The sequence below is a fragment of the Alosa alosa genome, chromosome 2 (assembly GCF_017589495.1).
Source record: "Alosa alosa isolate M-15738 ecotype Scorff River chromosome 2, AALO_Geno_1.1, whole genome shotgun sequence".
Classification (NCBI taxonomy): domain Eukaryota; kingdom Metazoa; phylum Chordata; class Actinopteri; order Clupeiformes; family Clupeidae; genus Alosa; species Alosa alosa.
Genome location: NC_063190.1, coordinates 16392911 through 16454939, shown reverse-complemented (window position 1 = coordinate 16454939; position 62029 = coordinate 16392911). Strand labels below are relative to the sequence as shown.

Sequence of the window (62029 nt, the reverse complement as noted above, 5' to 3'; positions counted from 1 at the left end):
CATAATCGAGTCAGTGTGCCTAAAGTAGTGGTTCTCAAACTTTTTATGTCATTCCCCACTTTGGAGGTGGGGAATTTTCAATCACCCCATCACCACGGCAAAATATTATTTTCACATTTTGGTTCCACATTACATTTCCCGTCTCGGTCCGCAGGATCTGATGATGTTTTAATTCATATGTCGGTCTGTTTTATGACTCCTATGTTTGTGTGTGGCTATTTTGTTTTGAATCTATGATCTTCCTTGCCAAAAAAAGAAAGGCATTATTAAAGATAGGCACAAAAAACAAAACAATTTCCTCTTGTTCTTCGCGCCCCACCTGTCATGTCTCTATTCCCCACTAGTGGGGCCCGCCCCACACTTTGAGAACCACTGGCCTACAGGGACCCAGGTTAGAGTCCAACGGGTCATTTCCCGATCCCACCCAGTTTCTCACTCGAAGCCTGTCACTCTCCTCACTGTCCTGTTAGATTAAAGGTATACATTTTTTTTTTTTTAAAGGATGGATTTGCCATTTAAGAAGATTCTTCCATTGTTGTCTTTAGAGAGCCTGAGATATGGCCAAAGTGCTACATGAGTGCCATACAGTGACAAAATAAGGGTTTTTAAATCAATAAGTGATATAAGTGTTTAATTTGGAAAAAGATCTGGAGTGTTCTGCTATTTGTGTGTGTGGTTCTGTAAATTGTGTGTGTTTTGACAAAATCCCTGTTTTTGCTTTGCTTAAAAAACTTTGCTTAAGCAATCGTAATCTGTAAAGCACAACATCCCAACAACTAGGCTATGTTAGCAGGTCAATATACTTTAGGATTATGTTGAAACTCCAAGACCTGTGTTTGTTTCTTAAGTGGAACATGCCGATGGGGACACTTGAAATAACAGGAGCCTTTCTGCCTAATGCTGGGGGTCTCTGCATGTGTGTGTCTGTCATATTATATTATTTTTCTTTCTCTCCATTTGCTGGCAGACTCCAGGAATGTCTGGCTGCTGAGGGGATTGGGCCAGCACTCGTCCGGGAGCATTCTGAAATGAGAAAAGGAAAAAAAAAACAGGGAAAGTTAGAGACTAGACCACAGAAATGTAAACATGTCTGGAGCTAAAATAACCTCAGCCTTCATTGAAAACACCCCTCATCATAAGTAGTACACTGTGTGCTACACCCAGCCCAGAACTGTCATTAAAAGCCAGTTTGCTCTACACATGGTATTGTTTTGCAAATATAAATATTTAGAACTCAACAGAAAATGCACAGTGATTTTTAAACATCCATTCAGAAGTCATTTTCAGTTTCCAATTGAAAACTGCATTCATTCTAACATGAACTAAATTGTATCGCCTTTGATAGGCGAATATTTGGAATTTGTAAGATTATGTCTAAATCTTTAATTTCAAAAAATATTTAGTCTGACACATTCTGCCATATTCTATATTAAAAGATTCAAAGTGTTTCGTGTGGTTTGTGGTGGCCCAGAGTCATCTCAGTTTCAGAGATATTTTACTTTTATTATGATAAAGTTGTAGACCTCCAAAAGCAAGACCTTGCAGTTTGACTGATTTGCAACATCTGAACAGTTAGCCTACAACCTGTAGCCTATTATGCACCTGAGCCAGATCTGCTTGTCTTAGCCTATCTTATGACTTAAGATAAAACAAACAGAAGTGGAACGCCTAAAGCCACACAACTGACCAAATGTGTTTCGCTCAAGTTTTCAGAGGACAGCCCAGTAAATATATACCTAGGCTAATTATCGTGGCCATATGGAATCATATCTCCGATTTAGTCTACAAGAATGACAGACGTTTGATGCCATTCAAGCATCACGCACAACCCCCCCTCTTTCTTTCTCTGGAGCGCTCATAGTGGCACGTTGCGATAGGTTATTATGCTGAATGTGGTCTGCTCAGTTGGCAGACCTAACGTAACCTATTGCCTAGGCTACGATAGGTTTATTCAGATCCCTTCACGCCAACAAAGTAGCCTAACCTATGAAGATATCGTCCCTTTCATCGAAACGTAAGTAGCTACACAATTTCATTACAACTTAAGCAGGAACGTTTTGAAATTCAGGGTAGTTTGCGATACTTTATTCGTGTGGTTTTCTCAATTTCATTCGTGTGGTCATTCAACATCGTAATATGTTTATTGAACCACGTTTATTAGCCACTCGTAGCTAAGGTGAGACACTGAGATGCACCTGGTGAGATGAGTAGCCTGCTTCCATTGTCACGCAGTTTGGATGTTCTGTTGCAGTGAGAAGCGAATGGCGAATTCAGTTTAAAGGTGTGATTAAAAAACCTACACAATAGGACAATTGTTAGATAGTTTACTGTTGTTCAATTGCTGACCTATGTGATGCAGACATAAAAAAGATTGGGCAGTTAAACTTAGGCTACTTACAAAGTATGTAGCCTACCCTAGCTTATTAATGTTGACACCATCACCCTACATCAGCTGCAGTCCAATTCAGTCCGAGATGAGGTTATAGCTGAAATTACACAGAAACTTTAACTTTGTTAGCAGCTAGGCTACCTCCTCAGTTGTTATATGCCTATGTCTATGTTGTCATGTCTCCAAAACACAAACTAAAAGCCTAAAATTAATAGCTGCCTTCCATAGGCTACTGTAGGCTAAAAATGTACTTGACACAGTGAGCTGACTGTGACAACATTGATTTGAAACACAAGACAATATGAAAAAGAAGGCATTCATTTCATGACAAAGTAATGCAGTAGGCTAGCCTATATAATCCACAAACATTTTGTCTGTTGAACTTAAGGCAGAACCAAAGGCGACAGAGTACCGATCCAGTGTATGATTGAAGTGTTCCCTTAATTTTTTTGAGCAGTATAGTTTTATGGCATCCAATGGAATGTACCGCCCTATAATCATTCTGTGGCATGCTGATATTGTCCATGTAAAGTTTCTTCCTTGATCATGAAAATACATTTTTGTTTATGTTTGTCCAAATTCATGTGGAGATTCAGCAGATTAGGAAATGCATTACATGACAAAATTATTCTAAACACAAAGCCTTGCCTTGTTTAAAGTTATGTAAACCAATACTGCTGCCTTGAAATGACAAATCATTGATTTAGTTAATCCCCAGCAATCTTTGCATCCAATAGTTCAAAACTGGCTTAGAATTCCATGAACAAAAGTCTTATGCAAGGCATAAAATGTTTTTTTTTTTTTAAAGAAAAGACAATGGCTAATTATTGAACCAATAGTTAGAAATTTCCAGTTTTTGAATTTAGATGAATTGGCAAATTTGTAAGAAAAAAAAACCCTGTCCCCCAGCTAGTCCATTATAATGGGGATAGCCTAACACCATGTAGAATACAGGTGAGTATAGAGTATATAGAGTAGGGTGTAGTGTGCTGTTAATATGACATACTAGTCTATGGTACTTCATGACATTATTTATGAATGGGCTATATTAGAATAATGTCACAGTGATGTATAAACTAATGGTGACACCATACTAATAATAGTGTAATAACACCATGAAGTGCTAATTTTTTTTTTTATAGGACTTGGGAAAGACTGCCCAATAGTAGCCTAAATCCTCACAGATGTGTTCCATCATCATTCTTTCTCAGCTCATCTAAGAAACGCCAGTTAAATGCTATGCGCTTCACCTAGACTATTGCATTGGCAGGGAGTCTGCATCCATGTAATCTCCTTTGCAATTTGTAAATGTGCTACTTTTCAAACTCATGAAATTGAGTTTAAGATCTAAAACATATGCTGCACCCTCCTGGTCTCTCTTGTGTGGTGTGTCCTATTACAAGTAGACTGTTGTAGTTATGCTTCTAGAAACATAATTCAATATGATGATAAGGAATTTTAAAAACAGCCATCCTGTTGGCACTTGGTGGTGTCAGCAGTTATCAGTTTTTCCATTTGATGATTTTGACTTTTGCACAATATGATCAATAATGCCAGGTCCCGTAACATAATGATTTTGATCATTTGATCAATGAAGGCTGACTCACACATCTTCTGAAGCTGAGATATAAATGCAAGGTGTGTATATGTTCATATATGAGTGCCAAATTACATGTTTTGCAGCCTCTGCTGCTACGTTTACGCTGTGCCTTTTTTTATGGAAACTAAACTAGAGTTATGAAGTGTCACCTAGACAAAATGTTTTTATATTTGATCTGTTTATTTTCTCTAAACAGAGGCACATATATTTTCAGTTCAGCAGTTATAGTAGACCCCATGCTCTTTAAAAGAATGATCATGGGGTCCAGTATTGAACTTTGTGGAACTCCACATTGTATTGAATTGCACAGCAGCATTTGAAAAGATGCCATGAGCTTAAAATATGAGGAGGATAACTGGGGTAACTCTTTGAATTGAAATTGAGATAATGTTGGCTTGGATAGCATCAGACCCTGTTAAACACATTCAATCAGCAACAGAGGATGCTACATGTAAGTTAGATAATTTCATCATTAACGGTGGGAAACCATTAGTTAGTAGTATACCGAAAAGTATAGCGAAGTATACCGAAATGTCACACTGGCATTTAGAGATAAGGAGGTCAACCTTACAGAGATAATATCAAGGCCATAGTAGAACACCAGTTTGGCCTTGGTTGCGACATTCTGTGACATTCAGGAATTTAGAAGCCATAAAGTCTGAGGAGTCATATGAAAATCCTATAACACTCGAATGTCAAATGCAAAAGATGATTCAGGAGGGCAATAAACTGCCACACTAGCATGACAAGTCAGACTCACAAAGATGTAGGGTCTGGGAACTCACCATTCACAGTGCTCAATCCGAGGGGCGGGATAAACGGTTGTCTTTCAAATTCCCTCTGCACGCAATAGGATAGCGCTACCACTCATGAGTCCCATGTGTTTCCCACCAGTGGAGCTATTTGGCTAGTTGATCAAACTTTTGCCAACTTAAAAAAAAGCTTAACTCGTGTCGCGCTGTTTACCAGCAGCAGCATCCATCTTCTTTGTTTTCAAGTAGCAGGGAATTCACACAGAACCGTTGAAACTCTGCCATCATTATGTTAAGCCCACCCACCGACTCTATACAGCATGTGATTGGCCTGATCGAAGTTTAATTTTTCCAGCTTGCAAGCCAACAGAGAGTTGCTAGACTACCCTGGCTGCAAATTGATTTTTCTGCCGCTAGGGTGCGTCTAGATTTCTAGGCTGCTGCCACACACAAGAATGCATTATTTTCAGACAGACATACTAAAATGTAGTCATATCATAATTCTGTCTGAATATCAATGCATTTTATTCTTTCTTTGGAAATGATTTCTTAATATAAATGCATTCATTTTTTCTTTGGAAATGAAATTAATTGAAATAGTTATCCACTCTCAGCCAAGTCACAGTCAAAATCTAAATCATGGGAAGAGATCTAAATCATTCAAGACATTGCAAGTCATTTACAGCATTTTTAACTCTGGCATACTTTACTGAGTTAATGTGAAGATCACATGGCACAGAGGGCACTTAAACCATGAACCACAGAAATTGTCTGTAGGGGAATGACGTTGCTCTTGTTGGCTGGATGGTGATGAGGGAGAGGGAGCAGACAGTCCTATAAAATGCAATGGTGTTCAACTTGCACTATCAGTAGCAAAATGGACATGGCAGTGCATCCGTCTGAATACAGCCTCAGTGTAAATCTTGGAGGCTGTTGTTGTGTCATCATGTGAGAGGCCATTTGAAAATGACCATTTGTAGAGAGGCTATGCAGACAAAAACTATGGCTCAGCTATTGATGTATTTTTCTCATGAAAGGTAGTCGCTCATTCCAGGTTCTTCTGTCTTGTACATTTGTTGAGTTTTGGTGAGTTGCAGTGCAACAGTCACTGTAAACACACCCTAACACATTAGAATGCTAACAGCTACCGTATAAAACCCAAGGAATGGCGCTGTAGATGGCCATAAAAACCTGGACTGGCTGAATGAGTGGGAAGGAATGAAGTGGTAAACCCCATTCTTGGCCAGCTGAAACAGAGCAGAGGTCTGGCTGTCTAATTGAAACCGTATGTGTCTGTGCGTATATGTCTACACTTCTATGTATATGTCCTTGCCTCATGCCCCCCCCATCTCTCTCTCTCTCTTTCTCTCTCATAGACGTACACATGCATGCAGGATGACATGTCCACATGTTTCCTCTGTTGATAGCTTAAGCTATGTCTCAGTGCATTGATTATTCTAGGCCAGAAGTCTTATTTTTGTTCTGTAAGCTGCAGTTTCTTAGCTCTGAGACTGCGAATTAAACCATCCCATAAATCTTCCATTATAGGTAGTAAAAACTAATTTTAGATTTCCTGCTCTCTGCAGTGTCTCGTCTGATTGGTACCACACTTTTAGAGAGGGCCTGTGCTGTTAAATGGCTTAACGCTGAGACATGCACATGAGGTTATAGGAAAGATCTGATTAACAGATTGCTATTGGCTCATTAAAGGTGTTTTATCACATGGTAAATTGGTCAGTAAATACAGATGGGACAAGGTGGTCAGCCAGTTTAGAGAAAGATTACCTTTCAGTGGTAAGGAATTGTGAGTCTGAAAAAAAAAACACTGTAGCTGAGACTTCATAGTTTTTGTCTGCATAGCTTCTCAACTATGAAGACAAATGAAGTGCAGACTATGTTGTAATTTTGTAATTCCACCACATTATTATCCAGTGTTGTAGTTCAGTCTCATATTTTATGTGAGACTAGCGCAGGTATACGAGGAGACCACACATTTCCAAATGGCCTGTCACATGACTCAACATTCAAGTCTCCCAGATTTGCACTGAGGCTGTACTCAGACTGATGGTGGTCGCCCAGGTGCAGTTTTCCCTCACTGCTCAATACAAAAGCAAATAGCCTACATAACACAGCGGCTTATCAACAGAATGCACACGTAGCCTCCAGTGCTTTGCTAAAATCTGATTTGGTGTGTGGATGCTAATAACTTACAGATGTTATTCCCACTAGCCTAGCCAGGCTATGTGCTGTATATTTTTGTGGCCGGGCATACCATCCTGTAAGAAAATGTAAAGGTTTCACGGCACAGTTTAACTAACTTTGGCAAAAAATAGCAGTAGTCTCTGAGGCTATTGTCTGCTTTATTGTTGCTGTTTGAAAAATTTTTGCAGACCTTTTAGGTAGTAAGCGTTGAGTAAGTTTGACGTTTTATGCATTGGGTTCTATCCAATAACTTTAACATTCAGATGGTGAGTGATATTGTAATGAGCATTTAGAGAATTACCCAGGGTCAGTGAATGAGATAACTAGACAACCCTCTCCCTGCTGTCTTTCAGGGGGATTATCTAAATGGGTGTTTCTCATCACCTTTAGAATTTCTGGGGCAGCCGTGGCCTACTGGTTAGGGCTTCGGGCTTGTAACCGAAGGGTTGTCGGTTCGATCATCTGGTGTGTCCGGCCAGTAGAAACGGCAGAAGTGCCCTTGAGCAAGGCACCTAACTCCTCACTGCTCCCCGAGCGCCGCTGTAGCAAGGCAGCTCACTGCGCCGGGATTAGTGTGTGCTTCACTTCACTGTGTGTGCTGTGTGTTCACAAATTCACGGATGGGATAAATGTAGAGACCAAGTTCCTTGTATACGCCAGTGTACTTGGCCTAGAAACCTGATATACATTTACATTCTGAAAGTAAACATCTCTGGGCATCATCATTTTGTACAGTGTCAGTGTACAGAACAGTGTAAAAAAACATTTTTTCTCAAAGCATAATGGTCTTTTAAAATGAATGAACAAGACACGAGCACATACTGTACATTCTTATTAATTGTCCATATGTTTTGTTATTTTAAATCTACTACTGACACCATAATGTCTTCAATATACAATGCCTTGTTTATATTCCCATTTGAACCCCATTGTTTCCCTAGGGCTGCTTACATATGGGCTATGGCATATTTTTTTGTATTTGTGCATGTTTGTCTCCTCCTTGTGTTGACTTTTTTGTCTAAGTGAGTGTTTTGTGATTGTGTGAAGTTTCGATAACGCCACTCTGTTCCAGAGCCCCAATGCATTAGAAAGGACTGTGGAAGGGCTTAAGCCCTACTGAAATAGTTAAACTTGGCCTATTACAAATGCATTGTGGACCTTCAGTGTGCATATGCATTTACTCTTTATAGTGTATTCAAAACTTTGTGAAACTGTTGCTTATGAAAGTAGAAATAATACACAATGCATTGCTCACATCTATGTGCAGTGCAGCCTATGATTACCATGATTGTACAAGTAGTTATGCTGAGCTGCTATTTGCCACAGGCCAACTGTCTCTATTGTGATGGGTCCCAGATGTGAATTGTGGGACAGGGTGCAGAGGAGATGTTATCTCCATATCTTATCTTATCTCCAGGGAGACTGGTTAACCTTTCTAGGCACACATGCAAAATAATTATTAGGCCTGGGCCATGCAAGTTTATTTATGGTGTGTACTGTGTAGCAAGCTACCAAATGCAAGACCTTTAAGGATACATAATCCAAAATCAAAAAAGAAATGATTGTGGTCATTGTGTTAGATTAGTCTAGATTAGTTTGTCTGTATGAGTGAATTATGTATGCATAAAAGACACACACACACACACACACACACACACACACACACACTCACACATACACACACACACACACACACACACACACATACAAATCATATTAATTTGTTTAGAAATTGACAGTTTCTCTCTATCTGTCTATCTATCCCTGACAACTTTAGCGCAGTATATTTGACCCATTTCTTCAGATGTCTGCCAGAGGATATGATTCAGTCTGGAACAGACCCAACAGGACACACCAAAGTAAGTGAAAACACAAAGGAACTTTGCCCTGTAGCCAGTCATGGACATCTGCATTGCAAATTATCCATTTCAAACATAGTTGCTACAGTTTACACAACGTTCTTACTGTGGTATTGTTTTGTACTCACCTTTTTCTAAAAACATAAATCCATATAATATTGATTCTTCTTCAATTAACCAAGGGGAATTCTGCTTAACTAGATGCATTAAAAGCACAATTTGTCTTGGTGGTTTATACTTTTACTGTACCACTGAATCAATGTGATTACTGTACCAGGCTGAGTGAGTTTCTCTCAAATAGTGGCTCTCCCTCTGGGAAACTAAAGCATATTTACTGTTGCTGCCTCTGAAGTCAAATCACTGTCCAAAATGCAAAAGCCCCTGAAGACTTTGCTCTTCCTCTCTTTTGATTTGAAATGAAATGATGCATGTGCAATGAATAAAGGAAGGGAGAACAGTAAATTTGGGCACTGGTCAGTCAGAAATGTGGTCTGAGGGAAGCCTTCCCATTCTTTCCTCCATATTATTGAATTTATGTTGATCTTACACTGTGCAGTATAAAGTGTTGTCTCTATATTTATTTCCAACATTTCTCTATGTTAGCAGCACATATCATTACAGTTTGGTCTCCTAAACTGTTTTGCGCCTACACAGAGAGTTGAATGATATATAATGGCTTTGATCTGAATCCTTATGTACTGGTCAGTGGCTGGTGACTCACAATAAATTCCACAATTTCCTATATGCATTTCCTATATTTTTTCTGAATATAGAACCCTATATTTTGGGGCATTTTGCCTTTATTCAGATAGGACAGTGAATAGTGACAGGAGACGAGTGGGAAGGAGAGATGGGGTGGGATTGGAAATGACAGTTGATCCGATTTGAATCCAGGTCCCCGTGGGCACTGGCATGTGGTATGAATGCTGCAGCCGCTTACCCTGGAAAATCCAGAGTTCTCGCAAGAGCACAATTTGAATTGTCTCTGCGAGACACTCTGGCAATGAGTAATGATGCACCTTACTTTTGTCACTTGTATCAGGGGGAGCCAATCACATCGGTGTATCTAATATAGGCGGGCCAAAGGCGAGCTAAACAGATTGTAGTGTTATCCAATTGCGCCGAAGTCCGGAATCAGTCAGTAAACATTGGTCGTATAGTCTTATCCAATTGCGTGCAGTGAGATTTTCAAATGAACGCTTGGTGCTGCCCCTCGAGTGGGCCATTATATTATTCGTGGCCAGACCCTTAATCTCTCTTGCACCCCAACTCCCCCCAAAAACTTTTTTTTGACGTATGAGTTTTTAATTGTGATCTTCCAGGCTATATGATCACATGAGCCACATGAGATTTATTTTTATGGTTTTACAGTTGACAGAATGCATGCCTCAGCCAGCAATCAAGAGTCAAGAGTTACCATCATAACTGTGTTGGCCTGAATCTATTGATTGTCTCTAGCCTTAAATAATCCTATAATAAAGCTTGATATTGGGAATTTGTTCTTTATTAGTGATATACTCCCCAGACAGTATAACTTTTTGCCATTAGTTCGGATCTTACCACATTGCATTTTTTTTGTTTATGAACTGGTATTGTTTCTAAAGTTTTCCTAGATGGATTAGATTTTATGTTTTCTTTTCTCTTTCTTTTCATAATTTTAACTACTGAATAATATGTATTCCAGTTATGACACCTATTTAATGTTGTGTGGGTGTAGGATAACACCTGTTGTCAAAAGACCGTATTGGTGAACATGTTCCAGAATCCACAGTATCCAAAAGGATCATTTATATTATTATCATGGTAATCACATGTTGTTTTGTAGCTTTAATCCCCCCCATATAATTGATTTAGAAATGAAAAATACATGATTGTGCATTTGCCAGCGTTATTCATTGGCTTTTTTTGCATTCAAGTGCCATTTCTGGCCCCCAATATCACTCACTAACAACATAGCAATGCTCCAACTCTGTGAATATATATACATGGCAAGTCACCGTTCTCAGCGTTGCTGCTTGCTTTTTGTGTTGTGGTCATCCTTTCTTTACAAGTTACAATAAGGTCCCCGTGGATACATCTGATTCTAGTCCTTTGAGGACTGTAGATCCTTCATAAATGAAAGCTTGATCCACGCCTGTGAGATGCAGCAGTTAAGCGTTATCCCTGTCCTCACGCTCCAAATTCCTACTGAAAGAACAGGCCAGACACTACACTTTGGGATCCAAGAAATCTGGCATTCAGGAATTTTATTTGCGCTGGGATCAGACTGTAGACCTTTCCTTCTCCTTTTTTCTTTCCCAGATTTTTAGTGGTGTGTTCTTTTCATTTGTCAGAGACTGGGGATAGATGGGTTGTGGGGGACAAACTTGTGGTCTGGTCACATTCACTTGAGCTTTAAGCAGCCTCCACATGTGCAGAAAACCTGGGCAGATATTTTTGTCATTTGTAAGCCAGCAGATCCTGCTGGTAGCTGCCAAGCTGTGACAGAGGTGCTGACAGACTTGCTCATATGTGCTCAGCTCTAGCAGCACACAGGCCTGCCCAGATGTGCTCGGCGTGGCAGCAGGGGAGACATTAGGGCTTCACAGCACACCAAGGTAATCCCCCCTCGCCTCTCCTCTTCTCTCCGCTCGGCCTCACACTTTCACACACACACACACACACACACCTTCATTCTCTGCCTACTTAAGTAGCTGACCCTCTGCATGTGGCACTTTTTTTTCTGTCTGCGTGAAGATAGGAATCTGTAATCACTGTGTAAGAGAAGAACAGGCAAACATTTCTGCTTTAACACATTGTGAATGTGGTTGCTGTCGCATGCTAATCCTCAAGTGACTCACCTTTCATTTGTCTTTTTTAACAGTCTCTCTCATCTACGTACAACAATGCATGTGCGTAATAATGCTATAGTCCTATAGTCAGTGTTGACATGTTATATTCCATATTGCCTATTGAAAAGGGACTATTATAACGTTTGATTACTTATGCTGTTGTGGTAACAGCAAAGTTGTGTACCAAGTTAGGCTCATCTGTGTCTTTGGGTAGAATGTATGACTAAGGGCTCTGACGAAGCTGAATAATCAGTGGTGACTTTTTATTTCCACTGTCATGATGACTTACGCTATCCTGCTCAGTACTCCTAGTCTGGTGCACTCTGCCTGTTTGTAATGGCTGTAGTCGCTTTCAACTAAAAACATTCAATGCTCAGTTTTTGGCTTGTTGTGGGACCACAGCTGAGGCCTGCTCTTGTAGACAGGCATTAGTTGTACTGAAAAGCACACTTGTTGCCCCCTTAATTACGTTATTTTAAAGTCACTGGGCAGACTTGAGGGGGATTTTTGTAGTGAAATACCGCTGGTGTGCCAGAGCTTGAAAAAGGTTTTGTGTTTTATCCACCAGACACTACTCAGCTTATTTTCCAGTCTGAAGTAGTTCTTCTGTATCATGCTTTCGTGGTGTAATTATTCAGAAACTGTATTTGCTCAGAAGTTATCTGAATACTACAAAGCGAAAAATTATTTTTACAACTATGTCACTCTAGTAGAGGCTTGTGCTCGAGGAAGATCATTTGTTGTGGATGAAATTAAATGTAAAGATGAATGATTGTTTTGTCAGAAAATATATGTCATTGTAAGGAAACAAGTAAAAGTCCATCCACGTGTGAATGAAAGAATTTGGTTTCATTCCTCCTCTGGCCACGGGCATTCTTTATGGCAGTGATTTCCTGTGGCGTGGCTGCACCCCCACCCCCAGCTGTGAGGCATGACTCATTGCGCTCAGATACCAGTGGTCTGGATCTGACCTAGTGAAATGGAGATTTGGGTGATAGTGGAGTGGAAAGAGATGGCAGGTTCTCTGGTGCAGAGTGAAAAATGCACGCAGCACAGATACAGACCAAACACACACCAACTTAAGATTTATGGGATGCCACATCCCTACATGTACAGTCTCATAGAGTGCATGCCCCTCTCACTGCTGAGTAGGCAAGACCTTGTGGTCTACCACTTCCTGGTCTTGCAGTACATGTAGGGTTATATTCCCTCCCTAAGATCTGAATCTTTTTGCAGAGATGCTTAATTTGACATCATGACATTTCTCTTGTTAACTTTGTCATTGTCATGAATTTTATCATTTGTGAATTTTATAATTCACAAATATGTGGCATGAAGTCTTAGTAAATATTTTCTTCTGAGTTATAGTACAACATGTATGAAAAAGCAATAGTGGCTCTCTGGCCATCGCTATGATATCTGATGATGTAGTACTGCTAAGGAATCTGAAATAGAGAACATATGATTCTCCTGGGAGCCAACCAGCTACCATGCCTGAGGCAAGTGTTTTGTCAAGCAACAGATGGTCATGATGACCAAAAAGGAAAACATATTATTTTTAATATAACTGTCTGGCTATGATGATTAATTTAAGTCAGGTGAGGAGTAGGGCAGCTGAATTCTGAACCAACTGCAGGCGGCAGATCTGGGAATGGTCAATGTCAGCGTATAGAGCATTGCAATAGTCCAGTTGAGAGGTTATGAAAGCATGGATGACTCTCTCTAGATCACTCTGGGGCAGGTAGGCTTTGGTCTTAGCTATGGTTCTCAGGTGGAAAAAAGCTTTTCCTGACTACTGTACTGACCTGCTGCTTAAACTTGAAGGCACTGTCAAAAATCACGCCCAGATTTCTGACAGAGGGCCTGATGTTAGAGGCTAGAGGGCCCAGGGAATCGGTGGAGAAGACTGGAGAAGTTTTGCCCAAAATAATTATTTCGGTCTTACTCTCACTGAGGTTGAGGAAGTTTGCACCCATCCATGCCTTGAATTCAGACAGACATTTATTTATTAAATAAATATTAATCATGCGATTAAATTCAGTAATCCTGCAGTAACCCATGTATGATCTACTCTTGTCTAATACATGTCATAAATAATAACTTATTATATTAAATAATCCTCGCCATTCTTGTATTTTATTGTACTTTAGCATTCCTTAATTTTTTCTGCTTGACTCATTGAGGCCTTTATTTTATTAAGTTAACAACAGGTAGTAAACTAAACTATTATGTTGCATTTTCTAAGGACACTTCCTGTGTATTGGACACATCGTGTATAAACTGAATCACAGCGTTTTATGTTACATCTGTGGCATGTACGAAAACACTTGATTGTGGGTTGAGTGCCCACAAGATGCCCAATAGCTCAGTCAATCAAAATCAGATCAAGCTTTAATCCAAAAGAAGAATTAAGAAAAGAAAGGCATCCCATTTATAGCCCACCCATGAGTATTAACCTCATACTGTAGCTGATTTTCTTTTGCAAATCAATGTATAAATCTTAGGTTAGGAAGTCCTTTGAGTCTTGTAGGGAACAGGCTGGGGACCGTTTTCTTAGCACTCTGACCATATACCCTGTGATGGGAGAGGCTAATGAGTCTATTAAACACACTGGTGCCTCAGGTTGATGTGGATAAGCACAGTGCTGTGTGGTTTACTAAGCCTAAGCCAGATGTCTTGAAGCCTGGACAGGTGCTTTCGTGGTTGCTCAAGTTTCCTGGTAAGCTGAATGAATCATTGGTGCTTGTAGATCAGGCTATTGCCACCGATGGTATGTCTGCCCCTAAGATTGACGTTAGGCCTGAAGTTCATCCAGTCTCTGCTGTGTTCAGTAGACACGTTTTTGGTTACTGTGAGGAACATAATTTTCAGCTGTGATAATCTTTTATTTTCCCTTGTTTACTGTGAAGTGTGAAGCACCCAGGTATTTATATCTGAGAAAGTTCTGCATTCAGATGGTTTCTTCACCGTTTGCTTTTGGTGTAGGTGTGTGTCACAAGCTCTAGATGGAGCTATCAACAGGCAGAAACATAAGTCACCCACCCCCCCATTATCCCTCGTTATGAGTAATTTCTACATTCAATGACCTGATTGCCAGGTATGGGGTGCCAGTGGCATGAATGTTGACTTAATGTATGAGCTCTTGATGTTTTTGTTTCCTCCATTAATTGTATTTGTGTTGAGGGTGTTCTCTGTAGAGGACAGCTGTGGGGAGGAAAAGTGGATGATAATTATAGCCTAGAGCTTGTAAGGTGTGTTGCTGATCAGGACATTCCTGTGAGCAGGCCCAGCCCAGCTTCCCAGAACCCCATGGAGAAAGCGTTTCCACTTAGAGCCCACTGGACGCTTGTGTGCCACCAGCAGAAGCCAGCTCGAGCTCAGTGTGAGAGGGGGACAGGGGTCATTTCCTACAGACTTCCTGCAGAAGGCCATAAAAATTTCAACAGATGCAAGGGACAAAGTTGGAAAGATATAAGGAAGACAACATGTTGGGCATGAAACAAACATGATATGATCCTGAAGTAAAAAAGTTGTGATCATTGGTTGTAATATGGTTTATGTGAACAACAATCAAATAATACAGACTTGTATTTACTTGTGAAACCCAAACAGAAAGTGTTTTATACAACTTAATACATAAATGACAGTTTGCCCTTAAGGCAGTAAATCCAATCCAACAGTATGGATAACATTTAAATTGTTTCAAGAACAAAATGTGAGATAGATAACTATCCATTTTGTTAAATTAACTGTTAACAGTATCACAACATGGTCATTGCACTTAATTGTTAATTATTGTGTTAAATAAATGGGCTTTGTGTTGATTTCAATCTACAGTTGATAGTCAGGCCTGTTACCAAACCTGTTTGTTCCTCTGAAAACCCTTCTTTCTCAAACTGTAATAAGCATTATTCAGCTGACAATGGCCTGATGAGAGAAAGTGGTATTGAAAGCAGAGAGTGGTCTTGAAAGTGGAATTAGTTTCATAAAGAAAATTATATATTTAATTTTTTTAGATCTTGTGCAATCCTCAGGCGTCTCTGTCATTAAAAATAGTGTTCAGAATCTCCATACTTGGATTTTAAGATATAGCCAACTTTTACTGATATACTTTTTCTCATTATCATTTTGCACCTTGTCACCTGGTCAGTGAGAATTGAGTATCCCTCCTGACTTGACCTTAGAGCAGAAATCTTCTAACGCTCATCATCAGGAACAACATTGTTTTACCTCCTCTTATCTCCTAGCTCCCAAATATCCTGTTTCTTAGAGTTGTGGTGGCCAGAACCAATAGAAACCTCTTCCTGCTATTGGCTGAATTCACTTCCCAACGTTAGCACAATCTCATCCGCTCCAAACAACGCTTAGTAGACCTCTAACTTGCTCACTATTCAGAAAAAAGACAAAAAAAAAACAGAATAACAGTCACATATATAAAACAGGACTAAAAAGTCCTGATCAAGAATGGCAAGCACTATAAAGGTAAGTCACAAATTTTTAAAACTTTGCACACTGGTGAATTTAGATAGTTCTGTAGTTACTATCAACGATTTTTAAAAACATTATGCGGCAATCAGATTGAGAGGGAGCGGTAACACCCGTACCAGTAAAGCAAGATTTCCTTTTTGCTGTCTTGTAAATTTCCTTTTCCTTGTTCCAGCTGTTGAGATGGCTTTACAAATCTCAAATATCTCCATGATACTGGAGATTTGGTTCATTGGTTTGTGAATTGTCAAGTGGATATTGATAGGGTAGTCACATTTAATTTTTAACATTGTTCTGGACGGAGTAGTTTTATTTTGAGGGTTTATCAATGATTAACTGATCAATTAACCGTGGCAATAAAATAATTTTATACAATATACAAACCAACATCGAAGAAAAACGTACAAATATTAACCATTCATAAAATTATTATATATACCATACTCTTTTGTATCACAACTACAATACAGAAAATATTTTTTATGTGACTTTGTTGCTTAATCAATTTTGCATTTTGTCCATCAAGTTGTTCATAATGAGTACTTGAGCTTCTCATGAACAATAATTGTAAAACATGGAAGCTGTAATCATTTGTTTTGATGTTCAGTCTAAATAACACAATTGGAGATTCCGTCTGCTGTACAACATTTTTGTACAGCGGTATTATGGTTTGATCCTTGAGGGAAGAAGCTTTCTGAGCTAATGCGTATTAGTTATAGGCATTGTGTTCTGATATTTCAGCTATTTCAATATTGACTCAGGACCTCAGGCAGTCAGACATTTTAAGAAGTACTCTCTTTCCTTTTTACAGTACATGTTGAAATACATTATCTGTCATACAACATAGTAAAGCATTCATACTACTATTAATACAACAACAACAACAATACTACTACTACTACTACTACTACTAATAATAATAATAATAATACAGTAATAATGTGCCATTGATTTGCTGAAAGAAAAATGACAAGGCCTTCACTTATCTGGCATATTGCCATTAAATTAGACTGTTAGTAAATGCAACATAGCAAGTCATTAGTCCCAGAAGGGGGAGAGGAAAATGTCTACATTGCTGTAAGGACATTAGGGATGCAAGGATGTAGAGTTCAGATACACTTAAGATGAGTGATATATATAAATAAATATTAATTTATATAATAATATAAATATTTATATATATTTGTAAATTATGAGATAATAAAATGAGAGGTACTATATTGTATCTGCAGCATATCACACAATATTCAGCAAAATAAATAATTTTACAGAATGATCTGTACTTCTGTCAGTGTTTTAGGATAAGGAACATGGAACATAAATAGCTGTAAAACATCAAGAATCACCATATTGTATATATACAGTACACAGTATATATATATATATATATATATATACTGTATATATTGTATAACAAAGTAGGGAAGGCAATCTCTCCTGTCCGAATGGAAAAGAAACAAAGTGAAGGAATCAGGGAGTTGGCTGCAACAATAACACATACAACATTATGCTGCTGATGGGAGGGAAATGTAAGGGCAAGTGTACACTGTTGATGTTACTCAGAGGTTAATGCCCTTCATTCTTGTGATGTAAATGCCAGGGTGTGCTCCTCGTCTCTTCCACCTCCATTAGTGAGGGCCATGCTTTCGAAAGCCTTCACCATGTAGCCCACAATCAGAATGCCGATGGACAAGCACTTCCTTTTTTCCATCAGGAACTTTCAATGCAGGAAATGCCCTGAGAGCAGAGCTTCCTTTCTGCTGGCATACCGCTGAGCCAGTGTCAGCCATCGGCCTGTTCTCCATGAATGAACATCATGTATCATTGAATTCCATTGTCTGTCACAGCTGTATCAAAGTCAGGGGACACTGTACTTTAGGTGAAGCAGTGTAATTGTATGACATCACAAACTCATATGAATGGAAAGGTTTTCAGGGAATAAAAACTCTTTGTTATTGCTACTGCTTTGCTGAATCTGAAATTATTTGTAACATCATTCCCCAATCCCTTACCATCCAAGCTTTGAGATTCCACACAATATTGAGTCCATTATATTGGGTATGGGTGTCACTAGTTTTCAGCTTTGTGTATGGGTGTTACTAGTTTTCAGCTTTGTAGATTATTCCCAGATCAAAGCCAAGGGATTTTATCATTTTGGGGTTAGTATAGAACTTTTAGGTACACTTAAACCTTTTAAGCAGAAATGATATAATGATATCTTTTGCTGCTCTTTTAGGTGTAAGTTACTTTTATAACAGGGGCTAGATGTTTCCTATTCTTCTAATGATCATTGTGACCTGTCATTAGTCAATGTAGTGGCAATGTTGATCCCTTTCTCATTGAAGACTGCATTGAAATGTATTACTTGTCTACCAAAGGGTAAAATGTTTTTGTGTTCTGATTAAATTACCAACACTGTTTTGAGTTGAGTTGTATGATAGATAGATAGATAGATATATAGATAGATAGATAGATAGATAGATCAATATATGTAGATACGTAGATAGATGACATTGTATGTAGGTTGTATATTATATTATAGATACTGTAGATAGATTACACAATAGATGTTTGTCCATTGATAATAGCATAAGGCCTTTTATGTATATGAAAAATATATCTTTCATCTCAGGAAGCATTGTCAGTGGTGAGTGAGGATCAGTCATTGTTTGAGTGTGCCTACGGACAGTCAAGTCATCCCAAGACCAATATGACTGCATCTTCTGCCAGTGAGTATGGCCAGACCGCCAAGATTAGTCCCAGTGTCCACCCACAAGACTGGCTAACCCAGCCGCTGGCCAGAGGCAGCATCAAAATGGAATGCAACACCAGCCAAGTCAATGGCTCCAGGTAAGGTCTTCCTCACCCTGCTGTATGGACCCTTTCAACAATAAAAACAAAAACAATGCTTGAACGTTCTATTTGGTTCCCAATCTACTTCCTCTGCATTAAGATAACATATGGAATGTTAAAAAGGAAGTCTTGTGGGGCCAACTATGATGCTGATAATGGAACTCTCTTGAAAGGGTCCATTGATTGTGACTGTTCACCCTAAGCACAGCACGAAATCTTGCAGGGATACCTAACTGAACTGGAAGATTGTGTGTGTCAGTTTAACATTGCTAGGAAGGATAGCTCTGCTTTGGGGTTCAGTGGTGTGTGATGCAAAGGTCCAGAGTATGTTTCACTTTTCTGTGCACTATTCAGTTTGTGATGAAATCATTCATTCACAGTAGTCTTGAAGTGTCACCACAATCAGAAAGGCTCTCCCTAAACACAGTGTTTTGGTGTGTCGATTCTGGACTGCAGTAAAACCATAGTTGACTCTGTGGAAGAGGATCCACTCTTTTATATGAAGGGCTATTAAAAACACAATGATTTGTAGTTACAGGTAGATATATACTTATGAACACAGAGCCTAATATTAATGTTAATACATCCTCCATGCTGCACCTTTAATTACCCAAATTAGCTATCTGACTTTGAAAAGTGTTGGTGGTGGAAGTTAAAGAGAATACTGATTTTCATTCAAATAAATCGAAACAAATTCGAATTAAACGATTTATCGCCCAGCCCTATGTTTGAGGTTGTCAGAAGTGCTAGGAAAGAAGGTATTCTTGGAAGAGTTGTGTTTCAAGAGTTTGAAGATGGAGAGGGACGCCCCTGCTCTGATGGGACATGGCAGATCGTTCCACCATTGGGGAACCACAGATGAAAAAAATCTGGATTGCCGTGGGGGCGGCAGTGCAGGCGACGTTCCTTGGAGGAGTGCAGCGGCCTTTATGAAAGCACTTAAGTGGGTGCAGACTCAGCAATCACTTTGCAAGCATTAGTGACTTGAATTTGATGCGGGTGGCCAAGTGAAGCTCAACGGACAGCGGAGTAACATGTGCCCTTTTTGGTTTACTGAAGACCAGACAGGCTGTAGCATTCTGGACGATCTGTAATGGTTTTACCGCTCAAGCTGGATGGCCCATGGGGAGTAAGTTGCAGTCAAGGCGTGAGATAACCATGGTCTGTACTAGGAGCTAAGTGGCGTGTTGGGTTAGGTACGGTGTGATTGTTCTATATTGAATAGTGCAAAGTAGCATAACCGGGTGACAGAGGCAACATGGACAGAGAAGGTTAGCTGGTCATCAATCATGACACTTAGAAAGTTTTAGCTGGAGGTGATGTTCTTTCATCCAAGTGGATATGCCAGAGAGACAGCCCAGGATCCACATCGAGACTGTGGCATCATCAGGCGGGAAGGATAGATAAAGTTGTGTATCATTTGCATAGCAGTGATATGAGAAGCCGTGTGTGGATTATTGGGTCCAATGAAGTAGTGTACACAACAAAGAGAAGGGGCCTCAGCACTGAACCTTGGAGCACCCCTGTGGCAAGGCAGTGAGATGCGGAATTGTGTCCTAGTCATGACACATTAAACAAACGCCCTGTGAGGTAGGATTCAAACCATGATTGAGAGTATGGATAGTAGGATGCGGTGGTTGACTGTGTCAAAAGCAGCTTATAGGTCAAGAAAGATGAGTTGAGCAAGGACTGGCAGTAAACATTCCCTTTCATTGGGCTAAACTAGTTTTGCTTCCAACTAATTGTCTTACTAGTCATAGTGCCCTATCTTGGCGATCTGAAATGTCTGGTCAGAGATGCAAAGTTTACTTTCAATAATTTAATGGCGTGGTTTTATGAGCAAACTCTGGGTGCATTGTTCAAAAGGGTTGTTCTTATGTTTCTTAAACAGTCATGGGTGTGTTTTGGGCATAGTATCCAATGATAATGACATCTGTAATTATCTTTAAGAGCCAGAAGCGCAACATCAAACAGTCCGTCGGCATTTTGACAGTCAACGCATCTGAAGGAATCTGCTTACACAATTCCACTAGTAGGCTACTTGCTTTACTAAAACCTGTGTGTGAATAGCCTACATGCATTCTGCACTCACCTATTATTTGAACTCATAGGCAAAGGGAAACTAACTTCACCATGGTCTCATAGTCAACGGCAGAACAGTTCTACACAATTATTTACTTTCACTATTGACAACAACACTAGCAACACTTACTCTAATAATGTTCGAATGACTCAATAAAAATCCTAAGGATATTTATCCTGCAGAGGAGTTTTTTGGGACCGGTTGCTAAAGGCTGCTTATATCTTGTGACAGTGCATCTTCAGCTGTGCTTTATATGCGCCTTTAGCTATAGACCAGGTTTTTCTTGGTCAGTGACGTAATGTTTTTTAGAGGGTGTAAGATAGCGATTTTTGGATTTCATGATGGGGCCCACAGTCTTTTATAGCTAGTTAGAAGTAGGCCTGGGTTGGTGTTCAAGGCAGTGTATTCATATATTTTATTTGAAGACATATGAAATGTTGTCAGCCACAGGCAACAAACGTATGATATTCACGTTTTGTCAGGTCTGACTTGAACACACATATCTTACATCATATACTGTAGATATGAAGGGAGGTACTGCCTGCATTCAGAAAGCAAAATCTCACAAAAACTAAATAAATAAATACATATTTTGTGCCATTGGCCCAGACTCCAAAAGGTCCCTGGACCCCACTTTGAGAACTTCTGCTTTACACAAATTATGTTTGAAGCCACTTATTTATGCTTCCCCTATTGGTTCTGAACTCTTCTGTTGTGAGTAATATGCTGTATATGCTGAAATATATTATTTTGCTATAGCCCTGTGTTGTTGTGCTAATGTGTTAATGCAGCTCTGTTGCAATTTATGATTTCTATGTATTTTAAAAAATAGTATTTTCAGACATGTTTAATCTCTGTTTTGTGGGCCAATGTTGTATTGTTAAATTTTGCTTGCTTCCTAAATTGATTGTCCTTGTCATCAAATTTGCATGTAGGACATTTACAACAAATGGAGAACCACCCTTTTTTGGGTCAGAATGTGACCAAACATGTAATGGGATTATAAACAAGGACTGTACTGCACCTTTATTTGTACTGATGTTATGGATTGAGTGATGAATGACAAACTTAGAACTGAAGCAAGCATAAACACAGTTGCAATTGTGAAGTCACTTTATTTTCCTTTCATGTAACATTTGGTCTGTACAGCAAGAGGACAGGATAAACAGCAGAGTTTGAAATATGTATTAGACATGTGTAGCTGACATTTTGTTTGAAAAATTATATCTCCTAGCAAGAAGAGCACAGTAAAGCAAGAAAAGTAAGTGGCAAGTGCTGAAATAGTTAAAATAATAACTGCTGGTTTCCAAATGTTTTTTTCTCTTTTAAATGTACAGAATATTACATTTCTGTAGAAATTATTTAAGGACATGGAAAGTCTTTACAACACCTATTTAGTTTCCATTAAACTTGTGACTCAAATTGGGTTACACCAAACCCAGGAAAACACTTCTTTACTAAACAGTCTACCAAGCCCATGGCAACAGTTGGTTGGCACATGACAATTCCAGAGTTCAAATTGCACATATCTTGGCTATGGCAGGTTGATATAAATTGATGTGACATTCCATCTTAAATCCACAACATCTGGTGGCTTCACCCACAGGGGACTCTCCAGCCATAATAATGGAAGCATAATAATCGGGTTTGGGGTCATTTATCGAGTGCAGAGGCCCCTGGCACTATTTTATCAAAATCTACTTGCCTCCATTTTTGTTTGTTTGCTTAAAAGGATGTATAGACATAAAGAGAATTAGTTTCATTTGTGATCAGTGGTTGAAAAAGTTTAGATCTTCTCTTTTATTTTTGCAATTTAATGTTACAGTATGATGTATGAAATGTACTTGTTTTTATATGTTTTATTTGTTGTTTTTAATCCATTTTTTCTATGTTTATTTCTTACTATGTTATATACATAGTCTGTGTAATGTACTTCATTCACCACATATTTTAAGTGAATCTATTTTGAGTCTATTCTTTCTGAAATTATCCTTTCCTTGTGCATGCAGGAATTCTCCAAATGACTGCAGTGTGGGGAAAGGACCAAAGCACAGCAGTGGAAGTGATGGTGTGCCAGTGAACTATGGCAGCTACATAGAGGACAAGCACATCCCTCCCCCAAACATGACCACCAATGAGCGTCGTGTCATTGTGCCTGCAGGTATTGTCTGATATGTCTGATTACTGGCTCTGTACAGCCACATCAACTCCCACTATTGGTGGTTAGACAACAGCCTCTACTATAAAAGTTTAGGCCAAGTCATTACTCCTAAAAAGTTTAGGCCGAGTCATTACTCCTAAAAAGTTTAGGCCGAGTCATTACTCCTAAAAGGTTTAGGCCGAGTCATTACTCCTAAAAAGTTTAGTCCAGGTCTTTACTACTCCTAACAAATTTAGTCCAGGTCTACTGTAAATATGGGGGAGGGTTTTGATAAGAGACCAGTAGCCTCCCTGCTCTGCCTGCATTCATCTGTCAAAAAGCTGTTTCCTGAGATCTGCTGCACAGAAGCGTGTTTGTTGCAAATATGTGCTCCTTGTCTAGACTATTTCCTATGGTTGAGTTCCAAAAGGGGTGGATAGTGTTTGGAATTGTATGTCATAGAGTCAGCCAGGGGGAGAAAGGTATTCTTATCATGAAACACCATGCACCAACCCAACACAAAAGACTGAGTATTACCTGTGATTTATTGACCAGAGACTTGTTGGCAAGGTTCTCGTACTCTAATGAACAATATATTTGTGTAAATATGCTGGCTTCTCTTAATATCTACAGATGCTCAATAAAACATAGGCAAACATACCATGTAAAACAATTTAGTTTTTTTAGCAGTTTGCATTTTAATTGTATTTAATGCTGATTAATTTAAGATGTGAAAATTGTGCTTAGCTTTCTTTGAGAATAAGCAACAGTTTTTTGCCTTTAAGCTTCACTTCCTCTTTAACTGAAGCTGTCAAGGCCAATGATGGAGTATGTTAAGAACATCCTGTTTTCCCCTTTCATTTAGTGTTTGACAATGGTCGTCTTGCTCAATGGAATTTCATGATGTGATGAACTGTTGAAAACAGTGCAATCATGGATGCCATCCCCGAGAGTTAACTATACAGAACCTGTGCTCTTTACATATTGGAATATATCTAATTAATTAATTAATGTACATCTAGTCTAAATCTAATTTATTTATTTTATAACCCCAATTCTTAAAGGGACACCAGGCAAGCCTGATGCTTTTTCTCTATACGAAACTCCCCCTCACTTGGTCTGAAGCTCTTTTCCTTTTCTTTGCGTCTTCCGTCAAGGGTTTTCGCTGCTTCTTCGCCGGCTCTGCCACTATACACACGTTTGCACTTTGCAACAATCTCTAGCGTTTCATTAGCCTGCCTCTGTGCTGTAAACTGATCCTGCTTCGGTCGGCGGGTAGGATACACCGAACTTGCAAGTGGGATATTCTTCCTACAGGCAGTAGGGGCGGGCGAGAGAGCCTTCATTCGCCCCTTAATGAGTCATTTAACCATATACCGACTTACGAAGATGATTAATTAACACGAAAACGTTGCCTGGTGTCCCTTTAATAGAACCTTCACAAAGCCAATTTGATGGTTAACGAACTTGTAATAGGGAATCGTTCACCTATAGCCATACGGCATATCCATGCAACTTCAAAAATAGTCGACCCGAAGACTTCTCACGAGAATCGTGAAACATTACCTTGTTAGTAGATATAGGAGATAGTTTTCAAAGCATTTTCATTATGTACAGGGGGAACAAGCCACGAGTAGGCTATTTACAACGGCAGAGTAAAATATAAATATTGCAACTCTAGGCGAGCTCTACAGTTGCCAAAAATACCTGAAACTGCACACAGGCCCACACAGGTTTACACTGCACACTTGCCCACACAGGTTTACACAGATTGATGAATACCTCCACATCTTTACTTCTGAGAAACTCAGATGGGATGCTCTTTTTATGCCCAATCACAGTGGCAGTTAATTAGTTGTGAAATGTTCCTCCTGTTGTTGTCTTTATCTTTACACAACCTTTCCAGTCTTGTGTTGCTCCTGTCCCAACTTCTTTTGAGATGTGATGCTGGTATTAAATTATAGAAGTTCTTATAATTTCCAACAAATAATCAAATTTGTAATTTTTGACATTTGTTGTCTATGTCCTTGGGGTGACGAGATTTGCAGATTAACACATTCTGTATTTATTTGCATTTTACACAATGTCCCAACTTTTTGGGAATTAGGGTTGTAATATATGTAGTTAAATTTAACTCAACATTTGCACTCACAATGGAGGGAATAATTTTGAGCATTCTGATTGCAAGGCACAACCCTTTGAATAAATTATGTAACTCTAGGAGATGAGTTTACAAAAGTGTTCATCTGCACTGTCTAATGTGTTAACCAACCAATATGAACTGACCTTTCCTAAACAAAAACATGCTTACTCTAGTCAAGGGGGTTCCAGTGTTCGACTCTGTTAAGCTACTTGAAACAACGCCAAGTGTTAATGACGTTATTAGTTGGTAAAATGGAATTGAGTTGGATGTGATGCAAAATTCCACAAACCTGCTATGGCATGCAAAATAGAAACCTAGTCCTTGCCAATTTAGTCTACATGTTGCCAATTGTTTGAGATGTTATTAGGGGACAGACCAGAGCTTGTAGGTGCTTCCAAGGCTACATTCCACTCACTTTTTAGGGCATGTCGGCCCCTTTGATTCCTCAATTTGTCTGAAGGTGCAAATCTAAAAAACTATTCACCTCTATGAGCCTCGAATCTTGGGGTACTTTTCTGCTAGTAACTAATAATAATAATGTTAATAATAATAATAATAATAATAATGTTAATAATAATACATTCTATTTAATAAGCAGATACTCAGTCACTTTGCATGCAGTTAGAAAGTTAGAAAGAAAAACATAACGTTAATCAACATTATATTATACAGTTTAAGCAATTCGGAAGAGATGAATTGTTAGGGCTGATTTGAATGTGGTCAGGTTGGTGCACTCAAATGAGTTTGTGGAGAAAGTCCCAAAGGGAAGGGGCAGCAGTGGAAAACTGATGTGATGAAGCACTTATGTGATGAATGAGTGACACATATGGCATGTTGTGAGATGGGCAACCGAGGACAAGAATGAACTGTAACATGTAAAGTACTCTGAGACCAAATGCTTTTTAAATTTGTCATGCATTTAAAAAAAGAAATACAAAAGAATGTGGTAATGAAGATTTGACGGGCGTGGCAGTTTTCTGTTTTCTCCATTTGTAGCCTAAGGAACGTCACATTGTTCCTCTGTAAAGAATGACTGCAAGTGATGCTTGACTCCCCTTAAAGTAGTGCAATCTTGAGCAATAATCCTCATTCTCCACATAATATGATCATATGATATTGCTCTTTATGACTTTACTAACAGCAAAGCATTTAATATTTCATTTGATATTTCACACGTGGGGTTGTGGAAATCGAAATAGTTAATCAGTAAGTTAAGTCAGAGAAAAATTCAGCCACGACTTACGGTATTACCCAAATCCATAGGTAAAATCAATATGCTTGCACTTCCATTTAGGTTGTTTGTGCAACGTTAGTGCCTCCAAACAATAGAAACAGATGTGTAAAGACACCTCCCCCAAATGTCCCAACCTAATCATTATTTATTAATAATTGTAAGCAAGCCAAACTTCATCTAACCTCTATTTAACACTTGAATGAATTATGTGGAGTTGCACTGTTATTTATCACTGATTGTTACCTCTGCACAGACCCCACCTTGTGGACAACAGAGCATGTATGTCAGTGGCTTGAATGGGCAGTGAAAGAGTACACCCTGCTGGAGGTAGACATATCCCTGTTCCAAAACATTGATGGCAAGGAGCTTTGCAAGATGACTAAGGAGGACTTCCAGAGGCTGACCCCAACCTACAGTGCAGAAATCCTGTTGTCACATCTTCACTACCTCAGAGAGAGTAAGTGAAAGAACAGCCTTTGTGGAGCCTTGAAATAAGTCCTACAATTAGCTGTTCAACTGGGCAGGTTACAATATTGTTGCCAACACCAAATACTAAATTAATGCGGCTAATACAGCATTTGCACATAGAGACTTTACAGATGGTTTGTTGACGTTTTTTTAACTGTTTTTGAACAATTACTTAACATCATTTTTACCAAACCCAACCCCTAACCATAAATTCACAAGTTCACGTTCCAAATTGGCAAAAACAGAAGCAGGCAAAGATGTTTTGATAGGTTATGAAGTGCTTCTTAGGGATCATGCAGAAGTGTACTGTGTTCTGCTATTCATAACCAAGGCAGATGGAGGGTGTGAGGGAAGGTGGTGGGTTGAAAGCAGGCAACCAAACTAAATGCTGCAGCTTGAACAGTTAGGCTGTGATCATGCTCTTCTCGAACTTCCATTTAGAATGCAATTTGTCGGCTGTTTTCCAGTGTGAGCAGTCGAACATACAGTAGGTCTACACTGTGAGCACATTAATCGTGATCCGAATGAAATGTTTAGTGTAACTAACATGCAGTGTTTGACTAGCTTAAACAAGGGAATTGGCATCTTGGTGTCTTTGGAACAGCATCTCCTAATCAGACACATTTTGTGAGATTTAACACAATTATCCCATTCTCTGCTCCAGTAGAGAATTTACTTTTCTTTGCTGGATTGATAAACAGTCTTCACCGTTGTCAATGGCTAAGTGGGAGACTTTTCAAAAAATTGTTTTTTAAAAAAAAAAAGGCATTTGTGTGATGAGTGGTATTTTCTATGTAGCTATTGGATTTATAATAGACTAAATATTTGAGATAAAAAGATAAAAAGTTGATACATGGAAGGTTTGCAGTGAGTTCATGCTCCCTTGAATGAAGTATTTAGAATATATATTTTTTAAATCAGTATTGTATTTTGATACATAGCGTGAGTAATGTATTTTGTAGTTTATTTTAAATACATTCAAAATTAGGGTATTTGGTATTGGATTTTAAAATACATATTGATGTATTTTGCCCATCTCTACACACACATACACACACACACACACACACACACAGACACAGAGAGCGAGAGAGAGAAAGACTGAGTAGCCTTGGCATATTTCTGAATTTTATTCTGCACCTGCATATGACAATGTAAAAGGCTTTGCATGAGTGTTGAAGTCATTTTGGTTGGTTTCTCACTTTTCTGCATGTTGCCAATGCCTTTTTCTTCGTTTGGTGTCTGTATTGTATTTCATGCTTCTCTACTCCAGATCAAATCACACATCAGTTCAAAGATTTAATTGAAGTCAACATGACATACCATAGACAGAGGTGAGGAGAGAGAAAATACATGTCTGTTTTATCTACTCACACTGTTATGTTTTCAATTTAAATTAAACGAAATAAACATATAAGCTTCATTAAAATATCGGTTAACATATAGACACAAAAGCCATTATGCTGAACGTTGTGTTTAATGGTTGACATGCCATTATAGCTTGTTTACCTTGATGAAAATCTAGGGAATTATAGATATCTAGATATCTATTCAATTATTTGTCTGGTTCTGATCTTTAAACTTTGCAGTTATTTTATTTTTATTGTAGTGAAAAGTACAGTATTTCATGGAGCACTCCTGTTCAGAAACGGAGACCCATATATTAATTGAGTTTTACTCATGGTCGATGAGAAGATTGTGCATAGATAGGCAGAAAAGGGAAAATGTCAAAAACTAGTCTATTATCCCTAACTCTCATTTATTCTTTGGCATACAATGTATGACACATTCCCATAAAGTGTATTCACATATGCTGGTTCTACATTTATTCAAGTAAAGGGAAAACTTTTAAAAGCTGCATGTGTCAAAGACAACCACAGGCAGCAGTGGCCAAGTCTTTATTTAATTTGGCTCCATATCCACATCTCCTCGTCTGCTTTGCTGTTCTCTCTGCTCCTCTCTCCTCCTTTGCCTGTCCCCTTGTGGTCGCCTATGCACAGGCCATGCAGGACTTAGTGCAGCCCATTGGCTGGTGTAGGCCATTGGCGGTCGTATGAGGAGTTCCTTGCACATCACAGAATGTTGTGAGCTTTCTTTTGGTCATTCTTCTATTTAATGTCAAAAAGAATGTTTTGTTTCTCAGCTCCACTTCCTCACTTGACTTCAGATGATGTTGACAAAGCCTTGCAAAACTCCCCGCGACTAATGCATGCCCGTAACACAGGTAAGACTCTGCATCTCTCCTATGCTTTGCTTAAAACTCTACTTTTTAACCTATACAGTGCACATTGCATATAGACTACATACACTCTTATGCTCTATTATACACAGTTTTGCAGACTAAAGCTGTGTAAAGTACATGTATATCATCAAAAAATCATAATGGTAATATATTAGATTGTAATCGTGAAGATGATTTGTGGATTTGGTAAATAGTACATCCAAGTGAAGGTACTGCATCCAGACTCCTCATGTCTCTTTTCCCAGGAGGTGCAAGCTTCATTTTTCCAAATTCTCAAGTTTATTCTGCCGACAGCACCCCAAGGCTTCCTGCAAGGCCAGGTTTGTGAAAACTTACTGATTACATCACAGTGGAAGTCTTTGGAGGATGCTTAAGCTCAAATCATCCAGAAAACAGTGTGAAAAAAAATGACAATCAAATTAATGTGGGGCCCTATAATGAGTTAAAAACATTCCTTCTACCATTACAGCCCCTCTATGGGTGACTGAAGAAACTGCATGTAGTAGCTTGATCTTTTCTCTCACAGACTTGGCATATGAAGTGGCGAGACGATCAGTTTGGCCATCCCAACCAGCATCTACCTCCAAAAGTAAGGCTAGTTTCCACAATGACCAACAGCTATGTTTCAGTCCAGGCTCAGTCCAGGGGGTAGCCGTGTCCAGGGGGCAGCTGTGTCCAGGGGGCAGCCGTGGCCTACTGGTTAGCACTTCGGACCTGTAACCGGAGGGTTGCCGGTTCGAACCCCGACCAGTAGGCACGGCTGAAGTGCCCTTAAGCAAGGCACCTAACCCCTCACTGCTCCCCGAGCGCCGCTGTTGATGCAGGCAGCTCACTGCGCTGGGATTAGTGTGTGCTTCACCTCACCATGTGTGTACACTGTGTGCTGTGTGTGTTTCACTAATTCACAGATTGGGATAAATGCAGAGACCAAATTTCCCTCACAGGATCAAAAGAGTATATATACTTATACATCATACTAAACATGCCAGTAAGGAGAAAGATTGATTTAAAGAGGCTATTGTAGAATTATGTTGGATTTGAGTGGTCTTGACCACTCCATTGTGTTAACGAGGACACACTTCCATTGACTTGGATTGAGGTATTAAGTAGCATTACAACAGAATATGTTGGGGTCTGGAGCTAGCTGTTTAGCTTGTAAACTTTGATGGACATCCGGGTAGCACAGAGCATAGTGCTAGGCACATTCTGTTTCTATGTCATTTTAGAATATGTGCGTGTGCATGTGTGTGTGCGTGTGTGTGTGTGTGTGTGTGTTTGTATTTACAGAATGCAGTACACTACCTTCAAAACATAAACAAGAAGACTAGCAATAACACTTTTCGTTTTGATTACATAATTGATAGCATACCTTTCAATATATGGCAGCTATGATGCCTGCTAATTGACTTGGCCAAACATGTTTACTGTAACCATTAACTGTAAACTGTAATCCACAGTTAAAGTATTTTTCTATAATGATAATTCACTGGTTTTATTCATGAAAATATGTTTTTTCGGCATTAGAGGCTTAATGGTTAATTATGCAAAATTGTCAGATGGTGTTCCCAAACTTCTGCAGGGTTATGTTTGTAGATGCAAGTGCATGCTTTACTCTCTTAGAAAGATACAAAGTATACAAAGGTTCTACCCTAATCCCTTCAGTAATTAATATTCTTCTGTATCATGCTCCATGAGCAATTGGTTTGTTTTATTATTGATGCCAAATCTAACTCAGTCTGTTATCTATTGTGTATATGTGTTTTCTATTACATTTCTATATATGTTTTCTGTTATATTTCTATGTGTTCTCTATTACATTTCTATATGTGTTTTCTGTTATATTTCTATATGTGTTTTCTATTATATTTCAATATGTGTTTTCTATAATATTTCAATATGTGTTTTCTATTATATTTCATCCTTCAAGGCCCTCAAACCCCATCAGCCATTGTGACAAAAGCTGAGGAACAGAGACCTCAATTAGGTTTGTCTTTTATTACAGTAAAGCTTATTATTATACTTCTAATATTAATAATATTTACTATACAGTCATACCTTTGATGAGGATTAAAATTAGTCGCCTTTATACTGTATGATGTCTGTTAAGAATATGATAATATGAATGCATTCAGTTGTTTATGTTTTTTGCAGATCCTTATCAAATCTTAGGACCTACAAGCAGCAGACTTGCAAACCCAGGTGAGGTCATATCGGCTAGTTAGATCATTTTTGGCTGTGATACTGATTTAATGTGCAATAAGGATTAAAACGTTGGGCCCTATTTTTGTACAGGCCAAATGCCTTTTTTAATGATAAATGATAAATGATAATGCATAAATGATTTGATAAAAGTTGTACACAAAGAAAATGTTTTCCTTTGAGGCACATACATTTTTTTAGCAAAACCCCAATCCCTGACAGTTTGATATACCCAGTTTAACCAGTGTATTTTTAGTCTGATCTCTCACTTTGTCCTTCCATTTTTCTGAGTTTTAACTGATTTGTCTGTGCAAACCTCCCATAAATGCATACATGAGGCTTGGTGCACCTGGCCCTAAGTGTGCTGGGTATGTACTTTTGTATGATGTATGTATAATGTATGATTTTTGTTAAACCCTATTGTTATTTATTTGGAGTCCTTCACAGACCATAAAAAACAATGCAATCATGTTTTGATTTATTGGTTCATTGAGTTCTAATGGTTTCCCGTTTTCTCACTTTAAGGCTCTGGGCAAATACAACTCTGGCAGTTTTTGCTGGAGCTGCTTTCAGATAGTTCTAACTCAAATTGCATCACTTGGGAGGGCACCAATGGAGAATTCAAAATGACCGATCCAGATGAGGTGGCACGACGATGGGGGGAGCGCAAGAGTAAACCCAACATGAACTATGACAAGCTAAGTCGTGCCCTGCGCTATTATTATGATAAGAACATTATGACCAAGGTGCATGGCAAGCGCTACGCCTACAAGTTTGACTTCCATGGCATTGCTCAAGCTCTGCAGCCTCATCCTCCAGAATCTTCCATGTACAAATATCCTTCAGACTTGTCCTACATGAGCACTTATCATGCACACCAGCAGAAGATGAACTTTGTTTCCCCCCACCCTCAAGCACTGCCCGTTACCTCGTCAGGCTTCTTTGCCGCCCCTAATCCATACTGGAACTCTCCTGCTGGGGCCATCTACCCCAGCACTCGACATCCAGCTACACATATGCCCTCCCATCTGGGTACTTACTACTAGCAGGTGCAGGGCACCACACTGAAGGATGTCATCAAAAACAAAGAGCCTCGATCTGGGTAATGTAGTCAGGCGTGTGCATAATTTGTAAGGAAACAAAATGGAATGAAATGGAAATGAAGGGAAATTACACAGTACAAGAAAGCTAAAAAAAAGTGAGACTAAGTTAGGGTGGACTGTTGTTAATGCTTAGGACATTGGAAGAAGGGACATGAAATATTGTACCAAGAAATTCCATTTGAGAAAATATTACTTGTGGACAACAAGGAATGTGAAATATGAAAGTTGGTGGATGTTGATGTGAATGTTGGATGCTTGCCAGTTTTACATTGCATTTAACGCTGCATTGTTCATAAATATGGCAGTTAGCAAAGAGGTTAAATCATAGCTGCATGAACAGTTACACAGTATTATATACATGTAGTATTACACTACCTTATTTAAGTTATTTGGAAATGCAGTAAAGTGAAGTTTGTTATAGAAAGAAATTAGTGCCCTTTTTATATATGGAGTGGGATAGAGACGACTGTAGTTTCAGTGTCAGTAAACTGTGAAACAATCACTTGCAGGATATGTCAGGAGGTTACTGTCAGGAAGTCAAGACAATGAAAATGGTGAAATTCAGTCAGAAAGTTTGAAAACATGTGAATTTAAGTGTTTTTCATTTGAACTGCCAAATATTTTATCAGTATTATTTTATGTTGCAGTTCATAAGGCATTATTGAAAGTAAAGGTGGTTTATGTGATTGTCCATCTCATTGGGTATGCCTTGAAATGTTACATTCAGTGTTGTGATAAAGAACTGGAATTTGGAGGCTTTATGTAATGCTATACATGACCTCAAATCTCTCTCTCTCTCTATCTCTCTCTCGGGTGGGGAGGGGTGAGATTGATGTTTTTGGTCAGTGCCTTACTAGACATAACTCAACATACAGCCAAAGAAAATTACAAAAGTACCAACTTTGTATTTTTATTATTATTATTATTATTGTTATTATTATTCTGAGTCGCGAACGCTGTGCGTTTGTTAGTGTTAAGTATGCAATTAAGTGTTATAATCCTTATGATAGATATATAACTTATGCATTTAACTTTATGAGTTGATCTCAACCAGCAAAGGGCAGTCAATTTTGTAATAGATTTTGAGAAGATATTGAAACTGACCAAAGTTGGCTTAATTGTCCTGGCCTTTGAACTCTGAACTTGAAGTTCTGTGTATGCAGGTGTTTACAACACAAATCTTCATATATATATATACTAATATAAAAGAAGAGACCTGGCATGTTATTTCTGACCTGCTCAGCATTACAGTTTATTTTATGTTTTAGAACACAAATGCTATGTTAAAGCATAATATACCTAGTAACTTAAAATGTTGGACAGAATTTACAAAGGGAAGAAACCATATTCATGGATAAATTATATGATTTTTATATTGCCATTCCAATAAACAATATGTAAAGCCAATGTCCTTCCCTCCTTGTCATTTTGTTATCCCTCCTGTCAGTTGTGTTGTACACAAACATGACCTAAATCTAGGCCTTGACAATCTAGTGTGTACTGTCTAACAATGGTCAACACTTTTTGTTGCCATAACAAAACAACAAAAGAGCTGGGAAACTGAAGGTTATGGTAACTGTTTGTAACTTGTCTGTGCAATAGGCCTACATGAAGATTATTAGTTTGCATTCAAGAAATGTATTTGTCAAGTGTGTCACTGTACTTGTACACCTGCAGTTATATAGGGGTTGAGGCAGCTCCCAACTATACAAAGGAAAGAATACATATTTAATATGTGTATAATAATACAACACATATTGAGCTTTTCTGTCAATTTAAGTCAGAATATTAAATATACAGTAATTCTGTGTTCAAGTTTGTGTTAGCTGTTCATAACATCCAGTTCACCCATATTTCTTGTTGACATTAGTTTAATCTCTGTGGTCACACTCATATGTTTTGTAAATCTGGATGTGACCATTTTTTTTTTATTATATTGTTGTGTACTATTATTATGATCAGTCTCTACAATAGCATTAATAGAAAAAGAAATGGATCAACAACATCAGACTAATAAGGTTCAAACAGATGGAAAGCCTACTTGCAGGCCATAGGTTTTTATTAACTGATAAGATATTTACAGGAACTGGCTAGAAGGAAAGACCAGATAAAAATAGATATCAGGGGCCAACACACAATTGATTTCAGAGGGGTAATGAGTGTTTATGTAACATGTAACACGAGTGTGTATGTAACATTCCAGTTCTATATTTTAAGAATATCAGGGTCCAATATCTACATTTTATGTCTAGCTGACATTGTGGCGCTCATGGGATTTTTAAAATGCGTCCCTTTTAATGTTCTGAAAAAGGTACTGACTACTTTCAATTTAAAAAATGGTTAAAATTGTATTTACTCTCTACGATACTCCTCTTCAAGCTGAAGCTTCTCTGTGTGATTGCTGAGCAGGGTGGAGTCATTGCAGGGCTTCATTTTGTCAAAGAAATTAAAGTCAGCAACATAGCGCCCCCTTGGAGTGGTGAAGAGCACTGGCTTAAATTCATAACCCCACATGATCTCCTGGGGCACATAAGATGTACGGCTCTGGCAAGTGGCAGCAGTTGATTCCATTGTTGCATTGAGTGTCACCAGCAACTCAAAGTCTCTTGTCTGAAGGTTCTCTGCAGAGAGACCTGCCAAGGGACTGGTCTCATCCAGGACATGGTAAAATGTTAGAGGAAGGCTGAGGAAGGGACACTCTCCACTAGAGTCCAACTGGAAGTCCACATTGCTTTGCTGGATTTGGGTCTTCTCCCCTTCATGTGTTACATAGGGGAAGAGAAGCTTACCTGTCAGATTACATTGGATCAGCAGGCTCTTCCTCAAGTTGGCCACCCTGACCATCAGACACAGCTTGCCCTCGTGTTTGCAGACTACAGCTGACTGGCTGAACTTGATAGTCTCGGCTCTCTTTTTCGGGCGTGCCAGCTTAGCTAACAGTGCCCCTGTGACAAAGATCTCTGCCAGGCCAGTGATAACCAGCTGGGCCACCAAAGTGAAGATAGCAAGTGGGCATTCCTCTGAAATGTAACGGAAGCCATAGCCAATGGTGGTCTGAGATTCAAGAGAAAATAGGTAAGCCCCTGTAAGTGTTTCTACATTCATCACACAGGGGGTGTGATTGGAAGGCAGCTCACTATCAAAGTCTCCATTTGTCATTCCAATTAGATAAAAGAGAACACCAAAGATGAACCAGGTCATCACAAACGTTGAGGCAAAAAGAGTAAGCTTGTAGCGCCACTTCATGTCCACCACTGTTGTCCATATGTCATGCAGATACAGCTTCACCATGCCCTCAACATTCTCAATCTTCACATTGTTGTGTCCGTCCTTCGAAACAACCCTTCGCACCTGGACTTTTTTGGCAGTCATCCTGCAATGTCACATATTCATTGATTTAAATCTGTATTTATTTATCTCATCACAAAACAGAGGGGGAGATAAAAAAATCTAAGGAGTAATTGGGGTGCTTTTATAATTTCGTGAAGAATTTCCAGGACAGTTATTTGAAAAACAGAACATTGAAATCACATACTGTATTTAAAGATGAATTTTTTAAAGAAAAATCCCCTTGGGGATCAATAAAGTATCTATCTATCTATCTATCTATCTATCTATCTATCTATCTATCTATCTATCTAAAGGAAATTAAACAGCATTATACATCGTTCCTGGAAAATAAGACATTTAGGACATAGGTCCCTCTTCAGTACATCAGGTGAGGTGCATCTGACTGACTGACTGGTGGAATGCCCATTGTATTCACCTCTACCTAATGCTATAGCAGTGATACTCTATTGAAAACTAAGACATTTGCAGATATACAGCTAACAGACAGTTAATCTGGTCATTTCAAGAAAAAAAAATGTTGGAGTTGTTCAGTTCAATTCATTTTTACTCCAGCTTGTGTGTATCTGTATGCTGGCATGTGTGTGTGTGTATGTGTGTGTTCAACTACAGGTATACCTGTCCCAAATGATAGCAGGATACTAAAGAAAAAAGTATATGAAGTTAGAGAAATATCAAGGGGATTGAACTAGATATCACTGTTAAATATTCAATGTATACAATGGTCTATGTTGTTTTAAACATGCTTTATGCTATACATATTTTGTTTAGCTCACTCAGCCTCAGATACACATTGCTAAATAGCTGAATAAGTAACCAGAAAAATGTTACATTTCTTATGTATTCATAAAAAAAATACCCTTTTTTCTTCCTAGGATTTGTGTTCATTTTGAATAGCAACTAGTTTCAGAAAGTAAATTGAATTCAGAGAATCACTACAGTCTGTAGCCTGTAGTCACTACTGCCTTTACTTTATACTCATTCCTGCTACTAGTTAAACCCCCCTGATATTTCTCTAACTTCATATTCTATTTTCATTAGTATACTGCTATAATTTGGGACAGGTATATGTAGTTAGACACACACACACACACACACACACACACACACACACAGTACCAGCAAACATACACAAGCCGGTGTCCCAGACAGATTTTGAGTAATACAGTTTGTTAGATAGACAGACAGACATGATACACACACACACAAACACACCAGTATACATACAAACACAAGCCGATGTCCCAGACAGATTTTGAATAATAAATACACTCCAAGTAATCCTTATCAGTTTTATTTCTCTTCAGCAATCTAACCATTAATATCCAAACTAGGCTTAGGTACTTACTTTTTGCTTTTCTTCACAGTTGTCCGTCTGAAAGTTGTCTTGTGTGAGCTGAAATTTAGCACTGTTCACAGACCAATTTCACAATGCCCTGTCTCCTTTATTGTAGTGACAATATGTCTGCTGAACTTCAGCACTGTTTTTAGGGCAGCTAATACACACGGGTGAAACAAGAGAAACAATCAGTGAAAGGGTTCTCTCTACCTGGACATCAGGTTTCCTATAAACCCCTCCTTCTTTCCCCTTCATAATCTGAAGGGCAGCGAAGGGCATTGTTGTAGGTACTCTCACCTTGCTTTATGCTGTTGTCCCATTCCAGGTGATTGTTTTCACTGGATACACACCCTGATTAACTGTTCCCTTTCAAAACATTTAGTTTTTCAAGGGTGACACATCATTGCAATACAATTCCCGTTTGAAGATTATACGCAGCCAAGGCCTATCTATATTTGAATACTGGTTTAAAGGTTGGTTTAATGTTAACACATTCAGGTTTTTGAATTTGTAATTATAAATTGTATTTTATTCCAGTACATTTTAACTGGACATTTTACATACATTTGTATGTGCTTCAGCCTATTTTATGTCATAATATTGAGTCTACAAACTTTGTATGTGTGAAACATTTACATGCTCTGTTTAATCATTTGAGCACTATGCTGTTGTAGTGTAATTTGATGACATGGTATGTCAAAAGGAAACCCACTCCTGGTTCCTGTTATTTAGCCTCTTATATACAATCACTGTAAATGTATCTTTAGACATGATACAACCAAAATGTAATATTACTGTTTCATTCTGCATCTATACACACACACACACACACACACACACACACACACACACACACACACATATATATATATATATTCCACAACTACAAATATTCAGGTTTCCCCAAGACATCAGGATTTTCAGGTGGTTCACTTGATTATGCATTATATTGTTTTATCTTGTTTTTACCTGATGGAACAATCCATTCCAAAGAAAGGGGCAAAAACCAGGCATGGAAAGTTACAAGCCTGCAGTGCAAGTTAATCAATAATGTTTGCTGAGAAGCTTGTGACTCATAAAGTTTATGGTTATCAAGTGACACATTCCTTTCTTTAAAGTGCAACACAGCTGATAATAAATGAACAGGCAGGTTTTCCCATATACCCATCTGTGCATACTGCCATATGTGGAATATGGAAATGTTTACATCTAGGGAAATCAAACTTATCCACAGACTTTATATCAAGGCCTGTCCTACCTCACTAATAATGGTTGTATTGTGTAAGAGCACAGGTTTACAGGACGACTGCAAAAATGTTTGAATGAACTTATCCAGGTCTGTATTCCACCGGTGGGATATTTCAGACATGTCATCAACATGCATTTAAAACCCCAAAAATTGTATTTACTCTCTACGATACTCCTCTTCAAGCTGAAGCTTCTCTGTGTGATTGCTGAGCAGGGTGGAGTCATTGCAGGGCTTCATTTTGTCAAAGAAATTAAAGTCAGCAACATAGCGCCCCCTTGGAGTGGTGAAGAGCACTGGCTTAAATTCATAACCCCACATGATCTCCTGGGGCACATAAGATGTACGGCTCTGGCAAGTGGCAGCAGTTGATTCCATTGTTGCATTGAGTGTCACCAGCAACTCAAAGTCTCTTGTCTGAAGGTTCTCTGCAGAGAGACCTGCCAAGGGACTGGTCTCATCCAGGACATGGTAAAATGTTAGAGGAAGGCTGAGGAAGGGACACTCTCCACTAGAGTCCAACTGGAAGTCCACATTGCTTTGCTGGATTTGGGTCTTCTCCCCTTCGTGTGTTACATAGGGGAAGAGAAGCTTACCTGTCAGATTACACTGGATCAGCAGGCTCTTCCTCAAGTTGGCCACCCTGACCATCAGACACAGCTTGCCCTCGTGTTTGCAGACTACAGCTGACTGGCTGAACTTGATAGTCTCGGCTCTCTTTTTCGGGCGTGCCAGCTTAGCTAACAGTGCCCCTGTCACAAAGATCTCTGCCAGGCCAGTGATAACCAGCTGGGCCACCAAAGTAAAGATAGCAAGTGGGCATTCCTCTGAAATGTAACGGAAGCCATAGCCAATGGTGGCCTGAGATTCAAGAGAAAATAGGTAAGCCCCTGTAAGTGTTTCTACATTCATCACACAGGGGGTGTGATTGGAAGGCAGCTCACTATCAAAGTCTCCATTTGTCATTCCAATTAGATAAAAGAGAACACCAAAGATGAACCAGGTCATCACAAACGTTGAGGCAAAAAGAGTAAGCTTGTAGCGCCACTTCATGTCCACCACTGTTGTCCATATGTCATGCAGATACAGCTTCACCATGCCCTCAACATTCTCAATCTTCACATTGTTGTGTCCGTCCTTCGAAACAACCCTTCGCACCTGGACTTTTTTGGCAGTCATCCTGCAATGTCACATATTCATTGATTTAAATCTGTATTTATTTATCTCATCACAAAACAGAGGGGGAGATAAGAAAATCTAAGGAGTAATTGGGGTGCTTTTATAATTTCGTGAAGAATTTCCAGGACAGTTATTTGAAAAACAGAACATTGAAATCACATACTGTATTTAAAGATGAATTTAAAAAATAAATAATTTCCCCTTGGGGATCAATAAAGTATCTATCTATCTATCTATCTATCTAAAGGAAATTAAACAGCATTATACATCGTTCCTGGAAAATAAGACATTTAGGACATATGTCCCTCTTCAGTACATCAGGTGAGGTGCATCTGACAGACTAACTGGTGGAATGCCTCTGACTGGTGGAATTCACCTCTACCTAATGCTATAGCAGTGCTACTCTATTGAAAACTAAGACATTTGCAGATATACAGCTAACAGACAGTTAATCTGGTCATTTTAAGAAAAAAAAAAATGTTGGAGTTGTTCAGTTCAATTCATTTTTACTCCAGCTTGTGTGTATCTGTATGCTGGCATGTGTGTGTGTGTGTGTGTGTGTGTGTGTGTGTGTGTGTGTGTGTGTGTGTGTATGTGTGTTCAACTACAAGTATACCTGTCCCAAATGATAGCAGTATACTAAAGAAAAACGTATATGAAGTTAGAGAAATATCAAGGGGATTGAACTAGATATCACTGTTAAATATTCAATGTATACAATGTTCTATGTTGCTTTATATAGCTGAATAAGTAACCAGAAAAATGTTACATTTCTTATGTATTTATAAAATAAATACCCTTTTTTCTTCCTAGTATTTGTGTTCATTTTGAATAGCAACTAGTTTCAGAAAGTAAATTGAATTCAGAGAATCACTACAGTCTGTAGCCTGTAGTCACTACTGCCTTTACTTTATGCTCATTCCTGCTACTAGTTAAACCCCCCTGATATTTCTCTAACTTCATATTCTATTTTCTTTAGTATACTGCTATAATTTGGGACAGGTATATGTAGTTAGATACACACACACACACACACACACACACACACACACACACACACACACACACACACACACAGTACCAGCAAACATACACAAGCCGGTGTCCCAGACAGATTTTGAGTAATAAATGCACTCCAAGTAATCCTTATCAGTTTTATTTCTCTTCAGCAATCTAACCATTAATATCCAAACTAGGCTTCGGTACTTACTTTTTGCTTTTCTTCACAGTTGTCTGTCTGAAAGTTGTCTTGTGTGAGCTGAAATTTAGCACTGTTTACAGACCAATTTCACAATGCCCTGTCTCCTTTATTGTAGTGACAATATGTCTGCTGAACTTCAGCACTGTTTTTAGGGCAGATAATATACACGGGTGAAACAAGAGAAACAATCAGTGAAAGGGTTCTCTCTACCTGGACATCAGGTTTCCTATAAACCCCTCCTTCTTTCCCCTTCATAATCTGAAGGGCAGCGAAGGGCATTGTTGTAGGTACTCTCACCTTGCTTTATGCTGTTGTCCCATTCCAGGTGATTGTTTTCACTGGATACACACCCTGATTAACTGTTCCCTTTCAAAACATTTAGTTTTTCAAGGGTGACACATCATTGCAATACCATTCCCGTTTGAAGATTATACGCAGCCAAGGCCTATCTATATTTGAATACTGGTTTAAAGGTTGGTTTAATGTTAACACATTCTGGTTTTTCAATTTGTAATTATAAATGGTATTTTATTCCAGTACATTTTAACTGGACATTTTACATACATTTGTATGTGCTTCAGCCTATTTTATGTCATAATATTGAGTCTACAAACTTTGTATGTGTGAAACATTTACATGCTCTGTTTAATCATTTGAGCACTATGCTGTTGCAGTGTAATTTGATGACATGGTATGTCAAAAGGTAACCCACTCCTGGTTCCTGTTATTTAGCCTCTTAATCACTGTAAATGTATCTTTAGACAAGATACAACCAAAATGTAATATTACTGTTTCATTCTGCATCTATACATATGTATATATATGTATATATATATGTATATATATATATATATATATATATATATATATATATATATATATATATATATATATAGCTATCAATCGATTAAAAAAAAAAATCTAATTAATTACATACTCTGTGATTAATTCATCTAAATTAATCGTATATATATAATTTTTGCTGTGAACGTATTTTAAATATTTAAATTCAAATGAATCATTGAATAATCAGCATTCAAAAACTCTTATTATTATTTTCACTGTTGAAATAACGGCCATAATAATCTATGATATGACCTAATATGCTGAGGAAATAAATTCAAAACTGCTTCGGGAAGAAGTTTTTTCTTCACATACAAGGCATTTCATGCCACAGATATAACCTAGGGGACACAATGAAAATAAATTAACACTCCCCTCAATGTCAACACTTATTCCTTTGCATTGATGTGCGACTATAGAGTTTATGAACTCCGGTGATATGCAAATTCCTTGCTGCAGACATTAGAAAGGACTTTATTTTCAACACTTTGTTTTTATCAACACCATCAGGGCGTTTTTTAAAAGTAAATGTTCCAATCAATGATCCAGGCAGCACGTTTTCTTCTCTCTCCTTCATTTTACAGTCTAATTTTTACTGACTAGAACGGCTCGGGTCAAAGGTCATAAGGAATCGATTAATCTGCACTAATTTTTTTAATCAGTTATTTTTTCTCAAATTAATTAATCGAAATTAATCAGTTATTTTGACAGCCCTAATATATATATATATATATATATATATATATATATATATATTCCACAACTACAAATATTCAGGTTTCCCCAAGACATCAGGATTTTCAGGTGGTTCACTTGATTATGCATTATATTGTTTTATCTTGTTTTTACCTGATGGAACAATCCATTCCAAAGAAAGGGGCAAAAACCAGGCATGGAAAGTTACAAGCCTGCAGTGCAAGTTAATCAATAATGTTTGCTGAGAAGCTTGTGACTCATAAAGTTTATGGTTATCAAGTGACACATTCCTTTCTTTGAAGTGCAACACAGCTGATAATAAATGAACAGGCAGGTTTTCCCATATACCCATCTGTGCATACTGCCATATGTGGAATATGAATCCTGCTGAAGTCTAAAAAGACACCACTCATAGAGGACCCTACTCGATTTGTTTACATCTAGGGAAATCAAACTTATTTGAATCCACAGACTTTATATCAAGGCCTGTCCTCCACTAATAATGGTTGTATTGTCTAAGAGCACAGGTTTACAGGACGAATGTAAAAATGTTTGAATGAACTTATCCAGGTCTGTATTCCACCGGTGGGATATTTCAGACATGTCATCAACATGCATTTAAAACCCCATGAGTTTTTATCCCCGTATAGACAGTACTACGTGACATCTAGCAATCAAGATCCATGTAAAAATCGGCCAGACATTCTTACAAAGATATTGCTGAATGAAGCCCATTGTCTTTTGAAAAATAACTTCTAGCAGTTACTAGAACTTTTGAAAAAGTTAAAATGGTGTTCCTTCTCCGTATAATTTACTGATTTGAATCCACACAGTGCACTTTACATGTTTGGAAGGCTGTTGCAGAAACCATACAATGAGAACAAGTGGTGATACCAAGTAATTTGTAGCCATTTTTAACAGCTAGTGGAACATAATGGAGGTTGACTTTAAAAGAGGGTTTGTTATATGATTTTTACTGATTAGCATGTTCCAGAGCCAGCGCCATCTCGCCAGAGATTATAGAGAGCACTGCTCTATTATCTAGCAATCTTGTTTTGGAATACTCCAGTTAACTGGATTTCTAAAAGCCTGGAAAAAGGGCTTATCCTGGGTTCTGAAGTTGGAATATGATACATGTGCAAACACACAATCAGAAAAACCTGAAAATAACTGGGATACCCAATAATACCAGAATGTCCATGTATACATAGTCATTGAGATAAGGTCCAAAACCAAGGTTGTGGTAACCAATGCAGAGTAATATAATGACTGAATTCTGATCTCAAGGGACTCTGTCCAGCACTGTCTGGAAGAGGAGGAAACGCCTACTCCATCTGCTGGCCGAGTTCAATCCGACACCAAACATGAGTACAACCGGGCAGCAAACACAGCAGACCCATCAAGTCTGTCCACTCTTCTTGCGTTTCTTTTCTCTGTATGATTTCCTAGCATTCGGTGCTGGAAGAAGCTTCATCTGCTCTCCAGGTTCAACAGAGCCCAGATGCAAATCTTTCCACTCCTAGCTCAGCCTCAGGCCAGTGTATTGAGGTTCTTTGCTGCATCACTCACAGGAAATAAATGGCTAGCCTACGGGTACAAGCTTCAAAATCATTATTGTCACTGTCATACTGTAGGCTATATTAAACCACTGGTAAAGATACAAGTATAGATTCATGATCTATTTGCACATGCACACCTCAAAGATTTACAAACAACATCCTCTTACTGCAACCATTTAAGATTAGAAAGAGTCAGACATCCTCCTCCATACTCTGAATATCCCATCATGTCCTCATCCGTTTCTTGCCTGTCCCACTCCTCCTCCCCCTGCCTGGTACTGGACTGCCCAGCCTGTGCTCTTTCTCCCCTCTCTTCTTCTCTTCGACCTTCTTCTCCTACTCCTTCTCCACCTCCTCCTCCAGCACTCTCTCCCTCAATTGTTGTAGCAGCCAGTATCCAGCAACATCCAAACACATAGGCATAAGTAGACCTACAGTATACTCACTGCATGAATTTAATAGGCTTTCCTACTAACACAAGGGAAGCTTATTTTTTAGTCAAAATTGAGATATACTTCCCTCCCAGGCAAGGGTTCTATAGTCATTCTGGCAATACTGCAGTTCTCTGTAGCTTGAATAGCCTACTAAAGCCTTCATACGGACTTTTGGTGATAATTTGCAAATGTAGCCTATAATAATCTACACAGAATCAGGGTAGCCTATAATATAGGCTTAGATTATTATAGGCTACATTTGCAAATGCAGCTAACTTATTTAAGTTTGCCATTAAACCGTTGATCAAATCACAGCACTGGCTATTACCAGCATAAATGTTGTTACCGTTAATGTGGGCAATTATCATACCTCTCTCGTCCTCCTCACTGTTCCTCTCCCTCTGCCTCTGTTCAGGAAGAATTTTCTGATGTCCATCTCTGAATAGTTTATCAGAAGGCTGTGTTTTACAGTAAGACAGCTTCACAAACAGTATAGGCTACTTTTACAGGACACTCTACAGTATACGTATACATCATTATTAATTGTCCTCATTATTAATTGTCCGCATGTGTGCATGCAGCCTAAATATGGTGTGAGTGTGTGTGTGTGTGAGGGAGAGAGCACAAGCTGAGCATTGAAAACAGATGCTAATTAGGCTATGTGGGCAACATTCTCTAACAGCGATCAACTTGTCATTTTTTCTGTCAAACAAGTTGTGAATTTGTTGTAACATTAAAACAGGGGACAACTTACTCTGCGCTCAAAGTGATGTGACGAGCTCCAGCAGTTTCCACTGAGTATGCTGAGTATGATTAGCTATTATGGCACACATACAGACAAACGATATCAACAACCCAAACTAAAGGAAAAACATGACTGGCTATGATACTAGAACTCAAACAAAACAACACGGGGAAAACAGTGGTCAGAACCCCTTGCCCACGATTCGGAGGCCTTAAAAAGTGTTTAATAACCGGTCATCACAAAAGGTGAGCCGAGGTAGGAGGGGAACAGGCTCTCAGTATACTCTAGTGAAACAAACTAACGTTAACAAACAGTAATGATCTTTACTATGTCGGATCTCGCTGCAGCATGAGTTATTACAAACAAGGGAGACACCATTACCTTGCACAGCTGGTGGTGAACGTTATCGCTACTGGCTGCCACCCAGGGTTTGTCTGAAGTGATTCACTAAAAAAACAACAAGCACGCATGACTTAAGAACACTAGCCGAGGGTAATATGGTACCTTCGTAGTCGATAACCACATGCAGCATAACAAAAGCCTTTACAGTATATACCGCTCAACGACCGATGTACCGCTAGCAGTTCCAGCCTTCCGACGCCGGCAACACGTTACAAACAAATGACGCCGTAAGACCGTCTTTTAAACAGTAAAACATTTGTTGCTCATTATCAGTCCCACCCCCAGATGCATACAATCCGCCTGGCAGCTGTGAAAAGTTCACCCAGTTACACTCACCCCAGCCACTAAAGTTCACCGTCCCGGTGAACAGTTACTGAAATGTCAGCTGAGTTGGAGAATAAGGAACCTACTGGTCTAACAACAGGCTGATTGGGAATGGCTGATCGTGGTAAGCTGTAGGGGTTTGAATGCTGACCAGCAGTACTACGACTAGAACCCCTTTGAAGGGGCATGGGCAGGTATGATGGAGCGTTGACCCCGGGTGCTAAGAGACAAGGGGATTTGTCATAGTCTAAGGGTTTTGGGGATTGAGACCTAATCTGAGTAAGAGGTAAAGTTGGCAGTATTATGGGAGAAGTGAGTGGGCCTGCACCGCTGGAAGATGGTGAACCACTCTGCTGACACTCAACTTCAGGTAATGATGGTCTCGGGGCATATTGCCCATCCTCTATGGTAGTGGGTGGAGCAGTTGCTCTCTCAGAGTCCTCTTCCTCCAGTCCAGGCAGGGCTGGATCTAAGCCACGTGAGGCTGGGTGCGGAGCTGTATGGACTGAGGCAGGTGGACTACAGGGTGCTCCAGCTGTGTGGGGGAGCTCTGGGAGATGGATAATCTCCAAATGTCCTCGTCCTCGGTGTCATCTGGGCTAAGTGCCCCAGTTCCACACAACTCTGAACGTGGGGCTGCATGGGCCGCAAGGGTTGGGATGCGGGGTAACTCCCCAATGGGCTGGGACACAGGACGAACATCATCTTGTCTGACCCTCACACCTCGGGGAGCTGGTTTTATCTCAGTCCGGTGCACAACTTTACAGGGGCCATCTTGTACCAATCACCCATCTTCCCAACTTGGTTGAGGCATTCCATCACCTCATGGGGATCGCTGTCGGCTGCACCCAGCAGCTGGTCCACAGGAAAGCGGGGTTTTTGACCAAACATCATCTCGTACGGTGAGAAGCCTGTAGATTGGTGTTCTGTGGTGTTGAATCCAAAAAGGAGCTTTGGGAGGAGTTGTGGGCATTTTCATTTTTCGCTCTACCAGCAGTGTTCTGAGGAGATCGTGAAGGGTGCGGTTGAACCGCTCATATTGGCCATTCCCTTCCGGGTGGTAGGGGGTAGTTCTACTTTTCCGAACGCCATACAGTGTGCAAAGTTGGTGTAGCAGCTCTCCTTCGAAGCACCGTCCTTGATCTGAATGAATGCGTTGGGGCACCCCGTAAGTATAGAACCTTTACCACAGACTTGGCTTTTTGGTCCATTGTTGGGTAAGCCTGTGTAAATTTTGAGAAAAAACGTCTGTGACCACCAACATGTTCTCATGGCTACTGCTGGCACGCTCAAGGATGGTAAAGTCAATGGCTATTATTTCCAAGGGCCGGGTGGCAAGTAAGTTCCCGAATGTCCGGACTTTGGGCTGGTTTGCCTTCGCCACCACACACCGCTCACATTCCTCGCACTATTTCTTGATGTCATGACTCATTCCTGGCCAGTGGCACCGTTGGCGGACCAGGCTTGTCGTCCTATCTACTCCCTGGTGCCCATGGTTGTTATGTCATTTAGAGACGAATGACCGTCGCAGGAAGTGCATCATAACAAAGGGACGCTAGACCCTCTTGTAACAGCTGTACTCGGTGATACTGCAGACTCGTAAAATGAGTTAGAAAATAAGGCAGAAAAACGACAAGTTTCCTCATGCTGCTTCCTTATGTTGGAATGTGCAAAAATGTACAAACAATCAAGAGGATGCCTTCTTGTATGTGATTTCTGCAACAGTGATACTGCAAACGTGTTGATAGCCTATTGTGCCCATTGTAAAGCATGTCACACAGTAGCCTAGCCTACAGAAAACACTTAATTGATGTGATATAATGATAACTTGTTAAATGTATGCCTACAATGGTTTATTAAACATCATAGTCATTTATTTTGTCAGTCATCATATTCATGTTAATGAATAGGAAGGACATCTAAACCATAGCCATAAACCAAAATTTCGCACAATATCTGCCCTGAGTCCATATGCGTGAGTCACGAGCTCCTCCCAGCTGACTGGCAGATCAGGTGGACAGTCAGTCGTGATCAATTATTTAATAAATAAATGGGAATTACGAATAATAATAAAATTTTTACCTAATGTGACTATTTTTTCCATGAACTGTAAAAGAAAACACGTTTTTTCCCGCTGTATTCTCCATAAAGAGTAAAGTAAATTATGTACTTATTTCCGGAATTGACTTCACTTCCTGGACTCGTCTGAGGCGTGTCTGTGGTCTCTAAATAGGCTTGTTCGACTTCATGCAGATCTGTGCAGATCTGACTTGATGTGATGCATGTTAGGTTGAACACAATGCATACTGGGATGGACACAATGCTTACTGGTTAGAAATCCTGTCCGACTTCTGTCAGCCGGGGAGGGACTTACCACCGTGTCACCATGTCACATGACCTCAAAATATCTTAAAGTCTTAGCCTGCAGACAGATCTTGCAGTTGCCTTCCACGGTCTGCACGAGCTGAAACACGCCCTCATGACGTCAGTTCAAAGATGTGATAGGGCCATTTGGGAGGAATCTCCTCATGACGATTTTGACGGGTGTCTCATGCTGCTTCCTTATGTTGGAATATGCGAAAATTAACAGAAATCGAAGGGATACCTTCTTATATGTGATTTCTACAACAATGGTAGGCTACCCTACTGAAAATGTTTGGATATTCTGTTATTTTCTGCTGTTGGTTAAATAGATAGACACACATAGGGAAAACACTTGATATTGAATTTATGTGCTATAAAGCAGGCCTGTTAACTGTATGACAACAGTGGTTTATTTAAACTACATCATAAGAATTTATTTCGTCAGTCATCATGCTCATTTTAATGAGTAAGAATGAAAGTTATGCTGTATTTATTGCAAACAAAATTCCGCAATATCTCCCACGATGTCACCCGCGAGTCACCTCAGGCAGACTGTAGCCTGTCTGTCCAGGATGAGCTGCCGTCTGTTGTAGCTCCTCCCGGCTAGCCTCTGAAGATCACGTTGACGTAGAAAGCCAGACAAAGTCAGACTCAGTTGATCTCAAACAAGCCTAATGACAACCAAAGTCCTTTTAGGCAAGTCCCTCCACTCGGCAGCCATATTGCAACGCTTTTTGGGCACTCATCGGGCATCCTACTCGGCAGAAATGTGCGTTTGCAAGGCTTCACGACACCAATCTTGCTCCAGCGGCTAGTTCACAACACATGATTGGCACGATGTCTTCGCAACACACCATATGATTGGCTCAATGTATTTACATCACACCACATGATTGGCTCAATGTATTCACATGTCGACGTTTTGCCGAGGAAGGGGTGGAATATGTGTAGACAACGTTACAAACTAGCACCATGCATTTCTATGGAGGATTTTTTGAGTGCTGTGTCTCCTCATTAGAAAGTCTCTGACTTAACCCCTACTGGATCATCTGGTCAACCCTTAGTCCATGACGTGTTTCCGGTTGGAAAAAATCCCAATCTCTCCGGCTGAATCCCAATCTCTCAACTAGGCCCTAAACTCTGAACCCTTACACACTTAACTGCATAGCTGTCAACTCTCACGCATTGGCCGTGAGACACACGCATTTGATTACTTTCACACACTCACACGCCACACCCCCGATTTCTCACGCTGAAGTGTCAACACGGTCGGTCAGATGCCTGAAAAATGAGTTTAGCCTATCTATAGATCTACCTGTTGAGTCACGGTTATGCTTTCAGAGACGGTAAGAGGGTTCAAGAGCACCCTCTGTCTGTGGAATTTTCAAAATTTTCTCTCATTTGCGATGCTACTTCAGAAGCCATCCCAGGCGCATTCCCCCCACATTTCCCCGGCTTCAGGTATGGGATAATAGGAGTATTATTGAGTATTTTTCACGCTGAAGTGTCAACCTGGGGGTCGTTTCTAGAAAGCATCGTTTGCTAACTTGCGTCGCAACCTTGGTAGTTCGCTCCATCGTTCTTGGATTTGGTGTTTCTAGAAAGGGTAGTTCGAACTCTCAATCGCAAACAAGGACGCAAAGTTTGGTTGTTTGAACTACTGCCCCTAGGCAGTCGCACTTGTGTCGTTCCTTGGTAGTTCCTGTTGGTGTCCGGAGCGCCTAACCAAAAATCACATCCGCCTAACCAAAAATTGCGAAGTGGATGTTTATCTCGTGACTCAACGATTGATCTATCCTGTATCTTAATTTTGATTAAGACACTGACTCCCCTACTTGGCTCATTCTTGCTATTTATGTTAATTCAAGTATTGCCTTGCTTTTAGTATTATAATCTTCCCAGACCCCTATAACAGTAGTGATAAATGGTGTATAGTGGCTAAAGCAGATGGCTTATTATCCCAACGTTGTACTGTAGGTTTGATTTTCTTATGTGAGATTGTCCTCTTGCTTCTCGCTACCTGCAGGTGAACTAGTGTGACACGTTGATTAAATTGTTTTTGACTGATGTCTTGTACCTCTCGATGTAGAGTAACATAAATATGTATGGTCAAAACCTATTGTTGGGCCCAGACCCAGGGGCCCAAGGTGTCAGGGGGCCCTGAAGCCCAAGCCTTGTGTTCCAACACGTTTCTGTTTTATGGCAGTTGTTTACTGATGTTTTTTTTCAAGCTTCCAGCCTCCCTTTGGGTAGGCCTAACTCCGTGTTTCGTGTCACAATGCTATACATTATAGGTAATTCCCCTGAGTAAAGTGTTCATAGATGCCGACGGGTGCGAGCGAGCCCAAACACTTCACAATGGGACAGCCATAACGAACCCTCACAAAGTTTGCGGGAGCACGCATCAAAGTGTGTGAGTGACTAAAATGAGAGATTGGGATTAGCTGATTGGGAGATTGGGATTAGCCGATAACAAATCCAGTGGTGTGCTTTAGCGTACTTTAGGTTGACATTCATGGTATACCTGGCTCATGTCACGGACAGAAGACGACCCAAGAGCGCAAGTTCAAATTCAGAGTCTTTTTATTGAAGGGTTCAGGGGGGAAGAGGAGTGAGAGAATCGTGAGGTCTTGGAGGTTCCGGTTCCAGGGGTGCCAGGGGTTCTCGGGGCTCTGGGGTTTTTCAGGGTCCTGTGGATTACCTGGGCTCCGGGGGTCACCAAGTTTCCGGGGGGTTCCAGTCCAAGGTGCTGAGTGTGTGTGTTCCCCAGTGATCGAAGCCGGCGCCTCGGCTGAGGGTGGTGACGCTGTCTGGGCTCGCTCGTCTGGTGGTCGGAGGCCTGGGGGAACACACACACACACACAACAGCAAGATGAACAGCAGGCAGTAGTACAGACCAGGGCTAGGCACTAAACGTGGTGAGAGACAGAAGGCAGATTCGAGTTACCGGGGGGGCTGAAGATCGGAGAGTAATCGAGAAGATCCGGAAGGCAGGTCGGGATAACCGCGGCAGTAGAACAGGGAGGCAGTCAAGAATGGACCCGAATCACAGGTAGGAGTCAGAGAGTAGACAGGCAGGCAGGTTACTGGTCCAGGTTTGAAGACGATCTGACAGGGCTTGGCTGAACAACAGGGCTTTATATACTGGGAGAGGTTAGTGGAGAAATGCAGTGCAGCTGACAGAGTAATTAGAGCAGAGTGGGGCAAGGTGAGGATGGTGAGTGGGAAATGCAGCGCAGCTGGCCAGGTAACAAGAGCAGAGCAGGGCGGAGCCAGGTGGAGCTCGTTAGGCAGAGTAGAGAGAGAGTGAGCAGAGTGGCAGAGAATTGAATTCAATTAAGGTTGTTACCAGGGAGAGAGAATGCTCATGACAGCTCAACTCCGAGACTGCCTCAATTTGATGAATGGACTGGCATCTAACAGAAACTGAAAAAAGTTGCCTATAGATAAAAAGTTCAACAAAATTACAGGCTACTCACAAGTGGAACTGGGTAGAATCATAGAAAAGACCTATATGTACATAAATAATGTGGCTCTGTAGCCTAAGGAAGACTAGTTAGAAAAGCTGCCTTGCCTTGTCTTAGATTTAAAAAAGAAAGTGCGGCTTCAAGGAAGCACCATGGGAAAAACATGTAATTTTTGTCATTGGAGATTCCAGCCAATGAGAGTGATGTTTTGACATAAGGGCAGGTTCTAGCATGTGCAGACAAAACAAAATCAGGCTGCACAGACTAGTTTAAGTTTTCTTGCTCCCAGAAGGTTTAAGTACCATGCGATATGGTGATGTTTCGAGGCGCTGATGCAATTAGGTCAAAAGATTGCTAACCAACATGCATTGTGTTCAGTCCAGAATTGATTTAAGCCAGCACTGTCAGCACTGCATGAATTGAAATGCACCCAATGTCACAAACTTAATTAACAAATCCTGATGGGGCTTTATTTACCAATTATAGACGATGTGCACCATGTTACCTTAAAGATGAACATGCTGAGTAACAATCTGTCTCGCCTACTTGACCTTACATTACATTACATGCAGAAGCAAAGTGCTAGTCCATCTTAAAAATTACAGTTACATGGCTACAGTTTATTTCGAGTGAAACGTTGATGAATTGAATGTACAGTATTACTCTGCATGTTTTGCCATTAAATATTGTTTATCTGGAGTTATATCTGATGGGTAAAGTATTTTTTTTAATAAACGTCATGCATTTCCATCTCATTCCATGAAGTTCTCTCTATTCCAATGGACCACCAGCAGATGGCACCTCTGAATAAGACTTAATTAAAATCAGCTCAATTACCTAAATCATACTTAATAGAATGTCTCTTTGATATTTTAGAGCTAATGTTTTAGGGACTTTCAGGTTAACAATTTAGTATTCATCCCAAATATTTGTGAATTGGTGGTACTGGTATGTTAGAAAGGCAGAGGTAGCTATGTCTCTCAGCCAGATGGTCAGTTATGATTGTCCCAGTATTTCCATGTTGGGGTCCTATTTCCTCATAATTTTCTGTTCCTCTGTGGATCTTTTTTCCATTACACCAGACACACTCCTGCTAATCTGCTATTTGCAGATTAAATGACACAGTCCTATGGCACTGTGCATGTGTGTGAAAGTGTGAGTTTGCATCATTGTATACATATGCCTGTTTGTGTGGTGTGTGTGTGTGTGTGTGTGTGTGTGTGTGTGTGTGTGTGTGTGTGTGTGTTTGTGTTTGTGTGTGCTTGTGTGCATTTGTCCTCATCGGAAAAGAGATCAGATGTGACAGCGACGACACAAGTTTGTGCCTGTCTCCTGCCTGCTCCCAGATGACATTAGCTGAGCCCACTGTGCTCAGTTTATTTTAGCACCACACTTCAGCCGGACTTATCAGCCATGATGGCGCTCCCACAGGGATGCTGTATTATAGGCCACAGGCAGACCTTTTCAGCTAACATCAATATTAACTCTGAGATTCTATGTATAGTCAGAGGTCAACAGGCAATACTCAAGAAATTTAATAAAGGGAAACTTCTCTAAATAGCACAAAATCCACATTGATTGGAAGAGAGCATGGATGAATGAAAAGAAATAATAATAATAATAATAAATTAATTTCCTTCTATTTGTATTTCACATGATGCACCATCATGAGAAAACTGGAACTAAAAAAAGTCTCCTAAGATTCTGGTTTATTTGCATATCTTGTCTTGGTGATTCTGCATGGTTCCCAAGTGTTACCCCACTAGCCTAATGCGTCAGAGATTCTGCTATGTTCTGATTTTGCATGGCTGGTTCAGCTTCCTCCCAATTATTAGGTCACAGATCTGTCAGACCCAGCCTGATTTTTGCCTCTTCTAATGCAAGGAAGCTAGCCAGCAAAGGACAGGCAGTAAATGGACAGATTACAGAGATGGGTTAAATCTCTGTCCCATTTCTCTGCACTCACTTACGTGCAATAGGACCAAGGTATTAGGGTTCTCATAATTGGCCAATAACTGCACAATGTAGGTTTGGATAAGGTCACAACCAGCACACAGTGCTCTGTCTCTTAGGTCAAGGCAATTAGTATGGTCAAACTATGTTTGTATCCATGCCAATTCCATATGTTGCTGTTGGGGATACATTAACGGTCATTTAAAGCAACAATTTCCCACTTTCTGAGGGGTTTTTTTTTATCAGGAAACTAGTTTTGATATCATCTTTAAATTTTGATGGTATATGGTCATGTGAAGGACAAATAAACGTGTAATTCCCACCAGCAATCCAGGATTAATTTCCGTGTTCTGGAACACACTTAATGAGATTGGTAGCTTGGCAGTTTAGTTTTAGTTTAAACTGTTTATTTATTCAAAACATATATTTATACTATGTTATTCAAGCATCATTTGTATTGAGAACTTAATATAAAGGTTCAGTTTACTTTCCAAAAGTGATGCATTAATAATTCACCCTTATGTCCTTGAAACATTGGCAAGTCTCTCTATAGAAGGTTATGGTTCATTGAATATTTTCTAAGTGCTTTCCATTTTGAGCAGCTGTTGAGGGATATTTTTACTCCAGAGATAATAGGAGGTTCTTTTTGTCTGAATGCAATCAGGAGCTTTTTCCAGGGCTTGTCTTTGTTTGAGCAGGTTGCCAGCTTCACTGCATATGCATAAATCTACAGTACCAAGCTGGTTTCATTTCATATGGTATCAATAAAGCTACATCATTTCTCTATAACGGTGTCATTAATGTTTGGATCTCACTCACTGTCACACTATCAACACTTATTTTCTAATTCTAGGATGGTATACAACACGAGCATTCAACATGATAGTACCTCTCACCTTGGTCACAAAGATGAAGGCCTTAGGACTGAACACCACCCTGTGTCACTGGATATTTGACTTTCTCACCAACCGTTCACAAGTGGTTAGAGTGGGGGGTCTGACATCTGACACATTAACCATCAGCACTGGTGCTCCCCAAGGCTGTGTTTTGAGTCCACTGCTGTACAACATCTACACACATGACTGCAAAGCCAACAGTAGTCATACCTCCATCATCCAGTTTGCAGATGACACAGTGATCTTGGGCCTGATTAGTAACAACAATGAACAGCTCTACTTGGATCAGGTTGATGAGGTGGCACAGTGGTGTCAATCTAACAACTTGACACTGAATGTCAATAAAACCAAGGAAATGGTAGTGGATTACAGAAGGCAGCAGCAGAACTACAGTTACACACCCCACTAATGATCAGCGGGCAACCTGTAGAGAGTCACAAGTTTTAAATACCTTGGTGTCCACATTACTGAAGACTTAACATGGACTGTTAACACTCAATATTTTCTGAAGAAGTCCAGACAACGACTCTACTTCCTTCATCAGCTAAGGAAATTCAAAGTTTCTACATCCATCATGAAGGCCTTCTACACTTCAGCGGTTGAGAGTGTTCTAACTGGTAGCATCATCACCTGGTATGGGAACGCCACAGTTAGAGATTGTAGTACTCTGCAGAGAGTACATGTAGTGCGCTCAGCTGAACGTACTATAAGAACTCAACTCCCTGCTCTACAAGATATCTATTCCAGAAGAGTACTCCTAAGAGCCCAAAAAGATTCTGAAGGACTCTTCTCATCCTAACAATGGATTATTCCTAACGCTGAAATAAAGAAGACGCCTATGTAGTCACAAAGCCAGAACTGAGAGACTCAGGAGAAGTTTTTATCCCCAGGCCATCCGAACTCTGAACTCACACTATACTGACTTTGCAGTATGTGCAACAATTTCCATTCGAGTTTCATTCAATCGTGGTGTGACCCGTTGCTAAAGTTAGTATGGCCTTTTATTGCCCACGCCTGCAATGATGCCACCATCAAAAACCAAAACCATTTATTGTCGAAATGTAAACTAAGTGTAGGCCAACATTTTATTGTTAATCAAATGAAATCAGGCTACTTCCTGCACTGTAAACAATTAAAAGTCAGGGCTGTCCAATGTATCAAACCATATTATGTTACAATTACTAGGAGTGCTGGAAAGCATGCAGTGAGCCAGTGGAGGTCAGTTGCTTTGCTGGACAGTTGTTCCTCCGAACACTCAAACTCCTTGGAGTTAAAGGACAACTGTGCAGGTGAGCCATAAAGGCCTTAAAATAGGAAGAACATTTATTTATTTATGATACATTATTCATTCACTAAGAAAATTGGTGTCCTTAAAGGTTAGATATTTCCTCATTTTTCACTTAAGGCATTAAGATCAATTTCCAAAAGATGATTTTATATTCCTCTTTTCAGTCAACTTTAGCATGGGTGCCAATACTTTTGGCCATCACTGTATACGACAATAAGTGGGGGGCCCTTAATACATCTGGGCCCAGGGGCCCGAAAGTTTATAATCCGCCCATGAACCTGAAGCACATAAGTACTGAACCAGTAAGGCAAATGAACACATGGGATGCCTTGGTGTCACCATTTCATTGTGTTCCCATGAGCCTTTGCAAGAACACTGAGATATTCATGCAGCTAACAGTGTTGCCAAAAGTTTTCACTTGAGTTTCTTAAAGAGGGTTATGCTTAGAGACCAGTAGAATTTGGAGCCAAGTTGTATCTTATGTTACCTGTATAACACAATGACGTTGAAATTACATAAATACTTCATATAAACTTAATCAATTTCACTGAAATTACTTGATCAAATTGGGTTATCACAGCATGAATCAATTTTGTAAACCTAGACATTTCATTCATGTGCAACCGATGTACATGATAAAATCAAGTAATTCCAGCTATATTTTTTTTTCAGTGTACAGTACAGTACATGTACTTAAGACAGACATACCTACTAATTAGCTCAACTATCTGGATGGAGAATTGTGCCAATTAGAATAAGCTGATTTAGAGAATGGATGGAACAATAAAGGGGGAGAAAAATGGAGAGGGACAGCACCTAGCTCCGATTGGGTGTGGTTTCAGCACAAACAGTTGATCTGCCCACAGCATTTGGGACCAGAGTAAAGAATTGGAAAGTGGAATTGTTTCTGTTTTAACAATGACTCGCTTCTGACTTAAATGATCAAGGGAAATTTTGTATGTGTGCAGAATAGCCCAGTTGGTCTGTGCTGCTGGTCCTGTGAATAAAATATGTGATCAAAATCAAAAGAAAACAAGCACACAATTTATTTAAAATGAAAACATAATTTAGTGACAAATGTGGTGTACATCCCACTCCATGTGTACTTGTCTTGATATTATGCCTTATTTGTATATTTGTATTTTTGTATTTTATGTTGGTATGTGCCTATATGTAGGCCTATATTGTTGTCTCTATTGTACAGTATGTGTCTATATTACTATTTGTCTACTGAATGTATACCACTACATGTCTATTTGTTGAATGTATAGAGTTAACACCTACCGAAGTCAAATTCCTTGTGTAGGCCAATAAAACTGATTCTGATTCTGAAATGAGCACATATTTTAGTAAAATGAGTGTACATTTTAATAAAATTCTCGCAACGACACCTCTTGGGCTTCATAATCACCTTGGTCAACCCCCGCAGAGCAGAGAATAAAAATGTCTTGCAAGGATATGCTCTACTTTTCCATATAGCCTCTGAAACACCTTGTTATAGCCTATAGCCTACACTTACATTATACGTTGGTCTTTTGCTCTATCCTTAAATTTGAATGATCCTCACCGCTTGTAATGCAGACGTTAATTTAGGACTAGGCCTGCCTACCTTTTTTTTTTTTTTTTTTTTCTTTGACTGTCTTTTTTTTACTTCTCGATCCGTTCAGATTCTCTCTCCCTCCCTCTCTCGGTCGCTCACGCACACGCTTTTCCTCACCAGTCCTCCCACCCTCTCTCTCCTCAACAAAGGAGGACATGGCAGGATGGCATTAGATGGATTTTTCCATGAAACGAAAGGGGAATTATGAAATCTCGATACTGTCGTTTTGTGCAAATTCTTCATGACCTGGAAATTCGGAACAAATTTGAATGGATGATCATGAATGAATAAACACGGTCTCATTATTAGGTATGTAAAACTCTATAGCCTAGTCGTTTTCACGTTCGTTTGGTTTCAAGACCAAGGCTCATGGTGTTTGCGTAATGGGAAGACTGATTAAGTGACAATTTGTAGCCTTAATGAAGAAGTCTTACATAATATTGCCATGGCAGACTTACAGTTTGTCTATGATAGTATATACTTAGACCCCATGTAGTCCGTTAAGTTTTGCCTATTTGAGAATTTCAAACATCCCTCTTGGTCTAAAGTGATTGAAATGAATAGGCCTAGTGTTAGACTACATTAGCCTAAGTCGTCGTTTTATTGACTATGCTACGAATGACATGTTGCCTTTCTGGTAAATAGCCTAATCAACAGCTTAGCTCCGTTGCGTTTAGATAGCCTACTTTGTGACTTGAATGGTGGGACGGCTCCCATCCATACCGGGTCTAAAGGTCTGTGTTTCTTCAGGTAACGAACACGTAATTTCTGTGATAGTGATTGTTTGGTAATTCTAATAGAACTATAGTCTACGATCCGATTCACGACGCAGCAAATAGCCCATTCCTTATGTGCAACATTGTCTCTCCTTGGATTCCTTATGCCTACTACCATATAAGTCATTCATCTAGTTTACACCCAAATACATTGACTGATAAACGCCATATGTGCCGGTTTTGTAATGCAGGGTATAGGCTAGCTTACGATGTGATATCTATTCTGCTCTGGGGAAGAGCTCCCACCATCTCCATGGCGACCGTGAGATCTTCCATCAAAAACCATGAAGTGTGAGTGTAGCTTTCTCAGTGGAAGAGAGTCGGTTCGATTTCGGGAACAGGCGCAAGAAAGAGTGACGCACACAGTGAAACCTGCTAGCATAGCCTACGATATCTGCTCTAGGACAAAAAAAGACAAAAGTTCTTATTTAAGGGTGAGTGTAGCCTACATAGCATTTAATGAAGCCTGTTGATCTAAATCACAAACTGACTTAAAACAAAATGCACGGTAACTTTGGTAGAAAGAGTGCCTACTCCAGGTCCGATTAGCCAACCAGGTGTGCATGCACGACGCGTGTATTTGTCCAGCTGGTTCCATCAGCAGGAAGTAGCCTGTAGGCTATCCTAGTTTACACAGATGTGACATTTGTGTATTTTGTTGGTATAATTGTGTCAGCTTAGGTTAGTGGACCAGGGTTATGGCAGGTGTGGGCGTGTGGCCTATTTCGGTAATTGAGACGGATTTTTCCGTCATTTATTTTCTTTCTGATAGAAAACGCTGTAGGAGCCTACTTTAGGCTACTAGCCTACTTTAGGCTGAAAGGTTAACTCAAGGCTACCTCACGTGAAGCAGGCCAAATCTACCAGGAAATCATAGGCCTATCAGGCTGTCAGCTGGTCAACCAAAAACTTAATGACTGTTCGTGCAATGGGCAGACAATTGCCTGTAGGGCTACGGAATATGTTCTCTAGCCTGGCATATTTCTCAGATAAAATGTTTATTTGCTGTTGTGTGTGATGGGTGTCACAAGCTCAAGAAATAGCCAGCTCCAAGCGATTGTTTTAAATCCTACCACAAGTTTCTACAGGCCAAGGATTGTAGCCTAGCCTATGCGTTGGCCTAAGCACGATAAAGCCAGACACTGCAAAAGGAAGCGTTTGTCAGGAGTCAGGACCATGGACAGCGATTATGGGTTCGGTTTAAGGTCGTTCGTGTAGTGCTATCGTATAACTATATTTTTGGCAAATAGATTTAATATTATTCGTAATGAGAACATATCCAACAAACATAGCAGCCTACGCCAAGCCTAAGGTCTGATTCCCTTTCGTTACACTCGTTACACTCGCACAAATGACGAAAGGTCTAATATATAGGTATTTTGTCACAGAGGAGGAAAACCACCTACTGTATGAGCACGGGCCCTGTTTTCCCACATGTAAGCCTACTAGGCTGCCATCAGATAATGTAGGATTGAGGACATGAATTTAAGATCCCACTATAAAGGTATTTATATCCGGTACACTAAGGCTATTATTTTACTGGAACTATGCAGGGCATATTTTAAGCTGTAAGAAATCTAAAAATAAATCAATAAATGGAGATTTGGTTACTATGCTGGTACTTTAGTCAGCACATTGTACATCTGCCACTGAGCACTTGATGGATTGAGCTATGTGTTGCTATGGAGATCATTACTTCCTGACTAAATACCCACGAGAAACCAGATTTTCCCCCCAGCTTCACACACACACACACACACACACACACAAACACAACCACCAATACCCCTGAACGTGTTAAGAATACTTCTACAAACAAAGTTGCAAAATAATAATAATAATAATAATAATAATAATAAGCTTTATATGTATAGCACCTTTCATACACAGAATGCAGCTCAAAGTGCTTTACATTTGAACAATTTAAGACATTAATAGAGAAGAAAATAATAATAATAATAATAATAATAATAATAATAATAATACATTTTGAAGCTATAACACAGCAAGTTGTTGCAGTAGTATATACTGTAGGCTCGGATAACAGATGCTTAGGTCCGGTTGATGTGGACACTAAGCGGTTATCCTTAGTATGTTCTTAGTATTTGTTGTGATTATATGAATTTATATACAGACGTTTAATGATAATGCTTAACCCTTAACCCCATACAAGCGCACCATATGGAAACAGTGGCAAGGAAAAGCTCCCATATTCCTGGAAGAAACCTTGAGCAAAACCCAGGGGAGCCCATCTGCTTCTGGCTGGCTGCAGCTCTAATAGCAGCAGTCAAATGTAGAATAATCTGAAAAAGTAGTCTACAAGATAAGATAAAGCATTATGATGAAATCAATTGTTCTGTGGATAGCCACAGGAAAGGTGATACATTACTTAAGCATTAGATTGACCTGAAAATGTGGTTAGGCTTCTGATTAGGTGTAAAATAAATCCTTGAAAAAGATCGAGATCCTGGCTTATATCCATATTGACTGTCCAGAGAAGGCTAGGCTATATGAAACAACTAGCCTATTGAAGGATAAAGAGAAATTTTCATTGACATGGCAGCGTGTATACTTATTACAGCTATGGTCTCTTTGTCTTAATCAGGCCAGTCTTCCTACAATTTAGTGATTGATGTCTGAATAAGGGATTTTGTGAAGGGTCATTTTTCCCAGTGTTAACATTGTTTGAAGAATTCAGTCACAATTCATTAACTTGAACTGATGTTGGAGTTTAGTGTGAAGGTTCAAATCAGTGGCCTTGCAGAGTTTTTAGCCCACCATGTTAGTGCACACAGGGAATGCACTTAATTGCTGGTTTCCTGCAGGCACACAACGTAGTCTACTCAATATTAAATGAGGCCATTGCTCAGAGGCAACCCCCCGAGTAGCCGAATGAGTAGATAAGTTATTGGAAGATTCTTATCAGTAATAGTTGCATACTCGAATATACTTCATGTGAATGAAAAGCTAACACTTTAAGCTGGAAAAAAATGGAAGCAGGGGAAGCATTTTGTATTGGTCCTCAGAATATTTTGAATAGAAACTTGTGATAGCAGGGGAGACATAAAACACTAACTCAGTATTTAAAAATGTCATTACAAAAAGTGAATATAGAAGTGTTCATGCATCATGAATAGTTAGAGGCCAGTACATACTAGGGATGTAACGGTATGAAAATTTAGCCTCACGGTTATAGTGACCAAAATTATCACGGTTTTCGGTATTATCGCGGTATTTTTAAAAGTGTGTTCAATATGTTTAGAAAGCACTAATAGGCCTACACAAGCTGAAATAAGTGTGAAAGTGTGACAGCATTTACTATACAAAATATAGGCAAAACCTTATCAAAAGTGCAACATTTAACCAGGGACGCTGGAACTAATTTTCACCTGGGCTAATAGAGGGGGTGCTGAGGGAGTTGTTACTGAGTAGATGTGATTCCTTTATTCTGGTGCAGGCCTACATCCTGACTGCACAAACAAACCAGGCTGAGCTGAGCATTCTTAATTCATAGCATAATGTTACCGTGGCTTTTTCCTTGGTCATGTTTAATTGGCTTTGTGCCACAGTTAAATCCATCAATAAGACAACAGAATCAGTAGGGTACCAGTTTTGTTTACCAGGCCTACTGTATGTCAAAAGCAGGCTCGGATGAAGCTGGGAAGGATTAAACACATGGTTTTCACACAGTGGTAATCGCCCGTGATAATCATGATATTTGAAATGAAAAAGGTAATTGTTATCGTCAACATTTTTATCGCGGTTTACCATTATACCGGTAATTGT

The 62029-nt window shown here is 39.6% G+C and overlaps 4 protein-coding genes across 11 annotated transcripts in view; 2 read left to right on the top strand and 2 right to left on the bottom strand.

The window, feature by feature from the left end:
- The first annotated feature begins 1886 nt into the window (after nucleotides 1-1886).
- On the top strand, nucleotides 1887-33982 carry erg (ETS transcription factor ERG). 6 transcript variants are annotated; one of them, XR_007192416.1, is made up of 11 exons: nucleotides 1887-2014; nucleotides 8721-8802; nucleotides 18751-18968; nucleotides 23064-23215; nucleotides 26825-27028; nucleotides 29183-29263; nucleotides 29527-29601; nucleotides 29808-29870; nucleotides 31209-31265; nucleotides 31433-31848; nucleotides 32006-32086. XR_007192416.1 is itself a non-coding variant. In XM_048233790.1 (11 exons), exons 2-11 carry the CDS (start codon nucleotides 8764-8766, stop codon nucleotides 32524-32526), a joined length of 1458 nt encoding a protein of 485 aa, XP_048089747.1. In that variant the 5' UTR covers nucleotides 1887-2014; nucleotides 8721-8763; the 3' UTR covers nucleotides 32527-33982. The 6 variants fall into 6 exon arrangements, 5 of the variants coding, with proteins under 5 accessions (XP_048089747.1, XP_048089758.1, XP_048089779.1 ...); XM_048233790.1 differs by having other exon boundaries at nucleotides 31433-31480; nucleotides 32006-33982; XM_048233801.1 differs by lacking the exon at nucleotides 29183-29263 and having other exon boundaries at nucleotides 31433-31480; nucleotides 32006-33982.
- A 615-nt stretch (nucleotides 33983-34597) lies between these two features.
- LOC125287810 (ATP-sensitive inward rectifier potassium channel 15-like) lies at nucleotides 34598-38225 on the bottom strand. The gene is made up of 2 exons (XM_048233854.1): nucleotides 37279-38225; nucleotides 34598-35955 (listed from the first exon to the last, which is right to left on the bottom strand). The coding sequence occupies exon 2, from the start codon at nucleotides 35953-35955 to the stop codon at nucleotides 34936-34938; it is 1020 nt and encodes a 339-aa protein (XP_048089811.1). The 5' UTR covers nucleotides 37279-38225; the 3' UTR covers nucleotides 34598-34935.
- On the bottom strand, nucleotides 34598-41061 carry LOC125287800 (ATP-sensitive inward rectifier potassium channel 15-like). Of its 2 annotated transcripts, XM_048233841.1 has the most exons (3): nucleotides 40906-41061; nucleotides 38669-39696; nucleotides 34598-34928 (listed from the first exon to the last, which is right to left on the bottom strand). In XM_048233841.1, the coding sequence occupies exon 2, from the start codon at nucleotides 39693-39695 to the stop codon at nucleotides 38676-38678; it is 1020 nt and encodes a 339-aa protein (XP_048089798.1). In that variant the 5' UTR covers nucleotide 39696; nucleotides 40906-41061; the 3' UTR covers nucleotides 34598-34928; nucleotides 38669-38675. The 2 variants fall into 2 exon arrangements, with proteins under 2 accessions (XP_048089798.1, XP_048089789.1); XM_048233832.1 differs by lacking the exon at nucleotides 34598-34928 and having other exon boundaries at nucleotides 38337-39696.
- A 16498-nt stretch (nucleotides 41062-57559) lies between these two features.
- The window catches only part of kcnj6 (potassium inwardly rectifying channel subfamily J member 6), a 28955-nt gene continuing 24485 nt past the window's right edge, over nucleotides 57560-62029 (top strand). Inside the window, exon 1 of one of the 2 annotated variants that reach the window (XM_048237708.1) lies at nucleotides 57560-57776. The gene's annotated coding sequence lies outside the window, so the exon portion shown is untranslated. Of the gene's footprint in view, nucleotides 57777-58552; nucleotides 58678-62029 lie in introns of those variants that run through there. The other variant, XM_048237709.1, reaches the window with a different exon arrangement.

What these genes read in the sequence shown, in the direction of transcription:
- erg (XM_048233790.1), top strand. Translation starts at nt 8,764, where the DNA reads ATGATTCAGTCTGGAACAGACCCAACAGGACACACCAAA. An exon ending in AATGCATGCCCGTAACACAG is followed by an intron (nt 29,264 to 29,526) that starts GTAAGACTCTGC and finishes CTCTTTTCCCAG; the next exon opens with GAGGTGCAAGCTTCATTTTT. An exon ending in CAGCAGACTTGCAAACCCAG is followed by an intron (nt 31,481 to 32,005) that starts GTGAGGTCATAT and finishes TCTCACTTTAAG; the next exon opens with GCTCTGGGCAAATACAACTC.
- LOC125287810 (XM_048233854.1), bottom strand. Translation starts at nt 35,955, where the DNA reads ATGACTGCCAAAAAAGTCCAGGTGCGAAGGGTTGTTTCGAAGGACGGA.
- LOC125287800 (XM_048233841.1), bottom strand. Translation starts at nt 39,695, where the DNA reads ATGACTGCCAAAAAAGTCCAGGTGCGAAGGGTTGTTTCGAAGGACGGA.